The sequence below is a fragment of the Lactuca virosa genome, chromosome 7 (assembly GCF_052849685.1).
Source record: "Lactuca virosa cultivar CGN04683 chromosome 7, Lactuca_virosa_CGN04683_v6, whole genome shotgun sequence".
Lineage (NCBI taxonomy): Eukaryota > Viridiplantae > Streptophyta > Magnoliopsida > Asterales > Asteraceae > Lactuca > Lactuca virosa.
The window spans coordinates 97,282,647-97,354,735 of record NC_136432.1 but is presented as its reverse complement, the minus strand read 5'-3'; the positions used below and the strand labels follow the sequence as shown (position 1 = coordinate 97,354,735).

General features: G+C 35.7%; 1 protein-coding gene across 1 annotated transcript; it reads right to left on the bottom strand.

Moving 5' to 3' along the window:
• Positions 1 to 13,374: 13,374 nt before the first annotated feature.
• STP7 (sugar transporter protein 7) lies at positions 13,375 to 19,998 on the bottom strand. Its single transcript, XM_079059424.1, has 4 exons — positions 19,634 to 19,998; positions 16,101 to 16,420; positions 14,607 to 15,233; positions 13,375 to 13,975 (listed from the first exon to the last, which is right to left on the bottom strand). Exons 1-4 carry the CDS (start codon positions 19,989 to 19,991, stop codon positions 13,499 to 13,501), a joined length of 1,782 nt encoding a protein of 593 aa, XP_078915550.1. The 5' UTR covers positions 19,992 to 19,998; the 3' UTR covers positions 13,375 to 13,498.
• Between the last annotated feature and the right edge of the window lie 52,091 nt (positions 19,999 to 72,089).

Below are 72,089 nucleotides of genomic sequence, written 5' to 3'. Positions count from 1 at the left end.
TTGCGACACCACGACGTGGCAGGATGCCCATGTCATGGTAACTGACGAAAACCAGAAAATCGAGTTGAAAGCCCTCCCCGAACACTTGGAATATGCATTCTTGGAAGAACGACAACAAAAACCAGTAATCATAGCTTCCGATCTTGAAACACATGAAAAAGAAAGCCTCGTAAAGGTATTAACGAAAAGACAAGGTGCTATAGCATGGAAGATCACTGACATCAAGGGGATTAGTCGAGCCTACTGTTCTCATAAGATTAACTTAGAAGAAGGAGTAAATCCCATAGTACAACGTCAAAGAAGACTTAACCCAAATATGCAAGAACTAGTTAAAAAGGAGGTTGTTAAACTTTTAGATGATGGTATCATTTATTCAATCTCCGATAGCCCATGGGTGAGTCCGGTACACGTTGTACCCAAGAAAGGAGGAATGATGGTAGTCACCAATGAAGCTAACGAGTTGATCCCAACAAGAACAGTGACCGGGTGTCGTGTTTGTATAGACTATCGAAAGCTTAATGATGCTACATGCAAGGATCATTTTCCACTACCATTTATCGATCAAATGCTTGAGAGGTTATCCGGTCATCTCTACTATTGTTTCCTGGATGGTTTCTCAGGTTACTTTCAAATTCCGATTGACCCACAAGACCAAGAGAATACCACTTTTACATGCCCAAGTGGAACATTCGCATATAGACGCATGCCTTTTGGGTTATGCAATGCACCAGCTACTTTCCAAAGGTGCATGATGGCTATCTTTCACGACATGATCGAGAAATTTATCGAGGTTTTCATGGATGACTTCTCGGTTTTTGGGTCATCTTTTGAAGATTGCTTGTCCAACTTAGATCTAATGCTAGCAAGATATGAGAAGACCAACCTTGTCCTTAATTGGGAAAAGTGCCACTTCATAGTTAAGAAAGGAATGGTGTTAGGACACAAAGTTTTAAGGTTGGGGATAGAGGTGGATAGAGCAAAAGTTGATACTATAGCAAAATTGCCACCTCCAACAAATGTAAAGGGGGTAAAGAGCTTTCTAGGCCATGCGGGATTTTACCGCCGCCTCATTAAAGACTTTTCAAAGATCACAAGGCCATTGACTCAACTTCTTTTGAAGGATGCCCCATTTGACTTTTCTAAAGAATTTCATGAAGCGTTTCAACTATTGAAGGAAAAGTTAACTAGTACCCCTATTATGATAGCTCCAAATTGGAGCCTTCCTTTCGAGCTAATGTGTGATGCTAGTGACTATGCGGTGGGAGCTGTTTTAGGACAAAGGGTTGATAAATATTTTCAACCAATCTATTATGCAAGCAAAACTTTGAACCCAACTCAAGAAAACTACACTACTACCGAAAAGGAGCTACTAGAGGTGGTGTATGCTTTTGATAAATTTCGTCCATATTTGGTTCTATCAAAGACAATAGTTTTTACCGACCATTCTGCCCTTAACTATCTATTTGCTAAACAAGATGCTAAACCAAGATTGATACGTTGGGTCTTGCTTCTATAATAATTTGATATTGAAATAAGGGATAAGAAGGGAATGGAGAACGTGGCTGCCGACCATTTATCAAGATTAGAGAACCCGCATTTAGAGGAATTGGAAGAAAACAAGATAGGCGATGATTTCCCCGAAGAATATCTTATGGTTATAGCAGGAGAGGTACCATGGTTTGTAGATATAGCTAACTACCTAGCAAGTGAATATATTCCAAAAGATTTGACCCGACAACAAAAGAAGAAATTCTTTTCAGAAATCAAGTACTACTTTTGGGATGAGCCATATCTTTTTAGAAGTTGTGCAGACGGAATGATAAGACGATGCGTGTTCGGGAAAGAGAGTCGGGAAATCTTGAAACATTGCCATAGCGGGCCCACCGGAGGACATCATGGAGTGCAGTATACGGCTAAAAAGATTTTTGATATCGGTTTTTATTGGCCTACAATTTTTAAAGATGCTACTCAATTTGTTAAGGAGTGCGATTCATGCCAACGGATGGGAAACATTTCATCACGAAACGAGATGCTCCAAAATAGCATTCAAGTTTGTGAGATATTTGATATTTGGGAAATTGACTTTATGGGACCTTTCCTAATGTCAAAAGGAAATAAATATATATTGGTGGCTGTCGATTATGTATCCAAGTGGGCTGAAGCACAAGCGTTACCTACTAATGATGCTCAAGTGGTCGTTCGTTTCCTTAAAAAGTTATTTTCAAGGTTTGGAGTTCCTAAGGCTCTTATTAGTGATCGGGGCACCCACTTCGCAAATGATCAATTGACTAAGGTGTTGCAAAAATATGGTGCCCACCATAGATTCTCAACATCCTATCATCCCCAAACAAGTGGGAAAACTGAAGTTACAAACCGAGCATTAAAAAGAATATTAGAGAGGTCGGTTGGAAGTAATAGAAAGGAGTGGTCGGATAAGCTTGATGATGCACTTTGGGCATTTTGAACGGCGTTTAAAACACCTATTGGTACTACACCATATAGGTTGGTTTATGGAAAGAATTGCCACTTGCCAGTTGAGATAGAGCATAAAGCATTTTGGGCTTTGAAGATTTATAATTTTGAGCTTGCTGAACTTCGCACCAACCGGTTAATGCAAATGAATGCACTTGAAGAACTTAGAAACGAAGCATACACTAGTTCCTTGATATATAAAGACAAGACTAAGAAATGGCATGACATGAGACTAAAGGGTAATAAGGATTTTCATGAGGGACAAAAGGTGCTACTCTTCAACTCAAGGTTAAAGCTTTTTCCGGGTAAATTGCAAACTAGATGGGACGGCCCTTTTGTTGTCAAACAAGTTTTACCGCATGGAGCTATTGAGCTTACATCGAGAGACGGAATCCCTTTCAAATTTAATGGACATAGAGTAAAGCATTATGAATAAGGAATGCCAATTGAAGAAAGAGAGGGGGAAATCGTCAAATTCACACGAGCTGAGACAACGTGAAGCGAGAAGGAGTCCGACTTATGACTCCCCAAAAAGAAGCGCTTGCATGAGGCAACCTATGATTTTGAGTTTGCATTTTCTATCCTTTTCTTTTATTTACTTTTATTTGTTTTAGCTTTATTTAGGTTTTTATTCTCTCATTTTTCTGATTTGTCCATGAATTCAACGTGGGAATGGAATAAAACGAGTGTGATGTGGAGGAATTATATAAAATTTTGACTAAAATGGACATTTTAATATAAATTAATCACCACGCCGCGGTGAAAGCCATCATGAGGTGGTAATTTTATAGAACCCGTAAAAAACTTGTCAAGGTGTCACCACGACGTGGTGAAATCCCCACACCGTGGTGTCGGAATAACTGCAGTTAATATAGGGTTTTTAAACCCCAGTCAAAACAATTCTTACTTTTCACTCAGCCTCTCTCTCGCCGTGTTCCATCTCCACGAAGAAGACCCTTGCTTTCTACTCGTTTTCTTGCATTTTCAACCAAAAGGTATGATTTTTTTGTGATTTCTTAACTCTTAATCGTTATTTATGATGGTATAAGGTACATATTTGCTGATTAGAACACATTTAGGGCCAATATTTGGAACCTAGGGTTCCGATTTTTGCAAAAATCAGACCAGATTTTGGTTGTTTTTCCCTTTGATTTTGTTACCATTCTACTCTATATTAAGCCTAGAACAAACCCTGAAGTTGTATTGAGTTGAAATGGTATGGATTCAGACCCGATTTAACAAGAAAACCCGACAGTACATCGACCACGACGACTCGTCGTGGTGGGCTATTTTGAGGTTTTTCTGTTCAGTTTTGATTGTAATAATGCACAGGGTTCTTTGTGTGTTCTTTGTGGTTATTTTGCAGACATGGCCAGCCGACCAAGACGCAACCAACCCGGAAGTCACCCGAATTTCCATGGTACACTTTTCCACGAAATGTAGGGCCTGAGGTTTATACTAGATGGAATGCCAAGCTGGATTGGCTAAAGCAACGAAAAGTTCATGTGCCCGCAGTGGTAGATTGGCAGTGGATGAGCGAAACCGGATTGATGGAAGTAATTGAACCATATATTGATAAATCGTTTAATGGAGTTCATGGGCAATTTCTTTGTCTAGGGTGGAGGCGGATATTCCAAATTCAAGAGATCGTGTACAAGGAACTACTCGTCGAATTTCTAGCCACGGTGTCGTTTGCAAGGAAGGATGGCATTTATGCTGACAACAACCTCACTTTTTGCCTCGGCGGCGAGAGGCGCACTCTTAGCCTTGCGGATTTTGCACTAAGGACGGAGATTTACCTTCCGTCTGAAGTTCATTCCGAGTCTTATCAGCAATATATTGCGGGTTGTGTTAGAAATACAAAGGGGTTTAAAGCAGAATTGCATTGGAATGCAATTGCAAATGGAGTCTATGAAAAAGGAACTGCACAAGAGAGTGACATCCGTTCTCCTGTCCATTGATTGTTGCACCCCCTAATCACCAACACTATTAATCAACGACAAGAAGGGGATAAGTGCCCAACTATAGACGTCTTTTTCTTATGGGCCCTTACTTCCGACAATACTCATGTGGACCTACCGTTTTTGTTGGCGGATTTTCTTGCGGTCCGAGCGGGAAAAGACAGGCGAGGGTCTCCGTTATATGGTGGCATGTTGATTACCCGGCTTGCTCGTTCATATGGCATACTTGAGAAACGCGAAGCCATAATGTTGACTGTGGAGCCACAAAAGCCCTTTTCTACACTTCTTTATAAGAGGGCGAATATTGTTGTTGATCATGGATTTGGTAATTTTGGTATTCCCAATGACACTCCGCGGGGCCAAGTTCTGAGGCGGGTACGACCAAGGGGAAATGAACCCGAAGGAGAGGAGCCACCAGTTGTCCCAACCAATGATGAAATGCCCATGGATCCTTATAACATTGCTATGAGGAGGTTTGATGATAATTTGGCACGGGGTATCAACTACACTAACATGGGATTGGACCACCTCATGCAGCAAATGCATGTGACTCGACCCGAACATTTCCCTCCTTCATATCCATATGTTCCAAGTTGGGAGGAATTATGGAGGGAGCAACAAGGAGGCGCAGGAGGTAGTGGTGGAGGAGGAGACGATGAGGAAGATTGAGAGTTTTATCCTTTTTATTTGGTGGTTTTTAGACTTGTTTTCTTATGGTTTTATTTTGTTTGGTGTGGTAGTTTCAACAATTATGTCGTTGTGTTGGTTGTTTGAACAATGTTTCCTTCTTGTATTACTTTTCTTTGTCTTAGTTCCAGGTACTATTCTAGAGTCCAAGTAAGGTTATTTTTGGCAAAAGAGGGTTCTTTATAGTAAAGGCTTACAAAACGTCGAGAGAAGCTAGATTTGAGCAAATTTTTAGGGTGTTTAATTGCGTCATAGAGTGAGGGGTAACGACCAGAAGCCTAGTACTAGAGTTGGTGTCACATATAGTTCGTGTTTCAGTACATTCAGGCACCAGAATTTGCATTTTGGAAACCACCACGACGTGGTAACATCCAACACGTCGTGTTATCACGGTATAAAATACCAGAAAGTGTTATGTTTGGTCCAACACGCCGTGGTGATATTTACCACGACGTGGTGCTTTTCGAGTCAGTTTTTCAGTTCGATTCCGTACTTCCAGTGGTCTACGTGTTCAAGAGTGGCGTTTCACAATTTATATTCATTCTCATGGTATGGATGAGTTGTTCCCACACCATAGAATTTCACACCATAATGAAGACTTATCACGGCTGCTACGACATGGTTGACACTTTCCTATGTTGTGGGGGAGTTTTTCAAAGCATAAGGAAACTGCCATTCTATTTTCCACTTCCGTTTCCACACGTTCAAGCAAGCTAAAAGTCTTTCCCACGTTTCGAGATGTATCTTTTATCCCAAGGGAGGCTGTTCCTTTTTCTCCCTCCTTTTAATTTTATGTTTTGTATACCATGCAATGAGGGCATAAGAAAAAGCATTTAATTTTAAAATTTTTGCATTAATAGTTTCTAAATAGTATAACTTAGGAAACTTAGCTAATAATTAAAAATTTGTCCAATGAAGTATGAGATGATCCGAAGAGAACCCAAATGTTTACTTGAGCCAACACATGTTATATTTGTGGCTTCCCATTTCCTAGTGAAAAGTCATGAAGTATGAAAGGTAATCTGGTAGCTTATATGGCATAACACGTGTTATGCAGCCTAAACCTGAAATCCATCCAGGAAAGCTTAGGTAGTCATTGCACTTAGACTAATACCTTAACCAATAAAGGTTGAAGCTAAGCTCCTTGCTTAAGCATGTAGGATTTGAGTGAAAGAGAGAAAAAAAAGTGAGAATACATGTAAAAAAGAGAGAGAAATTAACGAAAAGTAAAAGAATTTTGGAGTTATCAAAGTATGAAGATCAAAATATCAGAAATTTTGAAGAAATCCAAAAAGTTGAAGATACCAAAAATCAAACAAAGAAGGTGGTGAATTCAAACTAATCAAAGATTATATATACAACAAAGTGAAGAATTCAAAGAGCTCCATGGTGGTATCAAAGTTGTAATTTCTAGAATTTATGTATGCTTGGTTGTTTAGTCAAAAAAACCTTGAGGTCAAGAAAGATTTCTGAGGATTGATTCGGAGGGTTGCAGAAATGAGTGTCATATAAGCTAAGGGGTGAAGGTTCATAGGGATTGTGAGTATTTAGGAATGGGGAGTTCTTAGGAATTATAGACACAAATCCATGCATTGAGGTCTTGGGATAATTGCTGGGATTGAAATGGATTGTTTTGTACTTTGCTAGTAAAATTAAAAATCAATTTGCTTGGGGGCAAGCAAAGAATAAGTGTGGGGTATTTTGATATGTGCATATCTATACACATAATTATACAACATATCTTAATATTTTTATTACTTTTATGCCCTTATTAGAACAAAAAGATACTTAATTTGCTATGAATCATGTTGTAGGGACCAAAAGACAAGCTTTGAGCAAAAAGGAAGGGAAGCTGGAAGCTGGATGCTGGAAGTTGGGAGTTTGAACCAAAGCTCTAAAATGAAGAAAATAAACCCCAACACGACGTGGTGAATTCCCCACGGCGTGGCAACTTGAAGAATCCCGATCCACTTCGAAGACTTGTAGAACACGGGATAAACACGAGTACCACGGCGTGGTGGACTTACCACGACGTGGTGCTCTGATTTCGGGAAAAGTATAAATAGATCACCTTAACCTCCGAGTGGGAACTTTTGGCTCTGGAAAATTCGACACTTTTGAAGGCAATACACTGTTTTAAGGCTTGGAAGCAAGAATTTCATTCACAACCTTGGAAGGAGGAGCATTAAGGCAACTAAATTCTACACTTTGATTTTCATTAGATTTTGCTATGTCAAATACCATGAATTTCGTTTTTGTGCTTTTGTTTACTGAAATCATGAGCTAAAAACTCATGACTTTCGTTTAGCCTAGGATGAATTAAGTTTATGTGGTTGATTTATGGTTTGAATTTGGATTTTTGGTTATTGTTGATTTAGCTTATTAAAGAACCTCAAGTACTTTTGATAACTATTTTCTCTACTTATTGCTGAATTTGATTAGGCTAGTATGACCATCTATCTTAATTAAATTTGAATCTTATGATTTTGTGATTTGCAAAATTGTAGGACTAGAGTTTTGAATAAAACCAAGGGTTAAGTAGAAAAGTGGGTAAAAAGGTATAGGAGCTAATATATGACGACAAATCATGTATTAAATTTAATCAATAAACGAAATTGGTCAATTAATTATAAGTCTAATCAATCCGAACCAAACACTAGTAAGCTTGTAAGTTTGTCCGCTTGATCACTGAATAAATAAGCTAGTTTGCTAAAGGATTAAATTGTTGAATATTAATTTGGTCATTTTAGGAATCGGTAACTAAAGAAACTAAATCCATTGCACTTCCATAAATCAACCATAATAACAAATAAATCCAAAGCTAAACGAAAGTCTCTTACTTACCTTGGTTAATTCATACTTGTTAATTTGCTTTAGTTAGTGTTAGCTGAATTAAGTGATAATTAGTTAGTTTGATAATTGAAGTATCTAGTCTTGCAAAACTAGGAAACCAAAACTTTTTTTAAGTTTATTAGTATTTAGTTAATAGTAGAATAAAGTTAGTTAAAACATCATTCCTTTAGTTCGACACTCGTTCTTACCATAGCTATATTATTGAACGATTAGGTACATTGTCTAGTGTGTTTAATAGTCTAGTGAAGGAAATAGCTTTTATAAATTTAAAACTTGAATAAAAATACAAACACATTAAATACACATCACCCAGCAAGGCCCAAACTTACAAACCCAAGATATGGCCCAAAAAACGAGATCAACAAGCCCAAAAAACCCATCTGCTGAGTACACGGGGCGTACTCACCTCGTACGCTAAGCGTACTCCTTCCGGGGTCAGTACGCGCGACATACCAGCTGGGTACGCCCAGCGTACTCCCCAGACTACCAAAACCTCACATTAAGTACTTAATCGGCTAAGACAAAGTGTCAAACTCTCAGATCTGATTCCAATAAGGCCACTTATCACGTAAAGTTGGCAACTTTACACTAATGCATGGCTTATTGGGACACAAGGCTCAAAAAGAACTTAATAAAGGTCTTAACACTTGTGTGAACCAAAAACATCCATAAATTTTGCATTTTTATGATCATGGGGACTGAATGGAGCTAAGATCTAGCATCCATTACTTCTGGAGTAGATCAAAATACCACCTTTAACATAAAAGGCTCAAAAATACCCAAGAAATACTATATAGAAGTCTGTCATAAATTATTAGCAAAGTGTGAGCTTTTTACCTCAAAAAGCTTGCAAATGAAAAGGTGATCCTGGATCCACAAGCTCAATCTACTTATACAAGGTTTTCTCTTCTTCTTCGTCACCTTAAGACACCAAAAATCTCTTTATCAAGCTTAAAAACTCACTAACACACTTAGGGTTTCGTTTTCTGGGTCAAGGGGGATGGAGGCTGGTCTAAAATGTCCAGGAGGTGGTATAATTGTGCTTAAATAGGGTGCAAACCCTAAAAATTAGGGTTTGCTTAATCCATACGTACGCCCTGTCTACTCCCACGTACGCCCAACGTACATGGGTGATGCCTGCGATTAACTTATTGTTAGTATGCTAAGCGTACTCCTAGAGTACGCCCCGCGTACTAACCAACGACCAAATATGAAAATAATTTACATGAAAGGAGGTAAAAGGAAACTTACCAAAACTCGAGTGTTACATTAGGATTCAAGTATTCTACAGTTATGACACTTATACAAGAGTATGTTCGATTAGGTGGCTAAGCCCATAACTATAATTGGTATAAACTTAAATTGATAGTAACACAATCCTTTTGGGTTGCCCTCAAACCTAGCAATTGAATATGATATCTTTTGAGAGAGAGATTGATTTATTAAATTATTATATGGTTGCTAAATTAATTAGAAATCAAAATAAATGATTTGTTAATATATTATGAGATAAGATATTAATTGGAAGTAGTATTATTTAATTAATAATTAATCAGAAATTAATTGGATTAATTAAAAATAGGAGGACTAAAGGTGATAATGTTCAATAGTTGAGCAATGAGGAATTCTAGAACCTCCCATAAGGATGAGACGAAATCTAGAAGCCTTCTAGGGTTTCCTTGGGCTTTAAAGGTGCCTTGGATGCCTTAGGGAGGAAGAAAAAGGATTAAGGTTATCTTAGAGATACATGCCTTATCCAACACTTTCCTATCACCTATATAAACCCCTTTTGGGGTTGAATTTCGTCCATGCCTTCATTCCTAAGAGGAATTCTGAAATTTCTCACCTCTATCCTCTCTTTATTTAAGCTCCTTGGTTGCTAGGGTTTGAGTGTGAACCATTAGAGGTGCGACACTTGTATTACTTGCTTCCAAGAGATTAACAAGAATGTTTCTTTCTTATTTTCTACAATAAATCAAGGTATGTTTCTTCTAACCCTAATTAATATAATTTCGAAAATATGTTAGGTATCCTAGGGTTTCTTATTTGTTGTTCAAAGTTGTATGTTCAATTAGAGAAAACATAGATCGAGAACTAGGATTGCATGTACACATATGATTTTATATGTTTTGCATAATACCCATCAGAATAGTCCCTGAGTTTTACCTTTTTTTTTTTTTTTTTTTTTTGCAAAATGCACCTTACTAGATATTTTCTTAACAAATCAAGTTTTATAACTTTTAATTGACTCCAAACTTAATTAGTTATTCAAATAAGGTCCAACATAAGTTATTACATGTAAGTCAAAGTTACTTACCTTAACCTCAAATTTAATAACATCCACAAATTTATAAGACACCTACATTAATGCCTACATATTTTGTTTCTATTTTAAGTAATATTTTATTTAATTAAATGCAAAATATATTACCCCCAAAAGTTGGGCGTTATGTTAAACAACAAAGCAAATTTTAAAAGCTTTACCATTACACATGAAGAGCAATAATAGAATTTGCGACGAGAATTGTTTGTGGTCCGAGAGGAGCGATCTCATCAAATCAACCACATCTACAAAATGTTGTCGTTTATCATGAGAGGCAATATATAATAGGATTTTTGACTTTTTTGACCATCGAAGTCTCAAAATTGACTCGATTTAGCCACTGAAGATTTGATCACGCTAAATTAGACCCTTAAGTTTGAGTTTTGACTCTTTTTCCCCTTACAACCTCCTGTAGCGAGTTACTCTTCCTATGTGACATCATAAATTAGACCGTAAACTTTTGATAACGCTAAATTAGATCCCAAACATTGATTTTTTTTATTAACTAAAACAAGTTTTTTTTTAATCAAAACTTAAATCGATTTTGAGTTTTTTCTTATTTATTTATTTTTTGTTTTTTCTTATTTATTTTTCATCAACTTTATAATTTTTTGAGATTTTTCAAAAAATATAAAATGTATGAATATATTAGAGTATATTACAATTTTGGCCTTTGAGTTTTATTTTTGTTTTCTGTCTTTTTAATAATTTTGATTATTTATGGTTTTTCTAATGTATTTTTTTTTATTTTGATTCAAGTAAATGAAAAAAATTATAACTTCAAAATAATAAAAAATATAAAGAAAACAAGATGAACGAAATTACAAATATAAATATATTGAGGGCTCAAATAAGTAATAAACAAATTTACATATAAATGATTACATAATTTAATATTTTCGGTGTAAACATAATGTCAACATGAATAGATAAAAAAAATAAAATAATAAAATAAATATAGAAAAAATATGTTGGAATCCTAAGTCGAGTAGAACTTGGAGACCAAGTAAACTTGGGATTATGGCAAGTTGGTTATAGTTTCCTAATTGTATTCTAATTCATGTTGGTAATTAGAACCTATAAATACATGTCTAGATCGAGTATAGGATCATAGAAACAGATTGTATCAAATATTGGTTTTGAGTTATTTTCCAATTAATCAAAGAGTTATTTTAGTTATTTGTGTTTTTTTATCAAGAAAATAAAAATAAAAAAACTTGAAACCTACTTTTTTTTCTTTATGTTTGTTCGTTCTTTTTTAAGTATTGATATTTTCATTTAGTTGAATCAAAATAAAAAAAACATTATAAAAACCATAAATAACAAACACTATAAAAAAACTCAAATGCCAAAATTATAATATACTCTAATATATTCATATACTTTAATTTTTGGAAAACCATAATAAAAATTATACAAAAAAAACCCTTTAAGGCCAAAATTGTAAGATACTATACTATATTCATACACTTTTATAATTTTTGAAAAATAAAACAAAAAAAATGAAAAAATAAAGAATACGAAAAACTTAAACGATGTTTGGTTTTGACTAAAAAAAATCAATAAATGGAAACTTAAAAAAAGTTAGTTTAAAAAAAAATCAAATTAAAATCAAAGTTGGGGTTTAATTTAGGATGTCACGTGGGAAACAGGTAATCTGCTACAGGATGTTGTAAGGAGCAAAACGAGTCATAACTCAGACTTCAAGGTCTAATTTAACGTTATCATATTTTTAGTGGCTATTTTAAGACTTTGATCGTCAAAAAGTCAAAACTCCTATATAAGAATGATAGGTGAATAAGAGAAAAAAATGCACACCGGCTTCCTTCTCTAGTGACATGATTTGAGATGGAGGAGTGGAAAATACGCTCATATGCAAGGCATATTGCCTTAAGGGGCTTAATGAGGGGAGGCTGGCATGCGTTGGCATGCGTTAGGGCAAGGGACAAAAAGTGTTACAAATGTTTCAATTAGGGCCGAAATATGCAAGAATTGAATTTTGTTGACTAAACTTGTTTCATTTCACAAACCACCAGGAAAAACATGTAATTTACTCTATCTCTTATGATTACTATTATAGATAAATGGTTCAACAGATAAGAAATAATATTTAGATAGTTAAATCGATGAAAAATAGTTTAATTATTAAATCGAAAAAATGATGAAAATAGGTTATGCATTTACGTGTTCTATCATATATCGGCTAACCATATTTTGTGAACCGGTTAAAAAAGTAATGACATAATATAATGTCAGAAAAATGTTAAGAAATTAAATAGATAAAAAAAGCTAAAAGCAAGAAATAACAATATACTTTTATTTATTTGAGTTTTATAACATCCTTTTTCCATTTTTACTATTATAACAATGTACCTTCATTTTTTCTTATCAATGCATAATGCATTGTACTTCCAGTATCTCATATTTAGGAATTTATAATTTGAATATATTAACCCAATTATTGCAGCGAATATTGTTTGTATTTGGAAGACATTGCAATGGTTAGATGGATTTTTTTAAAGTATAATGTTGTAGTAAAAAGAAATGAAAGTATAATATTATAATAAACAAATAGGTGAAAGTACGTTGCTGCTTCTTGCATTTACCCCTCAGTAAAATGATATAAGCATGTTACATCTTTTCTATACATTGGGTTATATCAGACTATTACATAATAATCATCAACCATCAAGGAGCTTGTTGAGGCAATACTAATGAAAACCGGTAAACTAATTTTTTTTAATTGGTTAAAAATGTAATGAAATATTCATGGAGGAAAAAAAAAGTTAAGAAATTAAATAGATAAAAAGTCAAAATGCAAGAAATAGCAATATACTTTCATTTATTTGAGTATTATAGCATTTATTTTCATTTTTTACTACTATACCAATTTTCCTTCATTTTTTTTTTTCGTATCAAGGCATATTGTACTTCCAATATTTTCTTTTTAAAAAACTATATTTGGAAAAATCTAACCCAATTTTCGCAGTGAATATTGTTTTGTATTTAGACGACCTTGCTATAGTTAGATTTTTAAAGTATAATGTTGTAATAAAAAATAAAAGTATAATGCTATAATAAATAAATCGGTGATAGTATATTGCTACTTCTTGCATTTACCCCTCAATAAAATGATAAAAGTATGTTGTGCCTTTTCTGTACATTGAGTTGCATCAAACTATTACATAATAAACGTTAACTATCAAGGAGCTTGTGGAGGCAACACTAATGAATTCTTTTGCCTTTCAAAACTCTCATCTTCCCTCAAATCTTCTGATATTATCTTCTTCCAAAACCAATGTCTTTGCCATAACAACATCATCTCTTCAATAGGAACTCCTTTCGTTTCAGGTAGAAAAATATATACAAAAATTGTCATTATAGTAATCCATCCAGCAAAAAACAAAAATAGTCCAAATTTTAAACCACAAAGGAGTGAGAGGAAAGATTGTGCTATGATGAAAGTGAAGAAGAGGTTGACCGCAACCGTAATGCTTTGACCGGCTGACCGCGTTTCTAATGGGAATATTTCACTTGGCACTGTCCAACCAAGTGGGCCCCATGACCACCCGAAGGCCGCCACAAACAGACAAATTACAATCACCACCAAGATTGAATAACCCTCCGAGAGTTGTTGATTGTTGCCAAATTTAAGCCCTAATATTATGCCTACAATGACCTGTTTCATAACACAAGATTGAAGAAAATATAAATCGTTTTCAACTTCTTTTCTGAAGAAGTGATTAAACAATTGTATCTTTTATGCAAATAACATTTTATGCTTATTTGCATAAAAGACCCAATATTTTAACCACTTGTTCGGAAAAGACCTAAATTTGTTTACCTATGGCAACTTGTAAACTGTAAACCGGATAAAAAGGCAAAAACAAAAATTAGATCCGTCCTTTGGTTTAGATTTTAAAATTACTAGAACTTACCCGAAAAATGGTCAAAATGGACAAATGAGGCTTTCTAACTTTTTCCAAATTTTCTTTCATTTTTTCAATAGTGCACATTTTCTAAGATATTTGTTAAATTCTATACTCTGAAAAATCTACACAATTATAGCATCACACTTTCAATTTCAATTTTTTCTTATTCTCATGAGATTATCTTTTGAAAAATCTATTTTTTGAAAATCTATCCAATTATAGCAGTGATAATTGTTTTATATACGAATGAGTAAATGACATTGCTATAACAATATAGATTTCAAATGTATCGTTATAATAGGAAAAATAATGAAAATAAGATAATATAACAAACAATTAATTGTTATTTTTTTGCATTTAGCCGAAAAAAAAAGTTACCTGACAAACGATCATTTGTATGCCTCCACCAATGAGCAAAACTCTTCGACCCAATCTATCAACAGTCGCAATAGATACCAAAGTAGAAAGAGCAAGAACAGCTCCAGTCAACGCAGAAGAATAAAGAGAAGCATTACCTTTAAAACCCATACTCTGAAACAACACCGGAGCATAAAACAAGATCGAATTTATCCCAGTAAGGATCTGAAACATCGGCATACAAATCGCCATAACCAATTGAGGTCGATTCCTCTTCTTCAAGATATTCCTAAAAGGATGTTTCACCGAGTTAGCCAACTCGCTCGCGTCAACCATGTCTTCAAACTCAGCGTCCACATTTTGTGTACCTCGAATTCGTTCTAAAACTTTTCTCCCTTTTTCTTTTGATCCTTGTTCGATTAAGCTGTTGGGTGTCTCCGGGAGAAGAACGCCGCCGATTGTCATTAGGAGCGCCGGGGCTGCCGCTAGGCCGAGAGAGAGCCGCCATCCCCATTGATCGAGCTTACTTGTTCCGTAGTTTATCATGTTTGCTGAGAAGATTCCGAGAGTTGTTGCTAATTGGAACATCATGTTTAAGCCTCCTCTTAAATGGGTTGGTGCCATTTCTGATAAATAGAGTGGTATTGCCTTCAAGAAGAAACGAGATTGAAGATATTGTATTATGTTTGGCATACATTGGAATCGGATTGATGTAATAGAGCGAAAGAATCAAATAATTGAAAACCCAAATTCATGTTAAAGAGATCATATTCATAAGATGTTTGGACTAATGACAAGGTCCAAAAAGATAATATAAACCCTAAATTGTTTGATTGAGAAGATATTTGGTCAAAAAAGGAACCTATACTATGAGAATATGTTATATTGCATATTAGAAGAGTTTTAGGATGGAAAACAAGAACTAAACAAGAGTCGATCAAGAAAAGAATGTATGACATATGCATATTGTGCATTTCTTGTTTTATTTTTCCTTTTATATACTCTCCATGTCACTAGTTGTAATATGATAATTAAATGGATAGTTTGCAAAAAATATCAATGTACTTTATGTTTGTTACAAATACAAGCAATGTACTTTACTTTTTACCAATAATATCCAATGTACTTATATTTTTTCTACCGATTGTAGCAACATATAGCTTGGAACGTATAAAATGCTTACAAATTTCATTTTACATATTATAATTATCGGTAAAAAGAAAGCAACAACCATGTTATTATGAGTAAGGAATTGTAAATACCTTGATGTTATACGTAAAGAAAAATAAGTATGTTGTTATTAAGGGGAAAAAATAAAGCATGCTAGTACATTGCCTATATTCATAACAAGGGAAATTTTCCGTAGCTATTTTCAACAATTTTCCCGAATCAAATTCAAGATTTACCATATGACTCTATCCCTTTTATTTTCCTATTTGATAATCATGTCCTGTGTAACAAATACAGTGTTGAGTGTTGACAACAAAAAATATGTTGATGGGGCGAGCAAAGTACCTGATTACCGAAGCCGATTCCAACCCCAAGCATGATTCGACCGGAAAGAAGCATTCCAAAGTTGACCGAGGCGGCATTGAGTATTGCACCCACCAGAAAACTGATTCCGCCACAAATGATGCTGATCCGACGGCCATAATTACGCGTGACAGGAGATGCAAATAGTGTTGCAACCAGGCCAGCCAAGTATAGTGATGATGTGAAGGCTGCAAGGCCTTGATCATTGAACTTACAATAGTTGCTTTCATGGGAATGCGACTTCTTTTCATAGACAGATGGAAAGAATTTTTTAAGGAATCCATCCATGGATGTCACTCCTCCTAGTTAAAGACAAGAAAGAATAGAATAACGAAGGAATGAAATGAATGGGTGATGAAATAAGAAAGGGAGACAAAATGGAATGATCATGTTTGGTTAGTGTGGATTAATGAAACAAATTTTCTTTATGTAGATACAATATATAATCATATAACTAGATTCCATACAATATTTAAAGTATAAGTAATCAAATTTTATTTACAAAAATAAAAACTTGAAAATAGTAAAAGCTCACTCAACCCCAAATAAGTTATAATATTTTTGAGATCTAGAAGAAATTACAAAAATGACCTAAGAGGTATATAAGCAAGTAGGTGAACCTGTGTGCGTTGTACAAGAATAAAATTACATAATTACAATAATAACAAATTGAATTTTAACCTACACACAACCACACATCCTATTTATGCTTTCTGTAAAGTCATAAAGAAGAAATTTGGAAATGAAGAATTGGAAGAAGAGATATGAAAATATTGACTCCATCGACATTCTCCATTACTTTTAATTCACCTTACCACCATCTAATTTCCAAACCCAAATCTAATTCCACCGAGTGTTAGGTAACCTTACCCCACATCACCTTACAATTAATCTTTCCATGCATTGTTAATTTTGAAAACAAATCTCAACACCTTGATGCATATGCAAATACCATATAACCGATTTCCACTTAGAGCAACCACAAACGCCTGTCTATGTCTCTATTTATTATCAATAGATGAAATATTTTAAAATCGATTATTTAGACAAATATTTATATAAAAAGCATATGGCAACACAAACCGTCGTATTCAACAATTGTAACTTTGAAAGATCATTTTTATTTTTAAAATCATTGCGGTAATATGAAAAATAAAAGTAGAATTCTTTACTAAACAAATCAATAAAAAAACTGCTATTTATTTTGAAGCCTAAACAAAAAAAATACACAAAATTGTTTCATGTTTTGTAAATAAACATTGAAATCATCCCTACACTTCAATTTTAACTACTTGCTAGAACTTTGGACATAACTTCTTCAAAATAAAATAAAAAATAATTAATAAAAAATAATTAAAAAAAATAAAAAATAAAACCTCATTTGATGTCATTATAAAGAAAACCATTTCATATACGCGTTAGTGTTGATATGGAGAGTTATGGTTCCATTAGGAAATAGAAGAAAATGTTTGTTTGCAAAAATGAGTCTTTAAGTAAGGGAATGTTTTTTTCTTCAAAAAACAATTAAGAATTTTTTTTTTTTATTTTTTTTTTTGGTGAGAAAATCCTACTTATATAGGTACAAAAATTATAAATGAGTGAATATTAATTAGTAAATGCTATTATTATAAGATAAAATTAAAATACTAAGGGTTAAAGAGGTTTTAAATAAATATGATGCAAGAACAAGAAGGAAGATATATCTTATCCAATATTCATTTGGATGACCTATATTATAAGATTTAAGATAATAATGATATAGAAATAGGTATAAATATTTAAATCTTTTTAACGACTTAGAAAATAGGATCTAAATATTTTTTAATTTATTTTGTTATTTTGATTTAAATTCTGAATTTAACATCATATTTAAATTAAAAGATAGAAGTGTTTTATACTGATAATTCAAAATGTCTAATATCTACCATTATTATGATATTTAATATGAAAAAAATCACATTTTAATAGATATTTAAATTTATATAATAATTATATTAGATTGGAAAATGAAAGATTAAAAATTTCAAATACATAAAGGTTCAAGAAAAAACACTTGCTTTATCATATACATATATAATATAAATTTAACAAATGACCAATTGTGTGACTATTTACACAAATGACTACCAATTTTGCATTAGAATTGCAAAATTCTCGTTAACCAAGAAAAATCTTTAATTTTTTTTTAACTATTTAAAAATAATATATTGCGAAATACAGTCTTATATTGCAATAAACGTTGCAAAGTACATTCACATATTTCGGAATAAAATAATATATTGAGAAATATATTATTTTTCTACCAAGTTTTCTTTATAGGCTATTTGTGGCTATGACCATTCTAGAAAACAATATAGCAATTGCCAATTGGCAATCGATTAATTGCAGATTTTTTTTTGGAAATGGGTGATATTATTTTGGTATTATCTTTATTAAAAAAATAAAATAATTTATAGAAAGTTATAAAACTATATCATTAAAAATCACATAAATAATACTGGGATTTTTTTTCATTTTTTTTTCAATAGTTTATTCATACCAAACACATCTACATGAATGAATGGACAAACTGAACCTCAAATTGTGGACCAGAACTTAGCAAAACAGAAAGCTACAAGTATTCATCAATCTCCTTATGTTTTGTTTCCGATTCATATTTGAGACTGAATTAAAAGAAAGAAGTGTGTTATAATGATAATTCAAAATGTCTTATGTCTACCATTGATATGATATTAACATGAAAAAATATTACATTTTAATACACATTAAAATTTATTTAATAATTATATTAGATTGGAAAGTGAAAATTTTAAAATTTCAAATACATAAGCTTCAAGGAAAATTACTTGCTTTGTTATAGATATATAGATAAAGACATAAATTTAACAAAATGACCAATTTTTGAAACTATTTACACAAATGACTAACAATTTTGCATTAAAATTGCAAAATTCCCGTTAACCAAGATTTTTTTTTTAACTATTTTAACTATTCAAAATAATATATTACGAAATACAGTCTTATATTGCAATAAACGTTGCAAATTACATTCACATATTACGGAATAAAATAATATATTCAGAAATATCTGATTTTTCTACCAAATTTTCTTTAAAGGCTATTTGTGGCTATGACCATTTTAGAAAACAATATAGCAATTGGCAATCGATCCATTGCAGATTTTTTTTGGAATGGGTGATATAATTATTTTGGTATTATCTTTATAAAAAAAATTAAAATAAATAATAGAAAATTAAAAATAACTATATCATTAAAATTCACATAAATAATACTGGGATTTTTTGTAAATCTTCATTTTTTTTCAATGGTTTATTCATACCAAACACATTTATGAGTGAATGGACAAATTGAGCCTCAAATTGTGGACCAAAACTAAGCAAAACAGAAAGCTACAACCTACAAGTATTCATCAAGCTCCTTTTTTGTTTTCGATTCATATTTGAGATTGAATTCGTAGTTGGAATTTTGGGACGAATTAAAGAAGATTATGTTACCTGAAATTCCAATATCGTAGCCAAAAATCGAGCCTCCAACAGCAGCAACAATGCAAGCAACGATGACATAAGTCGTGACTTTCCCTTTATATTCATCTGCTCTCTCCTTCGCCACTCCTCCTGGTGCGAAAGACCCTCCTGCCATTTTCGCACAAACCTCAAGAACTCTTGTGTGTGTGTGTGTGTGTGTGTGAGAGAGAGAGAGAGAGAGAGATTTAAATGATTCAGGAATTTGTTGGTTGAGAGTTCTTGAAGTGAAGAAGTGATGAACAGATGTCATCTTGGTTAACTGTGTATATGCCTTTTCTTGTATCATAGTTTGAGAAAAAGAGTCAACGTTTTCCTCAACAAGATGCATATAAAATATCTAGATTACGTTTAAAAATATATAATTTATATTGTATTAATTAATTGTATTAAATGAATCGAAATATCATCAATTATAGTGATGTTATATCTTTCAATTGATAATCTTGAATGACAATTTTTTAGTGGTTTGGTCTTAGATTTTATCAATCGTGCTTAAAAATATATTAAAATAAGAATTACATTAATGACGGGTACATTCATATATTTCTATCCTTTGAGTTAAGAATTCGTTCTATGATTGATACCTTTTTCTAACAATTTATCTATGACTAACACATGACATATACATGTGTCGGCCAACTTTAAAAGTTTACAGTTTTTGGAATCTTTCTAACAACCTTTTAGATCTCTTGATAATATAAAATTTTTTGTTGTTAAAAAAAGAAAGTAACTTGTCGTAATAAACTTTCAATTTTTCTTTTCATAGTTAGGCATTTTCTAAGGGTTAATTTATTTTTTATACTCAAAAAAATTTATTACGATCGGTTATTGCAAGTTATAAATATGTTTTTTGAATATCCAAATTAAATTCTGTGGTAAAATATACATTTAAAAAACAAAGTGACTAAGTAAAAATAAAATTTTGTTACCTCATAATTTGTTACCGTTTTAATTTTTCACTTTAATTTTATTAAAAAAATCTATTAATTTGAAAATATTCATTTTATCAAATTTTATTTTGTAAATCTATTTTTTATCTTGATAAAAATAACTAAACATTAAAATATGACTTAACAGCCACCGTAATTATAATAAATAGAAATTATTATCATTCGAACATTACGTTCACTTGGAATTTCAATCTTTTTCATGTTTTCAACAAACGAGAATGTCAAGTGGATAGGAATATCAAATACTTCCACAAACATTTAAGTGATACACAAAAGATTAAGAACAATATTACTCTTTTTGAACATTAAACACCGACCCTTATTAAAATCTCAAAAGTTTTAGAACAATTTCTTTTCTCTCTTAAAACTTTGTGTCTCATTCAAATGTTGGTGCAAGTGTGTTTTATGTTCCTATCCACTTGACATTCTTATTTGTGAAAACTTGAAGAATATTGAAGTTTCTAATAAAAGTAAAACTCACATTTAATTGCTTCCAATAAAACTACATGTCAATCCTTTATAAGACGGAGGAGCTCAAGAGCCACAAGTTGACTAAGTAGTACATGTCAATTCCTGACAAGATCATTGTTGAAGATGAAGATGATGAAGATGATAAGAAACCTATCTTCTCCCTATTCAAATAATAAGAGGAATGACAACCAGTAATCCCTGATGACATAAACTGGTTGGATGACATCGTTCTCCACACTAATGAAAGTTACGACCCTCGATTCTCTTTCAATCCTCCTCCCGATGATGAAAATTGGGACATTCCCAACTCTCCAAGTGGTCTCGGGGTTTAGCCACCTGATAGGTACCCGTTTGATCATACTATTATTGAACTCCTTGTAAGAGAAAGATTGAGGTTTATAGATTATCGACACCAATGATGTCAAGGAGTGAGTGTGGTCTGGTCATCAAAACAAATCAACCGATTCAATTGAAATCAAAGTCTGATCTTTCAAATCTACCAGACACATTCAATACTTCTTCAACAGGGCAAATATGAAAGATCTTTATGCCGAAGAGTCATTATAGAATGATATTTGTTAATGACATATGATCATATAGAATCACACCTTATATCAAGTTACTATTGATTGACTATTTATTAGAGTAAGGTGACTATTAATAGATATTATCAAACCTGTATTTAATTGGAGAATCATTATTTTATGAAAATAATATTTTAACAAGTAATTTAGAATTATTATTTCTAGGAAATAATAACAAAAGAGAACAATAACTAAGTATTTTCATATGGTGTGTGTGTGTGTGTATATATATATATATATATATATATATATATATATATATATATATATATTATGTACAAATCAAATGAACACCTTGATTTATCCTATAATTGGCATGTAACTACCTAGTTATGAGATTAAGTGAAGACACTCCATTCTTCTTGAATTTCTTGCCAAAGTTGTGAAATCCATAAAGAGTTGGAGTTTGAGTGTTATCTTTCTTTTTCTTTATACCATGCTTGTCATAAGGTTCCATACTTTCATTTAATGACTAGCTTTGACTTGGTACATTAGTGGAAGTATATAAAGAAGTGTATAAACCAAAAACTTGCTATTTTTGATCACTTCTTCTCTTTTTTTCTCCTCCCAAAATCGAGAACTCCTTGGATATCTTTCTCTTATTTATCTCTTGCATGGTTTTTTCTCCTCCCAAAATCGAGAACTCCTTGGATATCTTTCTCTTATCTATCTCTTGCATGGTGTAGTGTAGATGTGGGTGTTTAAGTTGTTTCTCCTTTTAAGGTTTATTTGGTATAAACTTTTAAGGATTAAAAAAAACTTAATACAATTGAAGACTAGCATGTTTTCATAGTTTATTCTTTCTTGGTGGATACCTCTAGAGAGCTTCTACTTTGGAGTTTCATGCATCACTTCATCAATTTCCATCTCCCAAGAGAATAAAATACTTCAAAGGTTGTAATCTTTTACTTTCTATGGTTGATTTAATCTTTTCATGATTGTAAAATGATCATTTGTGGATTAAAATGGTTTTAAGTTTATCCAAATCTTAAAATGCTTCCATTTCTAATCTTGTAGTTTTGACTATATAATTAGACTATTTTTGAATAAAACTCAATAATTGGTATCAAAGCCATTTTTGCACGCCTAGTTAAATTATTAGATTATTTTGTATAATCTTTGTTTTTGAAGAACATGGATGGTGTTATTTCTATAAGAAACTCCATACACATTTTCTATGACAATTTTATAATTGTTATTTTTTAGTGACAAAAGTTTACATGCTTATTTTGTCACCAAAGTTGTCTTAAAACAAAGTGTTGTTTTATATATTTTTTAGTGTGTATATATATATATATATATATATATATATATATATATATATATATATCTATGTGTGTGTGTGTGATGTACATAAACTAGCCTTGGACCTCTTATGATTTGTTTGTGTTGATATGTTAAAATGGTTGTAATATATATTTATTCATATGGTATGTAATAATTAAATAAATAACTTTCACTTTGTTTATTTTTATAAGTAAAAGATTAGTTTTAGAAATAGTTTATTTTTTATAAAAATGTTACAAGAATGAAGATGGTGGCCATTTTGAAGATAAAAAGTTCATAAACTTGATTTTATTAAAGTTTTATAAACTTTATAAAATTATTTTTATGAACTTGCTACAAGGTGTTGAAGCAAGTGGGAGCATGAAGACATTACAATAAGTTTTGGTCCATTTATGTCCCTTAAGAATGAACTTGACATTTTTGTGATGGCTCACAAAATGTCACTAGAAATGGTTGGTTTATGCGCATATTTTTTAAATGTTTGTGATGCTTGTTTTATGTATATATATTATGTCTGTTTGTAAAATTAGATTTTAAAAAAACAAGATAATATTTTTAACATAAAAATGATCACAGGGAATTTGGTTTTAATGAAAACTATCTTTTAACATAAGATGGTAAAAAGTTTTTAAAAAATAAAAAGAGTTTTATCGTTTAAAACTAGCTAACAGTAAATTTTGCGATTAAAATTATATAAGTTTAAAATTGAGATTTTAGAGACTTATCTGTGACAACCGCCAATTTTTGGTCAAGTCAAAGTCAACCAAAGTCAACAAGTCAAAACGGTCAACTCATCTAACCCTTGTATATTAGGGTTTCCATTATGATTCTTATTGTACTACTCGCAATCTTAATACAAAGTATCACTTAGAGTTTTCACGTGTTCGGAAATTCTAAACCCTAATCAGGGCAAGTGATGAAACTATTCGATAAAACATTATTCCTTAACCCTCGGGGGCATATAACAATCATAACGAGACTTAACGGGATGTACAAACCTTGCGTTACGAAGCCAAACACTCAAAAAGGTCGCAAACGAGATCTCTCTCAAATCTCTCCCAAATCTCTCCAAGTATGTGAAATCTCTCCGAAATCTCTCCAATTATGTGAAATCTCTCCCAAATCTCTCTCTGTATGAGAAATCTCCCCAAGTGTGTGAAATCTCTCCCAAATCTCTCTCTGTATGAGAAATCTCTCCAAGTGTGTGAAATCTCTCCCAAATATCTCTCTGAATGAGAAATCTCTCCAAGTATGTGAAATCTCTCCCAAATCTCTCTCTGAATAAGAAATCTCTCCAAGTATGTGAAATCTCTCCCAAATCTCTCTCTGAATAAGAAATCTCTCTAAGTATGTGAAATCTCTCCCAAATCTCTCTCTGAATGAGAAATCTCTCCAAGTATGTGAAATCTCTCCCAAATCTCTCTCAAAATCTCTATCAACTTCTTATAATCACCCGGGGCATCCCGACCCTTAATTTAGAAGAAAACCGCTCGAAAACGGAAGTTTACGCGAAAAACAGCCTTAAGGAGCCGAACCCTCTTAAGGAGTCGAACCCTCTTAAGGAGCCGAACGTCTTAGGAACCGAACTTGTCAGAAGCGAAGGTGTCAGAAGCGAAGCCTCTCGGACCGAAGCTCAGCAACCGAACCGAACCTCGGACCTTCGGTCCCTCCCCCCTCGCACCTTCGGTCCTCTTCTCTACTCTCGGTTCCTTCCTTCTCTACTCTCGGTTCTCACTCCCTTAGAGCCGAACCTCACAGGTTCGGTCCAGATTGCCGGTTTTTGACCCAAACTTCGTTTTAAGCTCGTTTTTCATGATTTTAACGCGGGATTTTCACCCAAACTCGTATTTTAACATAATAAACCCTAAATATCCATATTTTAACTATATTTGGGGGAAAATCCTTGCCTAAGAATAAAATCTAGTAAGTAAGATTTATGGATGGAGTGTTGACTTTATCTAGAGTATGACACAAGCAACCCCTCCCCATACCTTCATAGTACAACCCTCAGTCACTTATCCACCATGCTTAGTCAATTATATGTCCTTTCATTGTACTCTTTCCATCATTTTCCCAGCCACATCCTTGATCAAAGGATGGAAAACTCCCCTCTCTCCTCATATTTCTCTCATTTTCCACCAAAGAACAAACTCCATTCTCTCTCACTTTCTCTCTCTAAATTTCGAGATTCAAGGCTATTCTCCAAGCTTTTCTTCTACTTTTCGTAAGTATTATCATCCTCCATATGATTATTTCACTCCTTTCTACTCAAATCATAGGTTTCTTACACAAACTTCATCATATTTGTGTTAGAACTTCGAATCTTCAAGCAATCTTCTAAGTGTTCTTGAGTTGAACACTTCTTTTCTTCATCATCCATCTACTGAAATCACTCAAGGTGAATTCATACCCCTACATTTTCATGTTTTCTTCAAGTTTTAGGGGGGGAATACAAGTTAAAACAACAAAAACCTAACTAAACTCAAACAACAGCTTTCATCAGAAAAGTTGAGTCTTATTCACGGACTGTTTTGACTATCTTAAACTTAATATATTTCAAAACTGTTTAATATAAAAATATTTGAGGTTCATACCTTTAAAATGACTACTTGCACATCTCCATACGATTTTTCTACGATTTATGGTGATTTTTACAAAACTGCCTATCATTTCAGAAACGAATTCGGACCAGTCCGTGAATATGAACATTTTAACACAAGTTAAATACTTCTAAAAATCATAATAAAAATTATGAATAAACTAGAAACATTTTGGGAACTCTCAGAATTTACGGATTCAATTTTCGACTTCGTATGATTTTTCTATGATTTTTCTAAAACAGTGTAGAAAGGTTAAAAACTAGTTAACAGCTTACAACTTTCATAACACTTTGTAGTATGTTGAGCGAAGTGTATAACCATAAGTTCTAAATATTAAATGTATTTTCTTGTTAGTTTATCATCATAAACTGAAATTTAGTCATTCATGATAAGGTTTCTTCATTCATTTCGATCACATATAATAAACTACAATAAGCATAGTTTATGGATTTTTACTACATGAAAAAGGTTTTACTCTCAAAACAAATGGGTTTTTCATATACTACATGATAAACTATAATAGTAATAGTTTAAGGATTTCATATCACTAATTTATTCATAAAAGGTGATTTTACTTCCTCCACGGAAGAGGTTTAATATCAAACTATGTGTAAACTAGTTAACTTAGGTTGTGAGGCAATTCTCTCCCCGTACGTTCGAGTGCGGGATTCCAATTCCTGTAAGTTATAACCAGAGTCTCTTGTAGGGAGAGCGTGATAATTATGTATAGATCTATATTGGGATTGACACCCCATACCTCGCTGCTAGCTACAGCCGGACCGACAGGTCTGCGGGTGACAAGAGTCATAGTATCTTGACGTCTGCAAAACATTGTGCAGGTTATTTCTCGTCATAGTATGGTTATAGCGACTCACATAGGGAGTTAACAATCTTTCAAGTTTACAAGGAAAATTCTACTTTGAAAAGGGGTTTTATCTATTTAAAACTACAAATACGTTATAAGTACAAAACGCACACACATTCTCGGTCCTGGGATTTAGGACTACATGACTTTTATAAGGAAAATATTGGATTTTCTTTGGAAACACATTACTATTATGAACATTATAAGTACAAAACACACATATATTCTTGGTCCTGGGATTTAGGACTACATGACTTTTATAAGGAAAATATTGGATTTTTCTGGAATCATACTCTATCACTTTTACAAGGAAAACGGCTTTTTCTTCAAACAAAACTCTTATGAACTCACCAACTTAATTGTTGACACTTTTTCAAAACTACTTGTATTCTCAGGGAATCAGTGAAACAGGAAATCAACAGCATTTTGAGGATGGGACGCTAAATCGTCAAACAGTTCATTTTGTCATCATAATGTAATTGATTTTGAAACATGTAAACATATACTATGGTGTAACCTTTTCAATTATATTTATGATGGTTGTATTTACTTTGAGCACTATTATACTCGTTGTTGTGATACTATACATGAAGTCCTCCTCCCCCGGACGTTTCCGCCATCCTTGGTTTGGGGGTGTGACAGATTGGTATCAGAGCATTGTTTATAGTGAACTAAGTATATATCGAACCACATAAGATATACAAACTATAAATGCATTGGGACTAAGGTCTCTGATTTAACATTTTCAAATAACTATACTTTTAGAAATAAATAGTTTCTTGTTAAAAGTATACATGCATGCATACATACTAAGGTCAGCATCATTCTAGAACAAAACAAAAGTGGTGATTGTTGAACGACACAAGTAGGCTTGGGGATGTATAGTCAGGTCTGGGAATGACATAACCTGATCAACTATGTCTAACCCAGAAGTGATTAGCATATGCCCGGGAATGGTTGTGGTGTTGCAACAAGTCTAAAAACTTACCAATTCTATCTACAAAGAAACATCGAAAACATAAGACAAACATTAAAATACTATAGGAGTATTTGGTGATTCTCTAACCAACTTATGTGAAAACTAAAGATCCCTATTAGTAGGTCTATAATGACTGAGTGCATACGCTAAGGTTATACATAATTAAAGATATTATAGACTCAGAATCTATGACTATTGCTTTATTTCCTGTTCCTTGTTTGGTTGTGGACTTAGAGTAGAGTCATTTATTCGAAGGTCTATTCTATCTCAGATTATGTATAACTGGTATGCACTATGTGATTATAGACGTGACTAATAAGGATCACCCCTATAAGTAATTATAGGATTAGACGCCTATTAATTATCTCTTCTACCCCTCCTATTCTCGCACGTATAACATAGCAAGATCCTACTTACCAGGCGACCCCTACTTTCCCAACCAGGGAAATGGTGGATGGTTATGACAAGAATCAGAAGAGGATCCGGAGGTAATCAACCCTCCATGCATAGCCAGGGTTCCCGCGAACCGTTTCAACTACATCGGACCTGCGCCCCGTTGGGCAACCCTGATCGAGGGTTGGAGTCGACAGCAATGACAACAATCACCATTTGGAGACCAACGAGGTTGCTATGACCTCAACCACGGGGGACCGACTGACAGAGCCCTCCCGGCGAATACCCGGCAGATCGCGAACATCAGGGATTAAAACAGGGAGACTACAAACCGAGTTCGGAAACTGCGCGCTACTACAGACCCTACCATCTCACGTACCCGAGACTTGGAAAGAGATTGCTATTTCAGAGACCAACTTTCTTTTTAGGACCTTATCGCCGCTCGAGCAGAGGCAAAAGAGTAACAGGGTAGACACACGACATTCGAAGAGAGAATGGTTGCAGCCAAGCGTCGATTGGTAGAGCTGCAAGGTGCATCGACTTTGCCTCAGGCATCGCAAGGGACGGATCGTTGTGAGTAGAGTTCACACTGCTCACGAGACCTTGTAGATTAGGTTCATGATTATGTGTTGGTGCTACTCTATTCTATGTGTAAGCTCAACACTGCGATTTAAGCGGTCACACTAATCGAGGGATCTATTTGCTGTCAAAACTTTTCCTTGCATGGATGTAAGGTAGACCTGCATCGAGGTCAAAATTTTCTCTGAAACCATAATTACTAGAATCATAGTAACAAGATGGGCTTAGGACATACCTAATAGACTCGAAGGTCTATTTAGTCTTAATTATATAACTAAGCATACATCAATTGGTCGTAAGAAGGACCTAGGTCGGATCAAACTACAAGGTTTCACTTGGATACAGAACTACTAAAATACATGGGTTTATTATATATAGACTTTCATTATGAATTGCTTTCAGAACACCATAAACACTGAAATACGTTACAATTTGAACTAAGATAAACTTAGTTAGAAAACTCGCGACGTATAGCCATTCAAAAAAAACTCATTATCGTCTCACCTTTAAACATTTTGGTTGAAAGGTGCCTTCTTCATAGACCTATAGGGTGCGATCATACTAGCACTAATGCACCGGATCCCATCAGAACTCCTCAGCTAAGTGTGTTGGGCAAGGTCAGTAACTAGGATGAGTAAATTTAACATTCGTACAAAACCTACTTCTACCCATTTCTATAACGCCATCTCAGGAGCGTTTAGCAGAAACACTAAGAATAGTACAGCAATGTGCAAAATTTATATATATGAATATAAATCGTAAGAATGCACTTGAGATAATCATCCCCACTCACGAAGTCGTTTTTCATCATGAAATAGAACTATGTCTTCACCAAGAGGCAAAAAACCAACTAGCAAGGCGCCAACCCTGCAGATAGACTCTGCTACTTTTCAAGCTGCAGTCACGGCAGCCGTGACAGCCGTCATGGCGCAACTCAATGCTAATAACGCCAGCAGGGGTGAAGGCGGTGTCGGTAATACTAACCGCAGTAATAGTCAAGAACACCAGCGGGTGTCCACCAACGAAGGCGCCTCAGGCCACAAACCTAAGAACAAGAAACGAGAGTTTTGGGACAAAAAGAAGCGCAACCTATCTCAAAAACACATAAAGAGACAACAATCTGTGGATGCCCCTGTAATTACAACAGCAGTCACGACTCATGCCTCGACACTAGCCACAAGGTCTGTCACCCAAGCACCGGTCAGACAATATATAGGAACACTCCCAAGGTGTAACAAGTGTGGCTACCATCACAATGGGGTTTGCCGGGTGATGCACTGTAAAAACTGCAACAAGAACGGACATACTTCCCGCTTCTGCAGGACCCAGACCCAACACATCGCTTCAATCCCCAATGCCAGTGTAAGTCCAGTATGTCACCTATGCGGTGGAACGGGACACTTCAAGAGAGACTGCCCAACTAAGAAGAATGACGGGGAAGCGGGAGGAGTGTGATGAACAAACCAACAGGAGCAACAAGGAAACCTTATTAGGACTTTTGTAATGTTTCCAACAAACAAAAACGTTTAAGTACCATATGTTTGTAATGAATTTGGTATGCTTGCTAAAATTACCGTCTTTCAAAAAGTAGTTAAAATACTCTCTCGTTCAAATCAAATAAAAAACACTCATATATGACCTTAGGATCATTACCGGTGAGCTGTGACGACTTTGTGCCTACATCGGGGTTAATTATAATCAAAATACTAAAGACTTAAAGCGAATAATTCCGTCCTAACTCCTGTTCCATGTCTAGTAGTGGGATTAGGGTGGAGCCACTCACTCGGCGATTTCACCAGTATCAAATTACATGCGACTTACATATACCGCTCAATCATAGAGTGACCTGTCGGGGATCATGATATAAAGTATCATTGCTAGCTATCAGAACACACTCACTACCAGTGCTAGCTGTTGTATGAATCATCTGCAGTAATAATGACATCAATCAAAACGGAACACACTGAAAAGAAACACAAGATAATCTATCACCCTAATGAGCATTTCTTGCGAATACAGCTTAACACATGTTTTACCTAAAAAGACATTGTTGTCATCATTCAATTTCGATTGGTATAGTCCTCACCTTCCCGATTAAATAGCTACGAAAGGACCCTTCACCTAACCCCCTGAATGTCGAAACCTTCGTCTCCCATAAACACAAATCTGACACGGACCTCCGGGTCATCTCTCGCTGCCAAACCCCAAAACACTCACCAGAGGAGTATTATACCTTCCGAAACCTTACCACAAGTATTTCCAGAAGACCCTTCGGGAATGTCACGCATGCAGCAGATAAGGTTCAAGCACAGAAGCTTGGAACGAATACGGTTAGTCTATCACCACTAAGTGTATACGCGAGGATAATGTATAATTAGGATTCTACAGACATTGGATGTGTGTTTCCGCCCTATTTCCTGTTCCTTGTCTGGTTGTGGACTTGGGGCAGAGTCACCCATCCAACTGTCTCACCAACCTTAATTACATACGACCTGTATGCGCAAGTTAATGATAGATGGACCAGGTACGAGTCCTACCACGAACTTCGGGACAAGGCTACCCAGGAGGGCGAGTGAACGTCCTATCATCCGAATAAGTCTAGTCGTGTAAACCGAACCCATATGTTCCCTACCGATCTAATCAGACGAGAAACACTAAGGCAGGCCCTATGCAGCGCTCCGAGGAGAAGTTATCACTTATGATTTGGTACAAATTCGAGAAAGGCTGAAAGCATCTCGAGAACACAGCAAAACCCAAATAAGTCTTATCATCTATATAAAAACTCAGGGTTTTTACTAGTGAATCTATGATGGCTAGTGTAAACATTATGGTCATATATCATTAAGATTCTATGGACTTAGAATGTGTGATTCCGCCTCATTTCCTGTTCCTTGTTTGGTTGTGGGCTTAAGGCGGAGTCACTCATTTGAAAGCCCTTGCAATCTTAATGATATACGACTAGTTTACACCAAGCGATTATAACGGATCTGGTAGGACTTATATTGCAAATTTCATCACAAATTGTTAGAGCATTCGTAATACTAGTACTCACTAACTACATTATAAAATATTCATAGTGGTAACAACAAGGATAAAATGGGGAGCATAAAGGTACACATTGAATACACTATCATTCCAAAACAATAAACTCCTTTTAAATCGACTCAGCTCAAGTTACAATAAGAAATTCCAGGGTCATCATTTAACACCAGGCGGATTGGTCCCCACCAAAATCAATTTCTTGTACTACGAAAAGTTCCCCCATCTTTCCTCCAAATTCTTGAAGTCCCAGTCGAAACACTAATTTCGGGACGAAATTCTTTCTAACGGGGGGATGATGTGACAACCGCCAATTTTTGGTCAAGTCAAAGTCAACCAAAGTCAACAAGTCAAAACGGTCAACTCATCTAACCCTTGTATATTAGGGTTTCCATTATGATTCTTATTGTACTACTCGCAATCTTAATACAAAGTATCACTTAGAGTTTTCACGTGTTCGGAAATTCTAAACCCTAATCAGGGCAAGTGATGAAACTATTCGATAAAACCTTATTCCTTAACCCTCGGGGGCATATAACAATCATAACGAGACTTAACGGGATGTACAAACCTTGCGTTACGAAGCCAAACACTCAAAAAGGTCGCAAACGAGATCTCTCTCAAATCTCTCCCAAATCGCTCCAAGTATGTGAAATCTCTCCCAAATCTCTCCAATTATGTAAAATATCTCCCAAATCTCTCTCTGTATGAGAAATCTCCCCAAGTGTGTGAAATCTCTCCTAAATCTCTCTCTGTATGAGAAATCTCTCCAAGTGTGTGAAATCTCTCCCAAATCTCTCTCTGAATGAGAAATCTCTCCAAGTATGTGAAATCTCTCCCAAATCTCTCTCTGAATAAGAAATCTCTCCAAGTATGTGAAATCTCTCCCAAATCTCTCTCTGAATAAGAAATCTCTCTAAGTATGTGAAATCTCTCCCAAATCTCTCTCTGAATGAGAAATCTTTCCAAGTATGTGAAATCTCTCCCAAATCTCTCTCAAAATCTCTCTCAACTTCTTATAATCACTCGGGGCATCCCGACCCTTAATTTAGACGAAAACCGCTCGAAAACGGAAGTTTACGCGAAAAACAGCCTTAACGAGCCGAACCCTCTTAAGGAGCCGAACCTCTTAGGTTCCGAACTTGTCAGAACCGAAGGTGTCAGAAGCGAAGGTGTCAGAAGCGAAACCTCTCGGATCGAAGCTCAGCAGACCGAACCGAACCTCGGACCTTCGTTCCCTCCCCACTCGCACCTTCGGTCCTCTTCTCTACTCTCGGTTCCTTCCTTATCTACTCTCGGTTCTCACTTCCTTATCTTTCCATCATTTTCCCAGCCACATCCTTGATCAAAGGATGAAAAACTCCCCTCTCTCCTCACATTTCTCTCATTTTCCACCAAAGAACAAACTCCATTCTCTCTCACTTTCTCTCTCTAAATTTCGAGATTCAAGGCTATTATCCAAGCTTTTCTTCTACTTTTGGTAAGTATTATCATCCTCCATATGATTATTTCACTCCTTTCTACTCAAATCATAGGTTTCTTACACAAACTTCATCATATTTGTGTTAGAAATTCGAATCTTCAAGCAATCTTCTAAGTGTTCTGGAGTTGAACACTTCTTTTCTTCATCATCCATCTACTGAAATCACTCAAGGTGAGTCATACCCCTATATTTTCATGTTTTCTTCATGTTTTAGGGGGGGGGGGGGGAATACAAGTTAAAACACCAAAAACTTAACTAAACTCAAACAACAGCTTTCATCAGAAACGTTGAGTCTTATTCACGGACTGTTTTGACTATCTTAAACTTAATATCTTTCAAAACTGTTTAATATACAAATAGTTGAGGTTCATACCTTTAAAATGACTACTTGCACATCTCCATACGATTTGTCTACGATTTATGGTGATTTTTACAAAACTGCCTATCATTTCAGAAACGAATTCGGACCAGTCCGTGAATATGAACATTTTAACACAAGTTAAATACTTCTAAAAATCACAATAAAAATTATGAATAAACTAGACACATTTTGGGAACTCTCAGAATTTACGGATTCAGTTTTCGTCTTCGTATGATTTTTCTATGATTTTTCTAAAATAGTGTAGAAAGGTTAAAAACTAGTTAACAGCTTACAACTTTCATAACACTTTGTAGTATGTTGAGCGAAGTGTATAACCATAAGTTCTAAATATTAAATGTATTTTCTTGTTTGTTTATCATCATAAACTGAAATTTAGTCATTCATGATAAGGTTTCTTCATTCATTTCGATCACATATAATAAACTACAATAAGCATAGTTTATGGATTTTTACTACATGAAAAAGGTTTTACTCTCAAAACAAATGGGTTTTTCATATACTACATGATAAACTATAATAGTAATAGTTTAAGGATTTCATATCACTAATTTATTCATAAAAGGTGATTTTACTTCCTCCACGGAAGAGGTTTAATATCAAACTATGTGTAAACTAGTTAACTTAGGTTGTGAGGCAATTCTCTCCCCGTACGTTCGAGTGCGGGATTGCAATTCCTGTAAGTTATAACCAGAGTCTCTTGTAGGGAGAGCGTGATAATTGTGTATAGATCTATATTGGGATTGACACCCCACACCTCGCTGCTAGCTACAGCCGGACCGGCAGGTCTGCGGGTGACAAGAGTCATAGTATCTTGACGTCTGAAAAACGTTGTGCACGTTATTTCTCGTCATAGTATGGTTATAGCGACTCACATAGGGAGTTAACAAGCTTTCAAGTTTACAAGGAAAATTCTACTTTGAAAAGGGGTTTTATCTATTTAAAACTACAAATACGTTATAAGTACAAAACGCACACACATTCTCGGTCCTGGGATTTAGGACTACATGACTTTTATAAGGAAAATATTGGATTTTCTTTGGAAACACATTACTATTATGAAAATTATAAGTACAAAACACACATATATTCTCGGTCCTGGGATTTAGGACTACATGACTTTTATAAGGAAAATATTGGATTTTTTTGGAATCATACTCTATCACTTTTACAAGGAAAACGGCTTTTTCTTCAAACAAAACTCTTATGAACTCACCAACTTAATTGTTGACACTTTTTCAAAACTACTTGTATTCTCAGGGAATCAGTGAAACAGGAAATCAACAGCATTTTGAGGATGGGACGCTAAATCGTCAAACAGTTCATTTTGTCATCATAATGTTATTGATTTTAAAACATGTAAACATATATTATGGTGTAACCTTTTCAATTATATTTATGATGGTTGTATTTAGTTTGAGCACTATTATGCTCGTTGTTGTGATACTATACATGAAGTCCTCCTCCTCCGGACGTTTCCGCCATCCTTGGTTTGGGGGTGTGACATTATCAAACTTCAAACCTTATTTTATAAAAGGAAGTTTATCAAAAGCTTTATAAATGTTATTTAGTGCTCAAACGTCCAAACTTAGTACTAGATATTAAATTTAAAATTTGATCCCGTTGATTATATATAATTTGAATTTTATAAAAGATCATTGACAAAATGTGATTTTAAATAAAAGCATATAATGACTTATTGGATGCATGCAGTAACAATGATATCAAATTTTTTTTAAACTATAATTATAAAACCATTAAAACACCCCTTATTAAACTCACATTTATGCAATCCAATTTGAATTGCACACGCTCGTCACTTGTATGCACTAATGGGATAAAGGTCACCTAACCGCTAGTGTTATCCTTTGATGGCTGAGGTGTATTTATGATTTCTATAACCTAGTTATAGGTCGATTACACAAGTTCTTCAAACTGGATGATTTGATCAGAAATCAGTTGTGATAATGGTCACCTAATCAATAGAGATTCGAGGCATAGATGAGATCAAACATGTCTATTAAACTTTGTTATTAGTGATCTCATAACGTTAGAAACTATATATTAAAGTATAACTTATACTCGATATCTACTTGGTTGAATTCAATGAATGGGATAAAAGTCACCTAACCATTTATCTGTTTTGCATCTTGGATCATAGACTTTGATAATTAATGTTTTTTTGGAAAATTAAGAGTATTAATTATTGAATATTTAAATACTGAAAATACTAAATAAATTTTGCTAAAATTTTGTAGATGAAAATAAAATCTAATCTCCTTACCATGCATAATCTTTCTCTTGCTGACCTGTTAAAAACAATAACATTCGACGGATACAATTTAAAAAAAATGGATTCGTGTCTTGTGGGACAATCTCAAGAGATATAGTAAATTGTACATTCTTAAAAGTCCTAATCCTGAACAACCTACACTTACTAGTACAACTGCACATAATGTTTGGTGGAAGCATTGTTGTGATGTTGAAGATTTTTACATATTGGGTACAGTTAATCCTGACATTTGGAAGGAACTGGAAAACTTAAAAGCATTTCATATGTTTCATCAGGCGAAACATATATACTTTCTGAACACTCAAACCTGTTCGAACCTGTTCAATAATTGGAAGAATGAAAAGTTGAAGAGAGTTAGCTTGTGTGCTCTACGAGGCTATTAGTTCACGAAAAGGACAACTTTAGGCCCAAGAAATATAGAAAGGCCCATAGAGATGGATCTTCTTTCTACTATTGAGAAACAATACACTGGAAGAGGAATTGTCCCTCTTATCTTAGAAGAAAGCCTGGAGAGACTAATACTTCATGTATTTAATAGATAGAACTTACACTAATCATTAAACACTCAAATACTTGGTACTTAATGTTAATCTTGTTGGATTAGGTGTCTAAGCCCATAACTATAATTGGTGTGAACTTGATTTGATAGTAGCATGATCCTTTTGGGTTGTCTTCACTTTAGCAACTTGATAGGATGGCTGATGGAGAGAGAGGTTAATAAATGATTTATTAATATATTATGAGAATAATATATTAATTAGAAATCATATTATTTAATTAGTATTTGATCAGAAATTAATTTTGGGATTAAAGGAACTGATTAAAAGAACGGGGACTGTTTTGCAAATCATTGATAGTTGCAAAACTGGGCTGTTGGACTCCTTTAGAATGGAGTGGACAAAAACTATAGGGAGGCCCTATAGAATTCGTCCAAGGCTTCTAGAAGAGGAGGTCCATGGACTGCTTAAGGCCTAAGCATGAAATTAGGGTTTCCACCTGAAAACCCTAGCAGCCTCAGCTATTTAAAGACCCCTTCACATAGGGTTTTCGGCCAATGTTGAGAGCATAGAAACCCTAGCCGATTTTCTGCATATTCCCTCCTATCTCCTCTCATCCTATTAATACAAGTGTTTGTGAGCCATTAGATGTGCAACATTTGAGGCACTAGGCTTTCAAGAGTCAAGATCAATCAGGGAATCCTTGTGTAAAAAGAAGTCGACTCGATCCGAGGCAGGGAGTGTTTATTCAAGATCAAGAACCACCAGTCCAACAACCCTCCACGGCTGCTACACCAACTCAATCGACCCTAAAAGGACCAAGTAATATTAGATCTTCATTTGAAGACGGGAGTTCTTCTGCTCCTGGGGGTTTTTCTCCTCCACAACCTACGCATGATGCTGCCTCTGTGAGGCTTGCCAGGTTTCTTGCTCAACAAGATTTAGATCCTTTACCTCGTGGCAAATGAATATCAATAGGTGAAGGAAGTTCAGGGGGAGCAGACCCATCTATCTCAGAGCTCAAGGAGGAGATCACTACTCTTAAACAGAAGATCATCGAGAAAGACGTTCTGATCGGAAACCTCGATATTCGAGTTTCCGAGATTGAAGAAGAAAACTTTCAGAAGTCTAAACAGACCTCCGATCTCCAGCTTAATCTTGGTGCCCTATCAGCAGGCTACTTTGACTTGAAGAACAAACTTATTGCAGAATTTGGTGACAAGTTCAAGACCACAGTCGAAGAGCCTTGCGCCATTGCAGTGATCAAGTTTCAAGATAGCGATTGCGCTATTTTGTCTTGATTGATGCTAATGATCTTCTACAGTTTAGGAAGCGAGACATACACACGTTTGTGACGCTGATCAAGAAGACCTGAGTTCATGCTAGCCACAAACCAAGGGGGAGATTGTTAGGTCATAATTATGTGGTTTGGGCTAGGCATCTATCTTGTATAGGTCTTGGTGGGATTTTGGGCTTTGTAATGGTGTTTGTAGCTGGTGTGTGGCTGTGTACGGCCGGACTTGTGTGTACGGCCGTACACCCTGTGTACGGCCGTACATGGGTGTACGGCTGTACACACGTGTACAACTGGTGGTCCTATAAATAGAGTGTGTCTGTGTTAGTCTTAGGGACGTATGTACGTGTTTTCCAAGGTGTATTTGACGTTTATCTGATATAAATGTATGCATGCTTGGTTTGATTCTATCTTCTACTCATTCTACACTCTGATTTATTGAATATCATTTGATCACTGATTTGGATCTCAAGAATTAGGGACTTACACATTATGGTGGCGACTATGACTCCTGAGCTACATCGGTTTTATGAAGACTATTGGCCTTATGAGATGTGCCAAGACTTGATGGAGAAGTACCATCAAAGAGCGCTTCAAGAAAGGTATGAGATAGTCAGGTCATTCATAACTGCCAAGATGAAGCATGGAGAGTCCATCATGACCCACCTGCAACGCATGCAGAGATATGTTAGATCGTTTGCTCAAACTGAATATGAACTTTGATGAGGAGCTGGCTATTGACATAGTCCTGCACTTATTGCCTCCTTGCTATGATCAGTTCAAAATGACTTATCATCTGAGCACAGAGGAAGTCACCTTGAGCAAACTTCAAGGCTTGCTGAGAATTGCTGAAAGTGGATTGAAAGGAAAAGCTGTTGAATCCACTCCAGTTGTTGTTGCTCCAGTCCTGGCTATTAGACAAGGAAAGGGGAAAAAGAGGAAAGCTCCCTCTAAGAAAAATTGGAAGGGAAAGTCTCATGATGGGTCTTCTAGTAGTGGACCCAAAGGAAAAACCAATTCTGCTCCCCCTGCCTCAGATCCAAAGGATGCAACGTACTTCTACTGTCAAGAGAAGGGGCATTGGAAACGAAGTTGCCCCAAGTACCTGCAGGACATTAAGGATGGCAATATCAAGCCTACCTCGGCAGGTATTTACACTATTTTGTCTAAGAATTCATCACATTCTAATTCTTGGGTCCTTGATACAGGATGTGGTTTTCACATTTGCTCTGACTTCTAGGGACTAAGAGAAAGTAGGGATGTGGAGCTTGGGAAGATGAACCCGATAATGGGCAATAGGAGATCGTCACCTGTTACCAAGATCGACGTTTATTCTTTAAAGCTTAGTAGTGGATTATGTTTAGACTTGAATAATTGTTGCTACTCGTCAAAAATGATGAGGAAATTGTTTCCTTTCATGGTTTGTACAGACAAGGTTTCAGATATTCTTTTGATAATGATAATGGATCTATTATTGCTTATTATAATGGTGTATTTTATTTTAATGCATTGCCTTGTGATGGTGTAGGTTGTAGACAATTTAGGAAATAGTGTATTACAAATTGATGTGTCTAATGATTTAGACAAAGCATGCTTGTGGCATTGTCGTCTTGGACATGTCAACAAGAAGCGCATTGCCCAACTCCAAAAGGATGGAGTGTTGGAATCATTTGACCTAAGGTTGGATGATACATGCGAATCTTGTTTGCTTGGAAAGATGACTAAATCACCTTTCACTGGTTCTTGTGAAAGAGGTGAAGGATTGTTGGATCTCATACACACAGATATGTATGTGGGCCCTTCAGATCCACCACAAGGGATGCAAATCGATTTTATGTGACTTTTTACTAATGATTATAGCAGATATGGATATATCTACTTAATCAAGCACAAGTCAGAAACCTTTGAAAAGTTCAAAGAGTTTAAACATGAAGTCAAAAATCAATTGGGCAGGAAGATCAAGATGCTCAGATCCGATAGGGGTGGTGAGTATCTTAGTATCGAGTTCCACGACTATCTTAAGGAATTTGGAATTGTTTCACAGTTGACACCTCCTAGGACAACACAACTTAATGGTGTGGCTGAGAGGCATAATCAAACCTTCTTGGACATGGTTCGTTCCATGATGAGTCGAGCTTCGCTACCAATCTCATTCTGGGGGTATGCCTTAGACACTACCGCCCATATCCTTAATCTAGTCCAAACAAAGAAGGTTGCCAAAATACCTCACGAGATGTGGACAGGGAAGGTTCCCTCATTGGCACATATCAAGGTTTGGGATTGTGAAGCTTTTGTTAGACGAGAGACTCACGACAAGCTTGAACCTCGAAGTGAGCGATGTATTTTCATCGGTTACCCACATAAATCCTTTGGTTACTTGTTCTACAGACCAAGTGAGAACGTGGTCTTCGTAGCACAAACGGGAGTCTTCCGCGAGAGGGAACTCATATGCAAAGGGGACAGTGGGAGTACAATTGATCTTGAAGAAATTCAAGAGTCAAGCAATGAAGGAACCTCTAACACTAGCGATCAATCTGAGGAAGAAATTCTTGTTGAGCCTATTGACGAGTCATTACCTCTTAGACGTTCAAATCAAGTTAGAATGGAACTTGAGTTTTATGGTTTCCATATTACTACAGATGGTGATACGTTTATTAGTGATAGTACACTGGTAAATTTGGATGAGCCTTGTAGCTACAAGGAAGCCATGGCGGGCCCTGAGTCTGCTAAATGGAAAGAGGAAATGGACAGCGAGATTCAGTCTATGTATGATAATCAAGTTTGGAACTTGGTTGACAATGTGCCAGGTCTTCAGACAGTTGAGTGAAAATAGATCTTCAAGAAGAAGACCGACATGGTTGGAAAGGTGCACACGTTCAAGGCACGACTGGTTGCGAAGGGCTTTACTCAAACCCAATGGGTTGAGTTGACTATGATGAGACCTTCTCACCAGTGGCCAAGATCAAATCTATTAGGGTTATGTTAGCCACAGCTGTGTTTCATGATTATGAAATCTGGTAGATGGATGTCAAAACCGCTTTCTTTAATGGGAAGCCGGCTGAAGATGTTTACATGTGTCAGCTAGAGGGTTTTGTGGATGCTAAATACCCCAATAGAGTGTGTAAGCTTGAGAAATCAATCTATGGATTGAAGCAAGCTTCTCGCAGATGGAATCTTTGCTTTGATGAGAAGGTCAAAGAGTTTGGCTTCTCTAGGAGTGAGGATGAGTCATGTGTATATGTCAAACCTAGTTGGAGTATAGTTAGCTTTCTAGTATTGTATGTTGATGACATACTACTTTTAGGAAACAATGTTCCAATCCTGCAGGAAGTTAAGTCCTGGCTTGGAAAGTGTTTCACTATGAAGGATCTAGGAGAGACTGCTTATATTTTGAGAATAAGGATTTTGAGAAACAGGAGTAGAAGACTAATTGGACTTAGTCAAAGTACTTACTTAGATAAAGTGCTAAAGCGTTTTAGCATGGAGAGTTCCAAGAAAGGAGAATTGCCTATTCAGAGCAATACCAAGCTGAGTAAGACTCAAAGTCCGAGTATTGATGAAGAGATAACGGAAATGAGTCGAGTACCATATGCTTCCACCGTTGGCTCGATCATGTATGCTATGACATGTAGTCACCTCAATGTGGCTTTTTCTTTGAGCATGGTCAGCCGATATCAAGGGAACCCGGGTAAAGCTCACTGGATAGTGGTTAAGAACATTCTTAAGTATCTGCAAAGGACTAAGGACTGGGTCCTTGTACTTGGTGGCAGTGATGGCTTGAGATTTACTGGTTATAGTGACGCTAGTTTTCAGACAGACCAAGACAACTTCCGTTCTCAGTCTGGTTGGGTGTTTACACTCAATGGAGGAGCAGTATCTTGGAGTTCCAAGCAGGAGACCGTAGCTGATTCAACGTGTGAGTCAGAGTATATAGCTACGAGCGAAGCGTCAAAGGAGGCTATATGGTTGAAGAACTTAATTGAGACCTTGGAGTTGTGCCAGCCATAAAGGATCTTATGGAGATTTTCTGCGATAATGAAGGAGCGGTTGCCTTGACCAAGCAACCAAGGGATCATGGAAGATCCAGACATATCGACAGAAAGTACCACTTCATCAGACATTGAGTAGAAGAATGACTCCTCGTCGTCAAGAGGGTATCATCAGAAGAGAATCCTGCAAATCCCCTCACAAAGGGTCTGAGTAGGATTAAGCACGTTCAGCATGCGAGGAGCATTGGTCTTAAGGATGATATTAGTTTTAGTGATTAGATAGATATTTTAGAAACTTGTAATAGATAAATGTAATTGACATTTGATGATTAATTAATGGAGATTTATTTATGAGTATTGTTTACTATCTCTTGTCAATTGTTTATTTTATGTTTAAACTTTGCATGTTTTACTTCCTGAATAATTGGATTATTCAAATTATCCACAGTCGATCATACTTTGGAAGTAAGTAGTCAATTAAGACTGTCTTGAATTGGCTTGTAGATTGTCTAAGTGTTTAGACATAGCAATTGTTTGCTGCAACGTTCATGAGTACTCCTGAAATGGGGATTTTAGTATTGGATTAAACCCACGCTCATTTGAATTACTTCATGGAATTTATCACGAGTAATTATGAGACGATAATATCGTATAATCTTTAAACCGAGATATATGAGTTGTTGTTTACGAGTTGGTTGTGCATTGATAATGCGTAAATGTAACGCTCTAAATTTTTCAAACAAAATTTTCATTTTTAATTCTCAAAATATTACACATAAATCCAAATCATCATATAAATTGTAATTTATTTTCAAGACTACATCAGAGTATCCCAAAATCCTCAAATCTCTATAAGCTGACAGATGTGTACAATCGAGCCTTCGCCTTCCCGAAATCTACAGAAGTACTTGAAACACATATCACACAACACTGTAAGCACGAAGCTTAGTGAGTTTCCCAAAATACCACAAGCAAATAATTGGCCTCTCATGGCTATATCTCGATAAGGACCCTCTGGTCATGTGTCTCAGTGAAGACTCTCTGGTCTCACGACTCGGGTTAGACCCTCTAGTCCAGTATCTCAATGAATTCACAACATAAACCACAAGGACAAAATGCATATTATCACATATCTCGGTATAAGCACATAAGATCAACATATACACATAGTAATATAACAGCATAAGTCACAAAGACAGAATGCATAATATCACATATCTCAGCATAAACAAATAAGACCCTCCGGTCAATAATGTAATAAGACCCTCCGGTCAATAGCACAAAATAAGACCCTCCGGTCAATAGTGTAAATGAGACCCTCCGGTCGGTAACATGAATAAGACCCTCCGGTCACACATAAATTACCACACAGGTAAGTATAGTGAGAAGACTTACCTTGCAGAGTAAAGCAATGTATCCACACTCGAGTTGATGGTCTAGACTCCGCCTACACATATCACAATCATCTCTACTTAACAATTATATAAAAATGTTAAGCTAACTCCTCTACTAAATCTCAAAAAGGGTGAAAGACCATTTTACCCCTCCATGTTCTCCAAAGTCCACAACTTGACCCAACCCTAAAAGTCAACAGAAGTCAACACTCAAGTCAACAGTCCATGTTGACTCAACTCGTCGAGTGCAGCTTATGAACTCGTCGAGTCCCCCCCAAAACTCAGTAAAATCGTGAAATCCCGAGTCAACTCGCCGAGTTTCTAGCCAACTCGTCGAGTCCATGCAGAGTCCAGAAGATTGGGGAAAACCCAAGCCACTCGTCGAGTTGTCCCACCAACTCGTCGAGTTCACTCTGAATCCAAAAACGAGAAAACCCAAATCAACTCATCGAGTTGGATGCCCAACTCGTCGCGTTCTTCATCCCTTTCTCATTAAACTCCTTCCAGTCGATTCCAATGTTCCACACTCCAAATCCAACCTCCTAGGATGAAGTTACCACGTAAAGTTGCTAACTTTACGATCATGCAAGGCCTCACAAGGCTAAAACACCCAAAACTAACCTCAAGAAGGGTTTAGTGTTGGATAAGGTGTATAAGTCCATAACTATTTATGGTATGTACTTGACCCGACCCGGCATGGTCCATTTGGGTTGCATGGCACCATGCAATTGGATAAACTAAAATGAGAGAAATAACACTTATGGTTTATTAATATATTATAAGTTCTAATATATTAATAATATTATTTAATTAGTTTGATCAAGAATTAATTTAGAATTAATTAAGTGATCAAAAGATAACTAATTAAATATATGGATAGATTATGTAAATCTTCCATATCTTATATAGTGGGCTAAGAGGCTCCATGGATTATCAAGTTGGGTTCCACCCATAGGATGCTCCATGGATGCTCCATGGGAGTTACAAACCCATGGGTCATGGAAATGAAGAGTCATGACACATTAGGGTTTACATGGTGTAACCCTAGATGTGTCAACACTATATAAGAAACCCATTCTCCACCAAAATCGGACACACTAAGAAACAAGAGGGCTAGAGCCGATTTTGCAAGTGTAAGATTCTCTTAAAGTTTACTCCTTTGCATTTGGTGTTGTGTGAAGCATTTGAGGCATCACACTTGGGGTGCTAGGCTCACAAGGTTTCAAGGATCATAATCAACAACAAGGTAAGTTATTCTATCTTTCATTCAAGTTAAAAATGTTCCCCTTGTATGCTAGATAGGAATATAACCTTGGAATTCAACTTTGCATGATTATTAGACAAACATAGATCCAAGGTTATTAGGGTTGCATGTACACTTAGGAAGTGTTAGAATGCTCAAAACCCATCAGTGGTATCAGAGCCAGGTTCGTTTGTTGTTGTTGTTTTTTTTTTGTGTGCAAACAGCTTGAAAAAAAAATCGTTTTTCTGTTTTCTGCTCGTATGAAAGTTTGCACATTTGTTGCTGGAAATGGACTAGAAACATTACCCTAAACTGTTTTGATGTTTTAAAGCTTGTTTTAGATGGTGTAATGTTTATGCTAATCCATTTACAATGGCAATTATTAAAATTACAAGTTTTTTTTTAAGTGTAATTTTTGATTCTTGAAAGTGTTCATATTCATGTTCTTGAACTTATGAAGATTAGATGATCATAGGAATTGTTTGTAACCTTCATGGTAGTTTAATTCATGATCATAAAGTGTTTTAATGGAGTCCATAACTTGTCCTCAAGTTATGGAAAACCAAAAGTCTCACTTTTATTAAAGCCATTAAAAGAACACAAGAGTTATAAAAATGAAGAGTCTTCATTTTTATTACTCAATTAATTCATAAGTTATAAGAAATGAAAAGTTTTGGAAGTTTACAAAACTTGCCCTCAAGTTTTGGAACATGTAAAGTCTTGATTAAAACTTTAGTTCCAACCCTTAGAATTTTAAAAGTTAAAATTCAACCCTTATACTTTATAATATTATAAGTTACTAATATATATATGTATAACGACAAGTCGTCTTACCGCTAGTACGCCTCATTCACGAAGCCGGTCTATAAGGGGGGTATAAGGTTGTTGCCTATAAAATGGCAACTTAATGGGTGTCCACTCTCACCCACCGCTTCCTTGATCGGTGGAGGGTCGTTAGCCAAACGGGTACGACAAAGACTTATAAATTCTCATTAAAAGTATGATGAATATTATAAAGTAACTAAATGCTTTTATTAAATTCCCAATCTTAGTTACTTTAGGAAAATGTGAATAAGGTGCTAATCCATGAAATTACACTTTACACTTTGTTTAAGTCGTTGGTGGAGCGTGTGTGGTTAACCGGCACACTAACTTGGACTTAACAAGGTAGGTAAAGGGTGACTTAAGGTTTACCATAGCATCGGTGGAGCGTGTGTGGTTTACCGGCACATCGATTGAGTGATAAACCTTGAGGGTACCAAGTGATTTGCATGGTTACTTCACACCTCGTTTTGTGATCCTCGGTATCCCAGTCACAAAACTTGGAGGGCACACTCGAGATTGAAACATGCCTTTGAAAAGTTCATTGAATCTCAAAAGAATCTAGGAATTTCTAAGAACCAATTAAAAACCTAATATTTATATTTCGTTTTTCATGGTGGAAATTGGTGAATCGTCATTCACCTACCTTTCAAATATGTTATAGCTTGGATTACGGCATACCTCTTCTAAGTTATAATATATTGTGATTGGATCCTAGCCTTAATATTACATTTGGGTGTTTTATTAAGGACTCTCTTAATATCTAAACTAATCTTGTTCTCTTCTTTCAGATGTCTTCAAACAATGCTGCTTCTGGCTCTAATCCTAATGGCTCCTTTACCCTTATGAACTTGTGTGGGAAAGTCACTTTTGATGGATCCAACTTCAATGAATGGATCAGAAACATCAGGATGATTACCCGCTACGAGGACAAAGAATATGTCCTTGACAAGGAGCTTAAGGAGATTGATGAGACCACTGCAACTCCCCAGGAGATCGCTGACTTCAGGGCACATGAAAGGGATGCTACAAAAGTGGCATGCATCATGTTGGCCACCATGACAGCGGAACTCCAAAAGTCCTATGAGGACTTCTACACTTTTGAAATGCACCAAGATCTGATGGAAAGATACCATCAAAGTGCACGACAAGAGAGGTATGAAATCATATGCTCTATCATAACAACCATGATGAAGGACGGGGAATCCGTCACGAGCCACATGCAGAAAATGCAAAGGTATGTGGATCGGTTGCTGAAGCTTAATGTGAACTTCCATGAGGAGCTTGCAATAGATATCATTTTGCACTCCTTACCATCGTGCTATGATCAATTCCGCATGACATATCACATGAATAAGGAAGAGGTCACACTCAGCAAACTTCAGGGACTCCTCAAGACCGCAGAAACAGGTCTTAAGGGTAAGTCGGTTGTTAACACTCCTACTCCAAACTCCGCCCCGGTTTTGGCAATCGGGAAAGGTAGAGGGAAGAAGAGGAAGAGCTCTTCGAAGGGTACCAAGGCTAGGACCCTTGATGGCTCTTCTTCAAGTGGAACCAAGAAAGGTTATGTCACTCCTTCTTCTGACCCTAAAGAGGCTGAATGCTTCTATTGCCATGAAAAGTCACATTGGAAGCGGAACTGCCCAAAGTACCAGCAAGATGTGAAGGATGGGAAAGTTAAACCCAACCATGCAGGTATTTAAACTATCTTATCTAATAACTCACCCCATTCTAACTCTTGGGTCCTTGATACCGGTTGTGGTATTCATATCTGTTCTGATTTGCAGGGACTAAGAAGAAGTGAGAATGTGGAGCATGGAAGAATAAACTTAATCATGGGGAATAGGAAAGCTTTACCTGTCACCAAGATTGGAGTTTATACTTTATTGCTAAGTAGTGGGTTTAGTTTAGATTTGAATAAATGTTGTTATTCGCCAGAAATGGCAAGAAATATTATTTCCTTTCATGCATTGTATAAACAAGGTTTCACCTTTTCATTTGATAATGAAGTTGGTTCGATTAATGCTTTCTTTAATAATGTTCTTTATTTTAAAGCATTACCTTGTGATGGTGTGTATGAAACTGTATCTGTGGTTGATAACTTAGGAAATAATGTATTGTGTATTGATTCTGTTAATGATAATAACTTGGATAAAGCATCATTATGGCATTGTCGTCTTGGACATATAAGCAAGAAACGCATAGGCCAACTCCAAAAGGATGGAGTATTGGAGTCATTTGACCTAAAGTCAGATGATAGTTGCGAATCATGCTTACTTGGAAAAATGACAAAGTCACCCTTCACAGGTTCTTGTGAGAGGGGTGAAGGTTTGTTGGATCTTATACACACGGATGTGTGTGGGCCCTTCAAACATGCCACAAGAGATGCTAATCGTTATTATTTGACTTTTACTGATGATTACAGTAGATATGGATATGTCTACTTAATCAAGCATAAGTCAGAGACTTTTGAGAGGTTTAAAGAGTTTAAACAGGAAGTCGAGAATCAATTGGGCAGGAACATTAAGATGCTTCGATCCGATCGAGGTGGTGAGTATCTTAGTTCAGAGTTCCTCGACTATCTTAGGGAATGTGGGATTGTCTCACAATTGACACCTCCCAGGACACCGCAGTTGAATAGTGTAGCTGAGAGGCGTAATAGAACCTTGTTGGATATGGTTCGTTCCATGATGAGTCGAGCTTTGCTACCAATCTCATTTTGGGGGTATGCCTTAGAGACTGCCGCCCATATCCTTAATCTAGTTCCCACAAAGAAAGTTGCCAAAACTCCTCATGAGATGTGGACTGGTAAAGTACCCAAACTAGACCACATTAAGATTTGGGGTTGCGAGGCTTTCGTGAGACGTGAGACTCATGATAAGCTCGAACCTCGAAGTGAGAGGTGTATTTTCATCGGCTACCCACAGAAATCCTTTGGTTACCTCTTCTACAGACCTAGTGAGAATGTGGTCTTTGTAGCTAGGAGGGCTTTCTTTCGAGAGAGAGAGTTCATAAGCCAAGGAGACAGTGGGAGGCAAGTTGACCTTGAAGAAATTCAAGAGTCAAGTGGTGAAGGAACTTCAAACCCTAGCACTCAACTTGAGGAGGAAACTTGTGTTGAGCCAATTGACAAGTCTGTACCTCTGAGGCGTTCCACAAGGGTTAGGAATGCACCTGAGCATTACTATGGATTCCATATTATTGCAGAAGGTGATACACTTATCAGTGATGAGACACTGATAGGTCTGGATGAACCTAACAGTTACGCGGAAGCCATGGCAGGCCCTGAGTCAGCCAAGTGGAAAGAGGCAATGGACAGCGAGATACAGTCCATGTATGACAATCAAGTTTGGAACTTGGTTGAGAATGTACCAGGTCGTAAGACTATAGGGTGCAAATGGATCTTCAAGAAGAAGACCGACATGGATGGTAATGTACACACTTATAAGGCACGACTGGTTGCAAAGGGTTTCTCACAAACTCTGGGAGTTGATTATGATGATTCCTTTTCTCCAGTGGCCAAGATTAAGTCTATTAGGGTTCTGTTAGCCATAGCTGCATTTCATGACTATGAAATATGGCAAATGGATGTCAAAACCGCTTTCCTTAATGGAAAGTTGGCTGAGGATGTTTACATGAGTCAGCCCGAGGGTTTTGTCAATACAGAGTACCCTAATAAAGTGTGTAAGCTTGAGAAATCCATTTATGGGTTAAAGCAAGCACCTCGCAGATGGAATCTTTGCTTTGATGAGAAAGTCAAAGAATTTGGCTTTTCTAGGAGTGAAGATGAATCTTGTGTATATGTCAAGGCTAGTAGGAGTATAGTTAGCTTTTTGGTATTGTATGTGGATGACATACTACTCATAGGAAATGACATCCCAACTCTGCAGGAAGTTAAGTCCTGGCTTGGGAAGTGTTTCTCTATGAAGGACCTAGGAGAAGCTGCCTATATTCTAGGGATAAGGATCTTGAGAGACCGGAGTAAAAGACTAATTGGACTTAGTCAGAGTACCTACTTGGATAAGGTGATGAAGAGATTCGGCATGCAGGACTCCAAGAAAGGAGAGTTACCCATCCAGAGTAACGCCAGATTGAGTAAGACACAAAGCCCTAGTACTGAGGCTGAGATAGCAGAAATGAGTCCAATACCTTATGCTTCGGCTGTAGGATCGATCATGTATGCTATGACGTGTACTCGACCTGATGTAGCCTTTTCTTTGAGCATGGTTAGCAGGTATCAGGGGAACCCTGGCAAGGCAAACTGGACTGCGGTAAAGAATATCCTCAAGTACCTACGGAGGACTAAGGACTGGGTCCTTACCCTCGGTGGGAGTGAAGACTTGAGAGTTGTAGGGGATAGTGATGCTAGCTTTCAGACTGATAGGGATAATTTCTGCTCTCAGTCAGGATGGGTCTTTACGTTAAACGGGGGAGCAATTTCTTGGAAGAGTTCCAAGCAAGAGACAGTGGCTGATTCAACTTGCGAATCAGAGTATATAGCAGCTAGCGAGGCAGCAAAGGAGGCGATATGGCTGAAGAACTTCATTGGAGACCTTGGAGTTGTACCATCTATTAAAGAGCCAATGGAAATTTTCTGTGATAGTGAAAGTGCAGTTGCCTTAGCCAAGAAACCAAGGGATCACGGGAGATCCAGACACATCGACAAAAAATACCATTTCATCAGACATCGAATAGAAGAAGGACTCCTCGTGGCAAAGAGGGTATCATCGGATGCGAATCCAACAGATCCCCTCACGAAGGGACTGACTCGGGTTAAGCATCTCCAGCATGCTCGGAGCATAGGGCTGAAGGATGATATTAGATTTAGTAGTTAGATAACCTTGAAATTTGTAAAGTGTAATTGACATTAGATGATGAATAAAAGGTGTTTTATTTATGAGTAAAGTGTTGCTATCTCTTGTCGATTATTTACTATATTTCTTTTGCATGTTTTGACTTCCAGAATAATTATGTTTGGTATATCATATTATTCGAACCTCCACAGTTGGTCATATGTCGGAAGTAGGTATGAATCAAGACTGTCATGATTGGTTGCAGAGGTCTAAGTTGTTGGACATGGCTACAACACTCATGAGTGCTGATAAGTTCTGAGCATTGGACTCAACCCACGCTCACTGGAATCACTTCATGGAATTTATCTCGAGTGATCGTGAGACGGTAATATCATATAAGTCTTCAAACCTAGATATATGATTTGTTACTTATGAGTTGGTTATGCATTGATTGTACGAAAACGCATTGGTAACTCGATGTTATAAAACGTGCTCTTGTGTATAATTCAATGAGTAGTAGAACAAACATATGAGTCGAAGTTTATCTGTTCCTTCTTGGATTAGAAGTTGATATCTGAGCCCCTCGATGATTTTGTTTTGACCTATGTACCGGGCCCGGTCAGAACTAAGTTGATGTGTTCAATTAAGTTCTTTGTCAAACAAATCGGAAATCGGGAAACAAACTGCTGGACAATAAGTAAGACATTGTTCCATGTATTTGTCCGGCTGATATCTAGAACAGAGGATTATATGATCACTTATCTTAAATGGCGTATCATCATCTTCTCAGTTCCGAGAGACCTTGAAAGAGCTACGATTGCCGATCGGTTCCTGAAGTATTGCAGTTATAGTTATTAGACTTATCCAAGTGGGAGACTGTTGGATAAGGTGTCTAAGTCCATAACTATTTCTGGTATGTATTTGACCCGACCCGGCATGGTCCATTTGGGTTGCATGGCACCATGCAATTGGATAAACTAAGATGAGAGAAATAACACTTATGGTTTATTAATATATTATAAGTTCTAATATATTAATAATATTATTTAATTAGTTTGATCAAGAATTAATTTAGAATTAATTAAGTGATAAAAAGATAACTAATTAAATATATGGGTAGATTATGTAAATCTTCCATATCTTATATAGTGGGCTAAGAGGCTCCATGGATTATCAAGTTGGGTTCCACCCATAGGATGCTCCATGGATGCTCCATGGGAGTTACAAACCCATGGGTCATGGAAATGAAGAGTCATGACACATTAGGGTTTACATGGTGTAACCCTAGATGTGTCAACACTATATAAGAAACCCATTCTCCACCAAAATCGGACACACTAAGAAACAAGAGGGCTAGAGCCGATTTTGCAAGTGTAAGATTCTCTCAAAGTTTACTCCTTTGCATTTGGTGTTGTGTGAAGCATTTGAGGCATCACACTTGGGGTGCTAGGCTCACCAGGTTTCAAGGATCATAATCAACAATAAGGTAAGTTATTATATCTTTCATTCAAGTTAAAAATGTTCCCCTTGTATGCTAGATAGGAATATAACCTTGGAATTCAACTTTGCATGATTATTAGACAAACATAGATCCAAGGTTATTAGGGTTGCATGTACACTTAGGAAGTGTTAGAATGCTCAAAACCCATCATTTAGGGCATAGACAAAGGCCAACATTGGCAAACCCGAAAGAACATGGGCCACAATCAGATTCCTGTCTAATGGCCACCTGCCGTGAAGACACTCATTCTCTCTCGAACATATGCAACATGCATCCTCTTGCTCTGTACGTTGCCTTGACTATCATATGACTCCCATCTCATATACTCGGACCGTAGATCTGATGGGTTTTAAGTACTATAACACTCCTATGGTGCACATACAACCTTAATGCCTTGGATCTAAGTTTTCTCTAATTATACATGCAACTTCATATTATCCAAAGCATATACCCTAGATAGCATGCAATTGGAGATATACAACATAAATATTTGTTAAATGAATACCTCTTTTATATAGCTTGTAGAACTTGGCCTTTCAAGAGCTTAGCACCTCAAGTGTGATGCCTCAAATGGTTCACAAACACCAAAAGAAAGAGGAGGACTTTGAGATCGACATAATATGGCATGCGTTACAAGTGGGTCGTGACGGACTCTCCATCCTTCATCTTGCTTGTAATGAGGGACTTAACTATCTTGTATCTCTCTTGACGAGCTCGTTGATGGTACTTTTCTATCAAGTCCTTGTTCATCTCATACGTCTAATAGTCCTCATAGAACCTCTATAGCTCGGGAGTCATAGTAGCCACCATGATGCATGAAACTTTGGTTGCATCATTGCAATGTCTCCTATACTCAGCTATTTCTTCAGGAGTAGATTTTGTTTCATCAATCTCACTCAGCTCCTTTTTGAGCACATATTCCTTGTCCTCGAAACTTTGGTTGCATCATTGCAATGTCTCCTATACCATGTGGGCTTATGATCCATAGTTCTTCATGTTGGGCTAAACCCATGTGGTGACTCGCGGAGGTTTTAACCCATGGAGCATGAGGGATATGGAAAGTCATTAGGGTTTACATGGTGTAACCCTAGTTTGCCACACTATATAAGAACCCCTCTAGCTAATCAAATAGACGCTAGTGGTTACCTAGACCTAAGAGAGTGGAAAAACAAGAGGGCAAGCCAAATTTATAAGTGCAAGTGACATCTTCTCAAGTTCCTCCATTTGTTGGTGGTGTTGTGTGATTCCATTTGAGGTGCAACACTTGGGGCACTAAGTTCTTAAAGGTCCAAGGTTTCAACTTCACTAAAAGGTATGTCATCTAACTTGTATTTCATGTTGTTTATACTCCATTGTATGCTAGTTAGGATTATGCTTTGTAATATTGAATGTATGCATGTATAATAGAGAAAACATAGATCCAAAGCATCTAGGGTTGCATGTACACCATAGGAGTGTTAGAATGCTCAAAACCCTTCAGTGGTATCAGAGCCTAGGGTTGTTTTCAATTATACTTGATGCTACTTGTTTGAAAATGCTTTAAAAATCAATTTTCTACTGTTCTAGACAGTGGACTCGCCGAGTCCAGTGGTGGACTCGCCGAGTCCCAGCACAAATCTGACCAACTCGCCGAGTTTGTTCTTGCACTCGACGAGTTGGTGCTCCAGAGTGCAGATTTTCGACTTTTAAGGCTGGAATTGGACTAGGATCATTACCCTAAACTATTTGTGAACTTATAAACTTGTTTTTGATGTGGTAATGGTCATGCTTATCCAATTTAAAAGATAATTTTCAAAGTTTCATGTTTTGTATTAGTTTATATGGTTATGCTAATTACATGAAATTTGTTTGATATGAATTGTCTTGTTCTTATGAGTTTAATTTAGATCATAGACAAAATTGTTTGATTTTTGTAAGTTACAATAGTTGATCTAAATGTTTTGATGAATTCCATAACTTGTCCTCAAGTTGTGGAAAATGAAAAGTTTTTCTTTTAAAGAGATCATTAAACTTATAGGTTATGAACTTGAAGAGTCTTTGTCCATAAATGTTTTTATGAACTCCATAACTTGTCCTCTAGTTATGGATTTTCAAGAGTCTTTTCATTAAAACCTATATTAAACTCATAAGTTATGTATTCCAAAAGTTTTTGAATCGTTCAAAACTTGCCTTCAAGTTTTGAAATTTGTAAATGTAAAAGTCTAACTTTTGAAACATTTAATTCCAAACCCTAGAATTTTAAAGTTTAAAAATTCTACCCTTATACTATTATAATATTATAGGTTTAATATATATATATATATATATATATATATATATATATATATATATATATATAAAAAAGAATAAAGTCAGTCTTACCGTTAGTAGGCCTCATTAACGAAGCTGGTCTATAAGGGGGGTATAAGGTTACTACCTATAAAATGGCAGTTTAATGGGTGTCCACTTTCACCCACCGCTTCCTTGACTGGTGGAGGGTCGTTAGCCGAACGGGTAGGATAGGACTCTAATTCTCCCTTCATTAAAAGTATAATGATAAATAAAAAGTAACTAAACACTTATAAATTCCCAATCTTAGTTACTTTAGGAAAATGTGAATATGGTGTGAACCCATGAAATTGCACTTTGCACCTTGTTAAGTCATTAGTGGAGCGTGTGTGGTTAACCGACACACTAATATGGGACTGACAGTGCGTGGCAAATGGTAGCTTGATGTTAATCATAGATCAATGGAGTGTGTGTGGTTAATCAGCACATTGATTAGGTGGTTGTAACATTGGGTGTACCAAGCTAATTTGCATGGTTATTCACACCTTTTTTGTGATCCTCGGCATCCCAGTCACAAACTTGAAGGGCACAATCGAGATTTAAACATGCCATTGAATTTTTCAGTGAATATAAAAGGATCTAGGTGTTTCAATCCATTTAAAACTTAATTATCAATTTCGTTTTTCGTGGTGGAAATTGGTAAGTCGTCATTTACCTACCTTCAAATATTTTGCGATTTGGATTACGGCATCCCTCTTCCAGATTGTAACATATTGTGTTGGGTCCCAGCCTTAATATTTCATTTGGGTGTTATATTAAGGACTTAAATCAACTAACTTGAATCTCTCCCATTGTAGATGTCTAGTTCAGACAACTATGGTCTTCCATCTTTTGGAACAAGCTTTCCTCTTGAAGATGATGTCCCGCGGTTGGATCGAGGGAGTCATACTTCACTTCCTCCACCTCCTCCAATAATTATCACTAACCCACAAGTTTAAAGACTTGAAAAATTCAAGGTTACTCAAGCCCTACTTGCAATGAAACATCAAGATGGAACGCCTGTGTGTACTCACGTATTGGAGATGAAGTCACATATTGACAGGCTGAGAGTATTGGGTGTCGTTGTCTCAAGGGAGTTGGTTGTTGACTGGGTTCTTTAGTCACTTCCTGAGTCATGTAGTGAGTTCATTAAGGACTACTATATGACAGACCACGACATGACCCTCATTGATCTTACCTATTTGCTTGTTGCTGTTGAATCAACAATGATTTGGCGCACTGGAAAAGAAAATTTGATTGGAAGATCTACTCCCCAAACTTCCATGGATATTAACAATGGAAACATTGGAAGTCCAGAAAAGATTTCTCTTTCCAAGGGAAAGAGAAAGGCTAAGTCTGATATTGTCACGTGTACCATTCCCAAAGAGTTTATACGTTTCTATTGCCAAGAGAATGAGCATTGGTTGCGAAGCTGCCCTGACTACCTGAAAGATCTGAGGAAAGGTAGAATCAAAAAGTTTGACTCTGCTTCAGGTAAGTCTACTGTCTAACTCTATTAAGTTCCTAATTGTTTATTCTTAATACATGATGTGACAAGGTTGTATTTTGATGTTTTGTAGGATCATGCAAAGGGAAGGAGGCTTAAAGGAAGAGTATGCTGAATCTGATCGCGAATATGGATTTCAATCGCATGGTTCGAAGATCGGATTTTTGAGCTGTTGCTTAGGAGTTATGATAGATTGCTAGGAAATATGTAATAACATAGTTTTCATTTGTAATTGCATTGTAAGGAAAAGTTTTTCCGCATTTTTATAAATAAATAAAATTTTGTTTCTTTTTTATTATATCTCCTTGCAATGGCATTTGTGAAAATTAATGTGTGTATGTTTCTATGTTAGCAATATGAATTTGATTCTTTCGTTTGTGGTAGTGTCATAATTTGCCAAATAAGGAAAGATTCTCATCACCTAAGTTTCAATTGGATAGGAACTTGGAATCATGCAACTTGTATTGTGTGATGAATGAGAATTTTCATCTTTGGGAAATTAAGACTAATTCCTTGTTCACATGTATATGTGAGTCAAGTGAAGGACAAGGGGATCGGGTACACTGGGTGTATGTTGGTCAGGTCTACCACAAAGATCAATAAGACCATTCGTCATGATTTGCTAAAGTTTAGTAAATATGGTTATGCTTACAAGGTTAAGTATAATTCTGAAACATTAGAAAAGGTTCAATGTATAGCAGAACGAATGAGCAGAATCAAATTAGGCAGAAAGATAAAAGTTTCTCCAATCTGAAAAGATGGGAGAGTACTTTAGTATCGTGTTTTATGATCATCTTAATGTTTATGGAAAAACCATATCACAATTGATCCTCTAAAGACATCTTAGTGCATTTGTATGGCTTAGAACAGGAATCGCGAATTGTTGAAATAGTTTAAATCAAGAAGATGAGTCATAGTTTGTTCCCAAAACAAGTCTTAGAGTCATACTCCAAGATTGTAACCTTGAGTGACATAATCTTAAGAAAAGGTTTAAAACACTTATCAAATGTAGAGTAAAAAGTTTTCTACTCTTATACATTTGAAATTGGTAAGTTGTGATGTTTTGGATAAAACAAAGACCAACTAAGGCCAATTGTGCGGAGTATTTGTCTTGATAAGAATCCGCACTAACTCTTGAATATTGGTTTGTCAAGTAATGTTCCTTGACAAAGTGAATCATATATGTCAAGAGGTCAGTGGGAGTCTTAAAAATCTTGACAAGTTTCAACAACTAATCAAGAATAAACCTATTGTTAAACACTAGCACATGACTTGAGGTCTGTGGCCTATCATGTTGACATATCCTTGTTTCTGTGCCCATTCCAGTTAAAGTTGACTATGCATGTGAGTTCTGAGAGTTCTCAATTGGTTGCATAACAACCTGGAAGCAATGGTAGGCTCTTGTGCTGCCAGGTGGCAAGAAATTAAGATTGAACAAGTTCAGTCCATATGAGTTTGGATTTGTCACTAACCATGTCTTGTGATTATGGTCATGACAAGTTCACATGGATAGGAACACAGACACCATAAAATCTAAGTGTCATAAGGTTTCTCTCTGATTCGTGAAAATGATTGTGAGGAAGCTTTCACTAAGTAGATTTTAAGGAGATAGAAATTGTGATATTTGCATTCTCAAAATCAATTATGATTATGGCCTCCCTCTTCATAATTCGAATTGTGAGAAATGGAAAAGGTCTAAACATTTCTGAATTATGGCTGTAAGTTCTAAAATTGTTAAGACACACATGTGAGCTATCTAAGGAAAGGTGTATGATTTTGAGAAGCCTAGATAAAGTCTTATCGAAGCATCTCGTATCAGAAATCTGAACTTTGGTAATGAAAGTCAATAAGTATTGATTTCTAGAAGTCCAACTGATTTATGAATACATGTCAAAGCTAGTGGGAGTATAAGTGTTATGCTAATAATAATTATTATGTTAGTGGGAGCATCATTATTATGGTATTTGTTGCAAGTTAGCAATGTTAATTATAGAAAACAAAGCTTTCAATTCCCAAAGTTGCAGGGTTTGAAAAGTTGTTTTGATATAATTAAGGGAGAGGAATTAAACTTCATTTCTAATCTAAAGCTTAGATTGTGAGATTTTAATCAAATTTAGTCAAATATATATGAATGTTATGTTGGAATGGTTCAACATAAGGAAATTCTATATATGGAAATGTTAATTGTGTTCTCAAATTTGATTGATTACGACATCCCTCTTCATAATCAAAATTATGATAACATGGCAAATAGACATATTATAGCAAAAGACTGATTAAGTATCATGTCTTTATGTTAAGACATTATGAATCGTATCCCATATGCTTTAGGTATAGGATCGATGGCATATGCCATAATATTCTCGTATTCTAATTTTCCAAATGCCTAGGGCATTAAGATGGAAAAAGGAATAGAACCGGATATGACTAAAGTGGTTAAACAACTATTAAGGACAATCTAAGGTTCGCCAAGGATTGGTCGCTTAAGGACAGTTGGAAGTATAGTAATGGAAGGACCATATTTACATTATTATGAATAGACAGGAGTCTATTAATAATGAGTTGTGGTATGGAAAATATGAAATGTTTCCATATTGGGAGTCGAAGAATAGATGGAAAAGTTAGAAACTTTTATGCAAGAAGGATGTTCAAAGGATTGTACTTTGAATTTGAGACTGATTTTCCATGGAATTGTCTTGTAACAATCTCCAAAGGAATATTTTGTAATATCTTTGGTCAAGTCTCTATGACTTTTGGCACCTAGGCATTACAAAAGAATCTTTGCATGATAGTTTAGAATCTAACACTCTCTAACAGTGACAAGAATTTGGAATTCTTACACTTGCAATAAGGATTTGGAATTTTGAAATGAGCATCATTGAAATGTTTTTCAATTAATCTATTTCATAAAGTAGGGACCATAGTCAAACATAGTGTGCATGCTTGGTGCATGACATAACTATTATTTAGACAAACATAGCGTGCATGCTTGGAGCATGGCATAACTATTGTTTTAATTCAAGTATATTATTCGAAACATTATACAATGAATAATGAGTAATCAATATGACTCAAAAGTTTTTGGGCCATATAGGATTAATATTATTATTGTGTTTCACTTTTCATGTTTTGACTTCCCGAATAACTAGGTTATTCAAACCATCCACAGTCGATCATACTTTGGAAGCAGGTATTGAGGCAAGACTGTCATGAATGGCTCTGTAGAGGTGTGTTAGTCATTGCACAAGTTTGCTACAGTGTTCATGAGTGCTCCTGGAATAAGATTCGAGTATTGGATTCAACCCATGCTCATCTGAATCACTTCATGGATTTTATCACGAGTGATTGTGAGACGATAATATCTTATATTCTTGAAACAAGACATATGAGTTGTAGTTTCAAGTCGGTTGCACATTGACATATGTAAACGCACCAGTAACTTGGTGTTATAAAACATATCGTTGTGTGTAATTCGATGAGTAAGTACAAGCTAGAATTTGGGTCGAAGTTTATCTATTCCTTTACCCCATGTGGATAAAAGCGATATCTGTGCGCCCCTCGATGATTTAGTGATGACACCAGGTCTGGACTGATTTGATTTGTTCAATTGGTCAGTTGTTATAAATTGGAAATCGGGAAACAACAGATGGACAGAGAGAATGATTATAATCCATGTCTCAGTCCATATGATATTTAGAATGGAGGAATATATTATCCCTTATCTAATGGACATGTCATTGACTAGGTCAGAGTTCGACAGTGGCTTTTAAGAGCTACAATTGCTAGTCGGGTTGTGGAGTCATACTTGCAATAATAGTTATTAGACTTATCCAAGTGGGAGACTGTTGGATTAGTGTCTAAGTCCATAACTATAATTGGTATGTACTTGACCCGAGAGTAGCATGGTCCATTTGGGTTGCATGGCACCGAAACAATCTGAAGGATGGATAATTGAGAAGAGGTTATTTATGGTTTATTAATATATTATAAGTTCTAATATATTAATATGAAATCATATTATTTAATTAGTATTGATCAAGAATTAATTTGGAATTAATTTTATGATCAAAAAGAGACTAATTAAATATATGAGGATTGATTATGTAAATCATTCATTCTTATAATGTCGGCTTATGATCCATAGTTCTTCATGTTGGGCTAAACCTATGTGGTGACCCATGGATACTCCATGGAGGTTTTAACCCATGGAGCATGAGGGATATGGAAAGTCATTAGGGTTTACATGGTGTAACCCTAGTTTGCCACACTATATAAGAACTCCTCTAGCTCATAAAATTGGCGCTAGTGGTTACCTAGACCTAAGAGAGTGGAAACACAAGAGGGCAAGCCGATTTTATGAGTGCAAGTGACATCTTCTCAAGTTCCTCCATTTGTTGGTGGTGTTGTGCGATTCCATTTGAGGTGCAACATTTGGGGCACTAAGTTCTTAAAGGTCCAAGGTTTTAACTTCACTAAAAGGTATGTCATCTAACTTGTATTTCATGTTGTTTATACTCCATTGTATGCTAGTTAAGATGATGCTTTGGAATATTGAATGTATGCATGTATAATAGAGAAAACATAGATCCAAAGCATCTAAGGTTGCATGTACACCATAGGAGTGTTAGAATGCTCAAAACCTTTCAAGACCTTCCAAAAGAAAGCCTTCGAGGTCATGTTCACGCAATGGTGATTGGAATGCTAAAAAGGCCAAGAATCAAACTCCCAATAACAAGAAGGGAATGTCAGACAAGATGCCAAATTCAAGAGAAGGTTTAGTTAAACAAAGATCGGTTAGGTCGAAGTCATCTTGGCGATTGATTTCAAGTTCTAAAACGAGTTATGAGGTATTCATACGATCAAACAAGAAATGGGTTAAACCAGACTACAGATGGGTACCAAAAGTTCACACTCCTAAATCATCTAATAATTCTAACATTTCTTCATCTTATGTGTGTGATAAACAGGATATGCCATGGGAAAGAGTATCTTGTGTAGATAGTAATGGTAAATCCAGTTTCAAAATGGATTGTGTTCCAAAAACCAACTAATCCTGCACTCTGTGTCGGAGCAGCTATGGAGGAATATCATCAGACGTCGGTAGGTTGATAGTGGCTGTTCCAGACACATTATAGGAGACATCTCTTAACTGCACAACATTGAGAACTTTAAGTGAGGGTATGTGTCCTTTGAAGGAAGGAAGAAAGAAAGAATCACAAATGGGGATTGTATTTAACAGCGTGTTGAATCTTGAATTTATGAACTTTGTTCCGAAATTGAAACACATCTGAGGCTAAGTACGTTGTTGCATCTGCTTGCTACTCTCAGGTTATCTGGATACATCTTCAATTGCTGAATTACAGTCATCTGAATGGAACTTCAATTGCTGAATTACGGTTTGAATTTTCTCGATACTCCTGAGTTTTTATTAAAATAATTCGTTTCAATGACTAACTTTTTATTTTTGTTTGTTTTAATTTGCGCATTTATTTTATTTTCTTTCTTCCCCATGCACAAATCAAGGGGGAGAAATCAAAAATACAAAAATTACAAATTATTATAAAATTAAAATCAAAAATATGTCTTCTTTCGTAAGTGTTCTTGGGAAGTGATATGAAGTTTAGTGTTAAAGGGCAAAATGAAAGGTTTAGACACTGTTGACAAATGAAAGGACTTGACAGTGTTAACACATCTGGACTTAGATAGTTACATTTGGATTGACTATACGATGCTTGGATAGATTGAGCAGTGAGATAAATGATGGGTTTTAAGCATAAGAACAATCCTATGTGCTCATACAAACCCTAATGCTTGGATCTAGGTTTCTCTATTGTACATGCAATAAATCCAAGACTTACAAACCCTAGATCTATCAAATAAGAAATGAAATAAGGGTTTAGTAATTACCTTTGATTGTTATATAGCAATAACAATCAATCCTTGCTTTGATTGGCTTCAGAAAGCTTAGTGCCTCAAGTGTTGCACCTCTAATGGAGTCACAAACACCACTAAGCAACTTGGATGAAGAGGGAGGAGAGAGGAGGCACCAAAAACGGCTGGAAACCCTAAAGGATTACTTGTCCACGTTTTTGGGGCTTAAGGGTCCTTTATATACATGTAGGCTATTAGGGTTTACAACTAGGAAACCCTAATCTGGCTGCTTAGGCCCTAAGCAGCCCATGAACTCCTTTAACATATCCCTTGGACGATTTCTAATGGGCTTCCCATAGAATTCGTCCAACCTATATATTATTAGGTGATCCATAGCCCAATCGTAATTATCTTATAATTACAAATCCAGTCCCCTAAGTTTAATTAATCTCTTTTAGCCACAAAATTAGTTCTTAATTAATTCTTGACTAATATTAATTAAACTATATGATTTCTCCTTTAATATATTATTCTTATAATATATTAATAAATCATAATTAAACCTTTCTCTCCTTAATTCATCCTACATATTGCTATGGTGAAGGCAACCCAAAAGGACCATGCTCATAATTGGGTCAAGTACATACCAAAATAGTTATGGACTTAGACACTAATCCAACAGTCTCCCACTTGGATAAGTCTAATAACTATTCTGCGTATAACTTCAGAACCTGATCAGCAATCGTAGCTTCCAAAAGCCGCTGTCAACTCTGATCTTATCAGATACGCGTGTCCTTTAGATAAGGGATTATATATTCCTCCATTCTACAAGATATCGTATAGACATGAGACATGGATTGAAATCATTCTCTCAGTCTATGTGTCGTTTCCCGATTTCCGATTTATGACGATTGACTAATTGAACAAATCAAATCAGTCCTGGCCCGGCCGAGCACTTTCCTTTGTCATCACTAAATCATCGAGGGGCCCACAGATATCACTTTTATCCCACCTTGGGTAAAAGGAATGGATAAACTTTGACTCAAATGCTTGCTTGCACCTACTAATCGAATCACACACAACAATAAGTTTTATAACACCAAGTTACTTGTGCGTTTACTTATCATCAATGTGCAACCGACCAGCAAATAACAACTCACACGTCTCGGTTTCAAGAATATACAATGTTATCGCCTCACCAATCAGTCGTGATAAAACCATGAAGTGATTCAAGTGAGCGTGGGTTTAATCCAATACTTTAATCTTATCAAAGCACTCATGAACTCTACAGCAAACTTATGCTATGTCTAAACACTTTAGACAATCTACAGACCGATTCATGACAGTCTTCCTTCATACCTACTTCCAACGTATGACCGACTGTGGAGGTTCGAATAACCTAGTTATTCTGGAAGTCAAAATATGCAAAATGAAACGCAATAATAATATTAATCCTATATGGTCCGAAAACTTTTGAGCGTAAATAAAAACACTTTTATTTAAACACCATATTGATTACTCATTATTCATTGCTTACTGTTTCAGAAAGTCAACTTATTACTCGAATTATAACCACAATTGTCCCATGCTCCAAGCATACACACTTTGGTTTCCTATGGTCCATACTTTGTGAAATATATCAATTGAAAACTTTTCCAATGAAACTCATTTCACAATCCCCAATCCTTATTATTAGTATAAGAATACCAAATTCTTGCCACTTTTAGAATATGTCAGATTCTAACATTTTATGCAATGATTCTTTCGTAATGTCATAGCACAAAAGTCACCAAGACCCGGCTAATGAAATTACAAGGTATTCTATCGGAAATGGTTACAAGACAATTCCATAGACGTGAAGTCTCACATTCAAAGTACATTCCTTTGAACATCCTTCTCGCATAAAAGTTTCTAATCTAGACATATTTCTTAATATCCAACTCCCATTAATGGAAACATTTCCATATTTGCCATATGACAACTCATTCTTAATAGAATCTTATCTATTCATAATAATGTCAATATAGTCCATCCAGTACTATACTTCCAACTACTCACAAGTGACAAATCCTCAGTGAACCTCAGATCGTCCTTTGATAGTTGTTTAATTATTTTAGTCAAAACCAGTTCTAGTCACTTTTCCCTCTTAATGCCCTAGGCATTTGGAAAATTTTAGAATGGTCAAATATTATAGCATATGCAATCGATCCTATACCCGAAGCGTATTGGACACGATGCATAATGTCTCACATAAAGACATGATACTTTATCATCCTTCTGCCATAATATTTTATGTGCCCTGTTCCCACAATTCGAACTATGAAGAGGGATGCCGTAATCATAATCGAATTTTGAGAATGCACTATGTATCCTTGACTAAATTTATTAACATTTCTCGATCTAAGCTTTAGACTTTTGAAACGAAGTATAATATTCTCTCCCTTAATTATAGCAAAACAACTTTTCAACCCTTGCAACTTTGCAAAATGAATCTTTGTTTTCTATAATTAATATTGCTAACTTGCAATACTTACCATAATAATCATGCTCCCACTAACATGATGATTATTTTCTTACCAGCATAACACTTATGCTCCCACTAGTTTTGACATGTATTCAGAAAACAATTGAACTTCTAGAAAACAATGCTTATTGAATTCCTTAAGTTCATATTTCTAATACCTAATGCTTTGATAAGCCTTTATCTAAGCTTTTTAAGCTCATACACCTTTGCCTTAGATAGCTCACATGTGTGTCTAAACAATTCAGAATTTATGTTACTAAGTCCCAAATGTTCAGATCAATTGCCAAATTTCACAATTCGAACTATGAAAAGGGATGTCGTAATCATAATCGAATTTGAGAATATAATTTTCACAATTGCTATCTTCTTAAAATCTCTCTTATTGAAAGCGTTTCCTCACAATCATTTTCATGAAGGAGGAAAACCTTATGACACTTAGATTTTATGATGTATGTGTTCTTATCCATGTGAATTTGTCAAAACGAAAGTTTGCGACAAATCCAAAACCATATGGACTGAACTTGTTCAATCTTGATTTCTTGCCTCATGGTAACACGAGTGCCCACCATGTCTTCCAAGTGGTTTAGCAACTCAACCTTACATATCAATGTACTTTCCATTGATCAAGGTGCTTTGTCTTTATGCATTCAAATGAGAACTCATAGAACTCACATACATATTTAGCTTAATTGGAATGGCACAGAAACAAATAATGTCAACACGATAGGTTATAAACCTCAAGTCGTGCGCTAATGATAAATAACTAGGTTTACTTTTGATTTGTTCTTGAAACTTTTCAAGACCATTAAGACTCCCACTGACTCCTTGACATATAGGGTTCTCTTGTTAAGAAACATTCCTTGACAAAACAAATATTCAAGAGTTAGTGTAGTTTTTATCAAGACTATCACTTCACATAATTGGTTCTAGTTGGTCTTTGTCTTATCCAAGACATCACAACTTACCAATCTCAAATGTGCAAGAATAAGAAGACTTTTTTCCAATTCCACATTTGTTTAGTGTTATAAACCTACTAAATACTTGTCACTCAATTCACAATCTTGGAATATAACTCTAAGACTTGATATTGGAACGAAGTATGATTGACTTCTCGATTTTAAACATTTCTACAATTCTCGCTTCCTCTTCTTAGACATACAAAAGCACTAAGACTCACTTCGAGGATCAATTGAGATATGGTTCTTAATCATTAAGACTTATCATAAAACACAATAAAAGGTACTCTCCCTTCTTCTTAGAATGGAGAAACTTTTATCTTTCTGCCTACTTGATTCTTCTTATTCGTTCTGCTATTGATTGAAACTCTTTCAATCAACTCAGAATTATACTTAATCTTATAAGTATAACCATATTTACTAAACTTTAGTAAATCATGATGAATATCTTTATTACTCTTGTGGTGGACTTGATCAACGCACAACCTAGTGTACTTGATCTTCTAGTCCTTCTCTTGACACTTTGTCAAAAATAGTCTAATTTCCAAATATGAAGTTTCTCATTCATCATGCAACCTAGTTGTATGATTCCAAGTTTCTGTCCAACTGAAACTTGGGCGATGAGAATCTTCCCTTATTTGGCAAATTCTCGACATTTCCACAAACAACATAATTAAGAATCCATTATTGCTAATAATAGAAACAATCAAACATCAATTTTTCATACACACCATTGCAAGGATAAATAAATAAGACAAAATCAAAATTTATTTTATTGCTGAAAAATTTGTCCTTACAATGCAATTCAACTGAAAAACTATGCTATTTCATATTTCTTATCATTCTATCCTAACTCTAGAGTAGCAGCTCAAAAATCTGATCCTCGAGTCCATGCGATCGAAATCCATTTCTTCATGATCATATTCAACACGCTTCTTCCTTAAGCTTCCTCTCTTTTCTTCGATCCTGCAAAAACATCAAAATGTAATCTTATTACATCATGTATTAAAAATCAACGAATAGGAACTTATATAGTTAGTTAATAGATTTTACCTGAAGTAGAGCCATACGTCTTGCCTCTCCCATCTCTCAGATCTCTCAGGTAAACAGGGCAGCTTCGTCTCCAATGCCCCTTCTCTTGGCAGTAGAAGCAGATGGACTCTTTTGGAATGGCACAAGGAACTTTCTCAGAATTTACCTTTTCCGTATTTCCAATGTCACCATTTTCAATGTCCATTGAAGTTTGGGAGTTTGATTTGCCAGACAAATTTGCTTGATCAGCACGCGAAATCATTTCTGATTCAGCAGCTATAAGCAAATAGGTCAAATCAATGAGGGTCACGTCATGGTCCATCATATAGTACTCTCTAACGAACTCACTATATGATTCAGGAAGTGACTGAAGAACCCAGTCAACAGCCAATATTTCTGAGATATCGACACCCATCATCCTTAACCTATCAATGTGTGACTTCATCTCTAAGACGTGTGCACACACAGGTTTCCCATCTTCGTGTTTACTTGCCAAAAGGGCTTGAGTGAGCTTGAACTTTTCAAGCCTTTGAACTTGTGGGTTAGGGAGAATAATTGGAGGAGGTGGAGGAAGTGAAGCATGACTCTCATTTCCTTGATCGTATCATGGAACGTCATCTTCATTTGGAAAGCTTGTTCCAAGGGACTTGGGAAGACCATTGTAAGATTTAGACATCTACAAAACGGGAGAAAATTCAAGTTAGTTGATAAGAATCCTTGATGTAACACCCAAATGAAACATCAAGGCTAGGATCCAACACAACATTCTACAACCTAGAAGAGGGATGCCGTAATCTAGTTGCAGAATATTTGAAGGTAGGTAAATGACGATTTACCAATTCCCACCATGTAAAACGAAAAGGAAATTTAAGTTTTAAATGAATTGAAACTCCTAGATCTTTCGAGATTCATTGAACTTTTAAATGAATTTGTGACTGGGATGCCGAGGATCACAAACAAGGTGTGAATAACCATACGAATCACGTGGTGCACCCAATTGCTACTATCACCTAATCAATGTGTCGGTTAGCCACACACGCTCCATTGATCTATGATAAACATCGAGCCACCCTTCGCCACCAATGTCAATCCCAAATTAGTGTGCCGGTTAGCCACACACGCTCCACTAACGTTTGACAAGGGTACGAAGTGTAATTCCATGGATTAGCATACAAATTCACATTTTGCCCTAAAGTAACTAAGATTGGGAATTTATAAAAGCATTTAGTTACTTTGTGCTTAATTATACTTATAATGGAAGGTTTCGTCCTATCCTACCCGTTCGGCTAACGACCCTCCACTAGTCAAGAGTGCGGTGGGTAAGAGTGGATACCCATTCAATCGCCATTTTATAGGCAATTTCCTTAAACACCCCTTATAGACCAGCTTCATGAATGAGGCCTACTAACGGTAAGACTGACTATTTACTCATATATATAATATTAGACTTTTAATGTTACATATATATAGTATAGGGTGTATTTTACACTTTTAAAATACTAGGTGGTTTTATTAACTTTCTCTTTTAATTAAACTTTTAATTAACTTAACAAAACCATGAATGTGTAATTTGAACTTTTCAAAATACTAGAGTTTTAGAATTTAAATATTACATAATTAAACTATTAATCAAAATTTTAAATTCCAAAACTTGAGGGCAAGTTTTGAAACATTTCAAAACATTAGGTTTTAGAATTTAAATATTTCAACATTAAACTTTTAATCAAAATTTTAAATTCCAAAACTTGAGGGCAAGTTTTGAAACTTTTCAAAACATTAGGGTTTAACTATTTAAATTTCAAAAACAAAACTTTTAAGTTCAAATTTAAACTATAAAACCTAAAGGGAGTAATTTGAAACTATTCAAACTTACTAGGGATCAAATAACAAATAATATAAATCAAACAATTAATTTAGTGATTATCTATATTTGACCTAATCCAATTTTAGTCACAAGATAATTACCAAATAATTTGAATAATCTATATTTATCATATAAAGAAACTATTATTCAAAAGATTTGAAATTATCTTTTGTTTTGGTAAGGATGATCATTTACATACAATAAAATTTGGATTTTATTATCAAAAAACGATTTTGGCATCAATCCTACAGCAAAACGGCAAGTAAATCCCGAAATATACTCTGTCAGACTCCCGGACTCGCCGAGTCAGTCCTGAACTCGCCGAGTAGGGCCAACTCGCCGAGTCCAGATACTGACTCGCCGAGTTGAGTCGGGCAGAGGCAAAAAAATTGATTTTCAGCAGAAAAACGACAATTGCATCACATACAACAGAAACCAATCAAGGCTCTGATACCACTGATGGGTTTTAAGCATAAGAACAATCCTATGTGCTCATACAAACCCTAATGCTTGGATCTAGGTTTCTCTATTGTACATGCAATGAATCCAAGACTTACAAACCCTAGATCTATCAAATAAGAACTGAAATAAGGGTTTAGTAATTACCTTTGATTGTTATATAGCAATAACAATCAATCCTTGCTTTGATTGGCTTCAGAAAGCTTAGTGCCTCAAGTGTTGCACCTCTAATGGAGTCACAAACACCACTAAGCAACTTGGATGAAGAGGGAGGAGATGTTGGATAAGATGTCTAAGTCCATAACTTATTTGGTATATACTTGACCCGACCCGGCATGGTCCATTTGGGTTGCACTTCACCCAAACTAGTTATGGATAATTTTATGAGAGTTGTATACTTACGATTTATTAATATATTATAAGTTATAATATATTAATATAAAGTCATGTTACTTAATTAGTTTTAATCTTGAATTAATTATGAATTAATTTAGTGATTAAAAGGAAGACTAATTAAATCATGGGCTATTATTTTTATATGGTGTGGGCTAACACTCATTTGGGAATGGGCTAAGCCTATATGGAAGTCCATGGATGATCCATGGAGCTTTTACCCATGGATCCTTGGAAGAGGAAAAGACATGGGTTATTAGGGTTTCACCCTAACCATGTACACTATATAAACAAGCTTATGTTGCATGAAAAAGACACTAATGTGTGTGTAAGTGTGGTGGCCAAAATCAAGAGTTAGCATACTCTCTCATATATTTTCCAAGTTTGTGGTGATTTGTGATTTCCATTTGAGGCATTCACATTATTGGTGCTTGGCTCTCAAACTCCAAGGAATCAACAATCAACAAAAGGTATGTAATTCATCTAGTTCTTTTATGGTTAAAAGTACCCCATGCCATGCTAGATAGGTTATAAACCTTGGAAAATAATATTTTGCATGTACCTTAGACAAACATAGATCCAAGGTTTAATAGGGTTGCATGTACACTTAGGAAGTGTTAGAATGCTCCAAACCCTACAGTGGTATCAGAGCCTAGGCTTGTTTGTTTGATACTTGATGCAAAATAGTGATAAAAGTCGATTTTTTTTGCTGTCTGACTGATGAACTCGCCGAGTCCATGGGGGGACTCGCCGAGTTCATGTGTAAACTCATCCTACTCGGCGAGTAGGTTCGTGCACTCGGCGAGTAGGAGCCTCAGAATGCAGATTTTCGACTTTTGCTGCTGGAAATGGACTAGAAACATTACCCTAAACTGTTTTGGTGTTTTAAAACTTGTTTTAGTTGGTGTAATGTAATTGACATTTGATGATAAATAAAAGTTGTTATTTATTTATGAGTAAGGTGTTACTATCTTGTGTTGATTGTTTACTATGTTTCAATTTTGCATGTTTTTACTTCCAGAATAATTATGTTATTATTCAAACCATCCACAGTCAGTCAAACTTTGGAAGTAAGTATTGATTTAAGACTGTCATGAATTTGGCTTGTAAGATTTGTCTAAAAGTGCTTTGGACAATGCAATAGTTGCTACAATATTCATGAGTACTCATAAGGGCTGAGTATTGGATCCAACCCACGCTCACTTGCATCACTTCATGGAATTTATCTCGAGTGATCGTGAGACGGTAATATCATATAAATCTTCAAACCTAGAGATATGAGTTGTTGACTATGAGTTGGTTATTCATTGATTGCACGAAAACACATTGGTAACTCGATGTCATAAAACGTGCCTTTGTGAGTAATTCAACAAGTAGTTAGTACAAGCATATCAGTCGAAGTTTATCTGTTCCTTCTAGAAATAGAAGCGATATCTGGGCCCCTCGATGATTTGGTTTTGACCTATGTACCGGGCCCGGTCAGAACCTAATTGATGTGTTCAATTTAGTTCTATGTCGAAACAAGTCAGAGATCGAGAAACAAATGCTGGACAATAAGTAAGACCATGTTCCATGTGTTTGTCCGGCTGATATCATGAGAACAGAGGATTATATGATCATTTATCTTAAATGGCGTATCATCATCATCTCAGTTCCGAGAGACTTTGAAAGAGCTACGATTGCTAGTCGGATTTTGAAGTCATATTTGCAAATATAGTTATTAGACTTATCCAAGTGGGAGACTGTTGGATATAGTGTCTAAGTCCATAACTTTATTTGGTACGTACTTGACCCGACCCGGGATGGTCCATTTGGGTTGCATGGCATTGCAATACTTGGATAGACTAAATAAGATATTATAAGGCACTTATGATTATTAATATATTATAAGTTCTAATATATTAATAATAGTATTATTTAATTAGTATTGATCCAGTATTAATCTAGGATTAATTTGGTGATCAAAGTGAGACTAATTAAATATATAGGGTTGATTATGACAATCATCAATTCTTTTATGGTGGATTAATGATCCATGGTTTATGGGTTATGGATGTAACCATATGGAGCTCCATGGGTAGTCCATGGGAGTTACAAATCCATGGGTCATGGGAAATCAAGAGTCATGACAATTAAGGGCATTCATGTGTAAACCCTAATTGTGACAACACTATAAAAGGAACCCTATGGCTAGCAAAATGATGATCTAGATGACCTAGTGAACCTAAGGTTACTAGAGAGAGCATAACCGATTTTGAGGCTAAGTGACATTCTCTCAAGTTATTCCAAGTCTTGTGGTGTTGTGTGAAGCATTTGAGGCACAACATTTGGGGTGCTAGGCTCACAAAGTCTTGAAGGAATCCAAGCAACAACAAGGTATGTATTTCTACTAGTGTTTATGTTTTATGTAATCCCCATGCCATGCTAGTTAGGAAATAACCTTGAAAAAGAAATTTGCATGTATATAGAGAAAACATAGATTCAAGGTTATTAGGGTTGCATGTACACTTAGGAAGTGTTAGAATGCTCAAAACCCATCAGTGGTATCAGAGCCTAGGATTGTTTTCTGTATACTTGATGCAAAACTGCTTAAAAATCGAAAAATCTGCATTCTGACGACTGGACTCGCCGAGTCCATGGGGAGGACTCGCCGAGTCCATGAACAAATTCATTCTACTCGCCGAGTAGATTAATGCACTCGGCGAGTAGGAGCGTGCTGGGCAGTTTTTTCGAGTTTTCTTGCTGGAAATGGATTAAGATCATTATCCCAATCTGTTTTGGACTTGTAAAATCTGTTTTTCAAAATGATAATGATTATGTTAACCCATTTTACATGGCTTTTATCAATTTTCAAGTATTGTATATAGTTATATGATTTCTTGAAATTGCTTGACATCAATTTGTGTTCTTATGAGTTTTTAGAAGATCATAGGAATTATATGTAACCTCCATGTGTGTTTAATTCATGATCTTAATGGCTATGATGGTGTCCATAACTTGTCCTCAAGTTATGGATAACCAAAAGTTACTTCTTTTAGTTATGATTAAAGAACTAAAGAGGTTTCATAAAATGAAGAGTCTTCATTTTTATGAATCATTAAAACTCATAAGTTACAAATTGAAGAGACTTGGAATAGTTTCAAATCTTGCCCTCAAGTTTTGGAATTTGAAAAGTCTTACACTTTAATACTTTAATTCCAAATTAAACCTTAGATTTTTAAAAAGTTTAAAAATCAACACTTATACTATTATTATAATTTTATTATATAGATATGTATAAGAATATGTCATTCTTACCGTTAGTAGGCCTCATTCACGAAGCCGGTCTATAAGGGGGGTATAAGGTTGTTGCCTATAAAATGGTGACTTAATGGGTGTCCACTCTCACCCACCGCTTCCTTGATCGGTGGAGGGTCGTTAGCCGAACGGGTAGGATACGACTTTAAATACTTGTTAAAAGTATAATGAATTATAAAGTAATTATACATTATAAATTCCCAATCTTAGTTACTTTAGGAAAATGTGAAATTGGTGCTAGCCCATAAAATTACACTTTGTACCTTACCAAGTCGTTAGTGGAGCGTGTGTGGTTAACCGGCACACTAACATGGACTAGTAAGAGTGGCAAAGGGTAACTTGACTTTATTATAGATCGGTGGAGCGTGTGTGGTTAACCGGCACATCGATTAGGTAATATTGTTGAGGGTACCAAGTCAATTTGTATGGTTATTCACACCTTGTTTGTGATCCTCGGCATCCCAGTCACAAACTTGAGAGGGCACAATCAAGATTCAAACATGCCATTGAAAAGTTCAATATATCTCAAAAGATCTAGGAGTTTCAAAACCAATAAAACCTAATAATAAAATATTTCGTTCTTTTGGTGGAAATTGGTAAATCGTCATTTACATACCTTCAAATATTTTATAGTATCGATTACGGCATCCCTCTTCCAACTATAAATAGTTTGTTGGATCCTAGCCTTAATATTTCATTTGGGTGAATTATTAAGGATTCCTAATCTAATGAAACTTGTCTTTCTTTCCTTTCAGATGTCTTCCAACAATGCTTCTGGCTC

Excerpts from the sequence above, each read along its gene's own strand:
- STP7 (XM_079059424.1), bottom strand. The coding sequence starts at position 19,991 with ATGCATCTTGTTGAGGAAAACGTTGACTCTTTTTCTCAAACTATGATA. Across the intron at positions 16,421-19,633 it reads CTACGATATTGGAATTTCAG|GAGGAGTGACATCCATGGAT; the intron begins GTAACATAATCT and ends GTCTTTAACTAG. Across the intron at positions 15,234-16,100 it reads GAATCGGCTTCGGTAATCAG|GCAATACCACTCTATTTATC; the intron begins GTACTTTGCTCG and ends TTCTTCTTGAAG.